General features: G+C 32.7%; 3 protein-coding genes across 4 annotated transcripts; 2 read left to right on the forward strand and 1 right to left on the reverse strand.

The window, feature by feature from the left end:
- The first annotated feature begins 3767 nt into the window (after positions 1-3767).
- LOC127714859 (aminopeptidase B-like) lies at positions 3768-33879 on the forward strand. Of its 2 annotated transcripts, none has more exons than XM_052220892.1 (14): positions 3768-4137; positions 6943-7067; positions 7898-8000; positions 8870-8979; positions 10903-11106; positions 11645-11857; positions 14741-14803; positions 17156-17275; positions 17700-17879; positions 19526-19602; positions 21539-21674; positions 27135-27278; positions 30930-31014; positions 33490-33879. In XM_052220892.1, the coding sequence occupies exons 1-14, from the start codon at positions 3975-3977 to the stop codon at positions 33636-33638; spliced, it is 1872 nt and encodes a 623-aa protein (XP_052076852.1). In that variant the 5' UTR covers positions 3768-3974; the 3' UTR covers positions 33639-33879. The 2 variants fall into 2 exon arrangements, with proteins under 2 accessions (XP_052076852.1, XP_052076851.1); XM_052220891.1 differs by lacking the exon at positions 8870-8979 and adding an exon at positions 10540-10649.
- A 6381-nt stretch (positions 33880-40260) lies between these two features.
- Positions 40261-54454, forward strand: LOC127714856 (toll-like receptor 4). Its single transcript, XM_052220889.1, has 2 exons — positions 40261-40385; positions 50529-54454. The coding sequence occupies exon 2, from the start codon at positions 50533-50535 to the stop codon at positions 53041-53043; it is 2511 nt and encodes an 836-aa protein (XP_052076849.1). The 5' UTR covers positions 40261-40385; positions 50529-50532; the 3' UTR covers positions 53044-54454.
- Positions 54455-58932: 4478 nt separating this feature from the next.
- Positions 58933-66117, reverse strand: LOC127714857 (toll-like receptor 4). Its single transcript, XM_052220890.1, has 2 exons — positions 65989-66117; positions 58933-62315 (listed from the first exon to the last, which is right to left on the reverse strand). Exons 1-2 carry the CDS (start codon positions 66003-66005, stop codon positions 59831-59833), a joined length of 2502 nt encoding a protein of 833 aa, XP_052076850.1. The 5' UTR covers positions 66006-66117; the 3' UTR covers positions 58933-59830.
- Between the last annotated feature and the right edge of the window lie 5972 nt (positions 66118-72089).

Here is a 72089-nt window from a genome sequence, read left to right on the forward strand (position 1 = left end):
GCTTGGGATATTGTTCGTTAGAATTGATAAATTTTATTTATGCAAAGGATATATTTCTTGGTACCATAAAGCCAGTCAAGTAATAACAATTTTTTTCGCAGCCTATTTTCTAAATAATCACTAGATCATTATGAATTCTTTTACCGTGAATTAATTTTGTTTACAAAGTTGTTTATACTTATAATTATTAATGTTCAAGAAAACACAAAATATTACTATGAAATAAGTTTTTCACATTGTAAATCAGAGACAAACTATCTCTAACCTGACTTTTTTCTGGTACCATCTTCGTGTCCGGGGCTTTTATGGCCTACATTTGAAATGTATCATCTTAATTCAACAAATGGATATATTGGCTTATAAATAAAAAGTTGTGGTATGATGAAAACTTTCCGTCAATTGAAAGAACAAAATACGAGGATGTTAACAACTATAGGACACTGTACGTCATTTAATTAACAATGAGTAAAACCCAGTTATACATGTTATAAAAAGTTATGTTATAAAATGCCCCGGTATGAAAATATGAGAAATCATATAAAAGAAAAAAACGCTGTATCTGTATTACCTTTATATTAATGATGTTTATTCTTAACATAAACCCATATTGAAAAGAAAAGATGGGAGTAATATGCAAAAACAAGACACAATACAATTTCATATGAAACTCGTAAATCTCCAAAACATATGCGGTGTGAATCTAAATTTTTCAATAAACTATAGAGCTTCATCTTCACATGTGTATCCGGGATCGTTTTCCGTCTTCCTCAAGCAAGTTTAAAAAGCAATTCATATTGATGAAGATAACAAATGTTTTCATATATATTTACCTGCAAAATCGCTAAATAAGTTCATGAAAAAGAATTATAGGTCTGCTATATACAACTTTTTATACAGCCATTGTACATAAACAAAAACATGTCTATCCAAAACAATTTTGTAATCACATAGCCCGGTAAGCAGAAAGGCAAAATAGATTTTCAAAAATATTTAATATGCACTCATGTGGGACGGTCATTTTTATATAGACACCAAAAGGAGGCGAATTGGAACTTAGACGATTTACTGTGAAAAAAAAGCATAGGATAGCAAATTTTCGGTACCAAAAACAAGATGTGTGACATAAACTTAAACAAACCAGAGTTAAGTTCTTTTCTAGAACTTGTCTGTTTTGTTTTTTCTTTTATGCACGTTCTGTTAATCTATACTGAGATTCAAAAGGGGGAGGGTTGAGACCTACAAAAGTAAGTTTAACTCGAACACATTTCCATATACATGTACTGGTACCTGTCCAAATTTGGGGACCTCGTAAGTAGTTGTCGTATGTCATATCTTATTTGTTTTCGTTATTTGGAGAATGTTTGTGTTTATAACAGACCTTAAGAAAAATAAGAAGATGTGGTATTATTGTCAATATTAGAAAATAATCCACCAGAGACTGAAAAACGAGGATGTAAGCAAACACCACATAGTTTTTTTTAAATTCACATTGAACGTGTAGACTCTGGGCGATTTAGATCTTGACATTTTTATAAAGGCATGTCTATTGTTGAGTATCTAAGTTGCCCTGTAAGAGCCTGTCTTTTGGAGAAGGCTATATTTTGCTCTCAAGATGTCTAAGTTATGTATGTGCATGGTTGGGTTGCTATCTCATTTACCAGAAGTTCATGACTTCTGCATTTACTTATACCCCACATCTACCTTCATTCATAGAAAAAGTTTGGTCTGATAGAAATGATTACACTGATATTGAAAGGCAAAGTAATATTATTTTTGAAATATCAGAAAACCTGTTGCAGATATCAAATGATATGTCTAAGAGAGTGCCCAACTGTTTTTGAATTTATTATTATAATTTAACTGTTGAATAAGTTTTTTTTTTTTATATCATCGGACATTTGAATGTTCTAGATGCACAATTAACATATTGGATAGAAAATAAAAGGATATGGACTCCGTAAATGTACATGGGACAAAATCGCACACAATACATAGAAAACATAGAAAATTATCAATGGGCAGGGCTTTTATTCCCGTTCTTCATCTTGACAGTTGATGTAGGGTCTTCAACAATGAACGAATCATTCCAATATTTTAACATTCAAAATTTTAGTTAAATCTCTCATGCACACAAGACATGTTAGACGGGGCTATATATGTTCATGTATAAACATCCCTGAGTACAGAAGTTGACGGAGTTATACGTTAAGTGTACATTAAACTTTTAGTACTGTCAAATGATATTCAAAATCAGCATGAATGTCGGTCTACATCTTTCATTAATTGAATAGCTGGCAGATGATAAAACAACGGGTGGTTGTTGTTTAAACTGGTTAAGATAAGAACACAATAAACGATACTCGTACATATCTTTTTCCTTCCAATAAATAAAATATGTATTATACATAATAAGTGTTTACGAGAAAGAAAAACAATTAAATGTTACTTTTCCCGAACCCTACAAAACTGTAATAGCAATACACAAATGCTATGCTTTGCATTTTTAATTAATTCATCATCCAACTTTTAGTACAGAATTTCAAATTCACATTGTTTCCTTTGTCATTAGGTGTGTACTGCAAATAAGCTCTTTGTAATTCATTAGCAATTTTCTAATCATACAAAATGTGTTTAAGTTCTATCTATATATTTAAATTATCCGGATAATGTTATATTTAACAATTTAACATTTTCGTCATCATGAATTTATTTTTAACAATAATTGAAAAATGATTAACATTATTATTTTTTTTTTCTTAAGTTTCGACGCTATCTTATATCAAACATCTTCATTCTTTCCCAATATGGTATGTATAGATATCGGTTTCAGTTCTTTACAATATACGTATACATGAACTGACGTTTGATATTTTTTTGCACCTTCAGAAAGAAGAATTACACAAAAAAAACATAGGACATGGCGAAATAATGTCACTGCAATAACGAATTTTATAGGATTTTTTTTACTACCACTCGTCATCATTGAACTTGGTTAAGTTATGTAGGAAAAACGTATCTTTTCATGGGAAATTTTCAAATCATTAGGGACACCACTTTAAAATAACATAAAATTTTTTTTTTTACATCAAAATAAAGATAAATCTAATAACTTTTTCACCTGTCATGGCAATAGTTTATGATTGTACAAATAAAATGTTGACAAATCATTTTAAAGCAACTGTCATGTTTTTTCCATATACAACAATGTTAAATTTTATCAGTCCAAAAATGCTCCGTTGTTGGTCACTGATAACGCTACCCCCGCTGAGCTGTCCCTGATTCTTGTGTATGACCATCGGAAAACATTGCGGATAATGCGGGGCTCATTCATACCGTAGCACCACACACCCTTTGCCAAAGAAAATATTTCAAACGAAGTTGGACAGCTTTGACACTCAAGCTTAAGTCCAAAGAAATGAAAAGACAAGTGTTTCTGACATTAGTTGGAAAAGTAGTGAAAAGGGAGATCATCAATACTTTATTTTGTTGGCCCATTATTTTGTAACAATGTCAATTTAATTATTTATGATCCTCATCAGGACCCTCCAAAAGCCACTGCAAATGTAGTAAAATGATAAGCTATTTGATCGTAAAACTATTAACAAATAACATTCATATACTTTCCATGTAACAAAATGGAAAAAGAGAACATTTTGTAAATGATACAATTCGTACTTTTCAATTCATGTTTGTATTTATAGTACGGATTTGAATCGTCAATTGACTTTTTAATTTTATAATTTTCAGTAGTTCAACTTCCGGTTTCATTTTCAATTTTGAAAGTCCACCGACAGTTTCTTATGAAAAACCTTTGTTCCCCTGAAATTTAATTAAACAAACGACACTTAATTTCATTCATATTACTTTCAAATCGTTTATTAAATGCTTAACTGATTCTTATCTCACTGTTTCCGCGACACAGAACGTGACTCGTGACAGCACATGACTGCAAACAGAAAGTAGACGTGACAAACATGACACTCTTCTCCGATTCTGCAACAGATGTTGCTACTGTTTCAAACTTTAGAGAGGTTGTTGTGACTCATTATCATCTTGATCTTGATGTGAATTTTGACCGAAAAGAAATTGCAGGAGCTGTGAAAGTCGACTTCAGGTGTTGCAAAGATTCAGGAGTTGGTAAGTATGCCCTAGTCCATATAATTATGAGTCTTCTTCTTCCGAATACGGGAGTAGACTCGTGTGCTATGTACACATGTACTTAAATAAATTTACTAAACAATAGAATAAATAGTCAATTGAATATCAATATGATTTCAGAGGGCAAACATTTGACATCGTTCATAATTGTGTCCAGTCGTAATCGCGCCAAATACATATTCGCACCCTACAGGTTTGCACCCACATGTTTCCCTCTAGGTACGTTCGCACCCTACACATTCGCACCTTTTTTTTTTATTCAAAAACCTGATAAAGTTTTAGATGTTTTGTAGATGTTTATATCAAAACATTTTTATTTTCATAAATAAAAATTCGGGAATTTTTAAATGAAATATTGTTTTTAATTGATTTGATGATTAATTATTAAATGTTAATTATGTATGATTACTGCTAATTGGTATTTATACACAGCCTAATTTGGTGTTATTGTTGAGTGTTTAAAAATCATGATTGTTGTCATGGTTGTTTTAACTTGCTTTAAATTTAAATACTGCATGTATTTAGCTTGGTATGAGTAAAACTTTGAAGATTTTAAATAAAAAATTGAAAGGGGGGCGAACGTGCATGGGGGCGAACGTGATTGGGCGCGAACGGACCTGGATTGGTCCGGTTGGGACATATACATTTTGTACAGTGGCTTTGGTGGTTTAATTAGTTGGTGTGGGTCCTTCAAATGTTAGAATGGATATACCACTTTTGAAGGAACCCAGGGTTTCAGACATATATATCATTGTCTATTGCTTCATGTAGTGAATTCCAGTCAGAGATGGTGTTTGGATAAAAAGGATATTGATAGAATAAAATTAAGAATGGAAATGGGGAATGTGTCAAAGAGACAACAACCCGACCATAGAGCAGACAACAGCCGAAGGCCACCAATGGGTCTTCAATGCAGCGAGAAACTCCCGCACCCGGAGGCGTCCTACAGCTGGCCCCTAAACAAATATGTATACTAGTTCAGTGATAATGGACGTCATACTAAACTCCAAATTATACACAAGAAACTAAAATTAAAAATGATACAAGACTAACAAAGGCCAGAGGCTCCTGATATGGGACAGGCGCAAAAATGCGGCGGGGTTAAACATGTTTTTTGAGATCTCAACCCTCCCCCTATACCTCTAGCCAATGTAGAAAAAACAAACGTACAACAGTACGCACAGTAAAACTCAGTTTAAGAGAAGGCCGAGTCCGATGTCAGAATAGGAAACAAAAGATAATAAACAAAATGACAATAATACATAAATAACAACAGACTACTAGCAGTTACTGACATGCCAGCTCCAGACCTCAATTAAACTGATTGAAAGATTATGTCTTCATCATATGAATATCAGGCACAATCCCTCCTGTTAGGGGTTTAGTATTATACCGTCATAAAATATATGAGAAGAACATAACCCGTGTCATGCCAACAACTGGTTTTAGAATAAATATGTTTAATTCCGATGCAAAGACCCTATAAGTGAATCAATATTAAAGCCAAAATATGCAATTTTTAATGACCTGACAACAGTATCGTAACTATATCCCTTCTTAATAAGTCTGTTTAAAGGTTTTGTTAGCTTTTGAGGTGAATACTGACATTTTTGTGCTTTGTAAAGAATATTACCATAAAAGATTGGATGTGAAATAAGTCTTTATTAGTAGCAATTTGCCGAAATTTATGTTTCCCTCTTGCATTGTCTTGTACGTCTGTCAGATTTTGTTAAATTGTCCCTTGGAACTTCCACTTACCCCCAATTAATTTTATATAGCATTGTTAATCTAGCTTTTTTTATTCTTTTATGTTAAGTTTCCCATTGCAAAGAATTTATCATGTTGGAAACCGCACCCGGTGTTCTGACTTTATAATTATTATAGACATATTTGGCTGCTTTACGCTGAATCTGCTCAACCTGAGTGATGTGGTGCTTTTTGTACGGATCTTAAACAGGGGAAGCGTATTCAACGACTGGACCAACAAGTGATGTGTACATATGGTTTTTAACCTTACGTGTGCAGTTTTTTAAATTTTTACGAATAAAGCCTAAGGTTTTATTTGCCTTACAGGTAATATTGTCTATATGTGTTCCCCAATCAAGATCATGGCTTATAGTTACACCTAAATATTAAATGTCTTTAACAGATTTTAATACATGATTATGCAATGTTTAAGACGTCTTGAGAGGATATTTAAAATTTTTGCTGTGACACCTCATAGGAAGGCGTCACACTTGAAAAATTAAAATAGTCTTTCAAGACATCATAATTATTTGGATGTATGAAATGGTCGGTTCATAACAAGCATTTTTTAACAAATATCATGAGGACCATTACAGTTATGCCTGGAATCTGCAGCTAAGCTCAGTTTAGTTGGATACTAGAGCAAAGAAGATGCCTTCCCATCTGTCACTTCATTTCTATTTATCAAAAGTAGTATAATTTAGCTCTTCAAATTACACCTGGAATTCCAATTGGTGCCCTTGAATGTTGAGAATATTAACACAAATCTGACATTATCATGATCATCAATTAGACCAATTCAGAGATACAACTGAATATATAAATGTTTTGTTGATGCTTTTGAATGATTCCCGGTAAGTGCATCATTTTAAAGGGTGCTGAGGTTGAGCATAATGATTACAAAGTCATGAAAGTACCTTATTTAGTTAAATTTTTGTATTTTCTTGTCCTTCCATTATTCATATGATAAAATCAACATTGAGGTAACTTTCTATCGAATATTAAATTAAAGTAATTTTATTCATTACTTTCTTACAGTGCAACTTGACATCCATGAAACACTGACTGTGAAAACTGTACAGCTTTCTGATGGGGACAAGAAAACTGATTTGCAGTTTGAGAAGAAACCTTTTACAGGATATGGCTCAGAGTTACAAGTTAAGGTAAACCAATCGACACTTTAACAATAATTAAACACTTTTAAAGCTAATAATAAAAGTCAATATTGTCCAATTTTAGACATAATTGTGTTAGTACAAAATGGAAAGATGGAAACCAAAAATATATACTACAAAAGAAATGATTTTAACTTTGCTATCACTATTTCTTTTCCTTTATTGGGCTGTGAATTTCCTCATGCTACATCCTATGACATGTACATTTCACAATTTGTACGGTTTGCTAAAATATGTTCAAATGAAGCTGACTTATGAAATGTCTTAATGTTTGTAACTTTGAATTTAACACAAAAGTTACTTTACAAGGTTACAAATACAAGTACCTCATACTTTCGAAAACCTCCAGAAACTATTTTTAACATTGAAATTGCTTCTTACACACCTGGAAGAGCCAAACTATTTTTCATGTGTTTTCTGTATTAAAAGCTTTTACTAGTACATTTTGTATATGCTAACTTGGTAGTTTTCTTCAGCAGAAGCAATTTCTTTTTATGACAAAAGTAGTTAATATAAAAATTATTCAGTAATAGATAGTACATGTAGTATATATTTGGATAAGATTTATTTACATTTCATATATATGAATAATTTTGAATCAGAAATACGTTGTACTTAGTAATCAGTTATTAATTATCTCATTTTTTGTCTGAATTGGATTTTTGTGTATTATAATTCACCAATTTGAATTAATTTGAAATATACAGTATCAAACTATGAGTCCTGATGGTCCTGTTCATAAAAAAAAATTTCAGGTCCTGCAATCAGATACAGTGCCTAATGTAGTTATTGAATGTTTCCTATTTTATTTGTTACAGTTGAATACAACCATGAAGACAGGTGACACCTTTAGTCTAGTGATATCTTATGTAACAGGAGATGGACCAGGTGTTGTATGGCTGGACCCAGAACAGACTGCTGGTAAATTATCACATATTGAAGGTCCCTAAGAGTATACAGTCACAGGATATATGTTTATGATGACCTTGTGTCTTAATTATTAAACGAAAATCCAATTCATCATTTGATCTGTTGAATAATGCAATTGAAAATAAATAGAGAATAACTGGTTAATAGCTAGTATTCTATTGATTTTTGTGTCACTAATAAAATCATTTTATTTGTTAAAGTAAAAGAAAATTTACTTTGTTTAGTATTGAAATCATTTTCAGAGTTCTCAATATCTTTTTTTCCCTGGTGGTCTTTGAAGAAAATCTGCTAGTCCTCACTATTATTTCTATTGCAAAATACAAAACTTTTGACGGTCATTTGTAAATTTTGGTGGTCAAATCCTTTGGACCACCACTTTTCAAGAACTCTGATTTTTGAATTAAAACGTTTTATCTATCCATATGTTGGTTTCCCCTGAATTCTTGTTAGCCTAGATATAATGATTTGTGTTGTGTAATTTGTGGGATTATATTGAATGATGCCAATACATCAGACACTATTAAAGTTTTAATTTGTCTAACAGGTCAATGCAGTAAACCTTAGCTTGGAGGCTTTTCAAGAAACAAAATCTTTATTGTATATAAAATAGAAAGAAATGAAGGGTAAACATCATTGGAACAGCAACCATTCAACACTAACCAAAAATAGTGATAACTGAAACAGTAGTTTGTGTAGATATCTTTAATGGGAAAAAGTTATATGTGTTCAAGGGAATAATTAAAAAATATATGGTTTGTGAATGACTTTATAATTAACCTTTGATTTTCTTTCACAGAAATGATATTCAGTAGACAATGCTTAATAGAAATTGAGAGTAATCCCTTTCAAAACCATTTCAGGAAAAATAAAACCCTTTATGTACACCCCAAGCTTTGCTGTCCTGAATCGTGCATTTTTCCCTTGTCAAGACACACCTGCAGTAAAGGCTACCCATGATGCAAATGTTAAGGTCAGTTTTTATTCCATCATGTCCATGGGATGCATGTAGTTTTGTTTCCTCAATGCATTACCTTTTATTAAAGCATAAAGATATGGTGTATCAAATGTAATTGATAACTTTTGACCTTACCTTTTGTTTACTATATGAGCTGTGTCAGATAGAAATCGACCTTTTGCAATTGAATATCAATACATCTGTTGACCTATTTCGGTTTGAAAAAATCTCTATGAAAAGTCTTTAACTGTTTGAAAATTGAGATGTTATAAGAACCCTATAAAACAGACCAAAGTTTATCTTTAATATCATATTTGAATGTTCCAATATCAGTTGAAGTTTTATACATGTACATGTATACGTGCACTTGCATAAGGTCAATTTCTATCAGATGCAGCTCATATTTTGTCTTGTCTATCCAAGTCAACTGGCATTGCTACTTGGAGATCAAAATTTTGTTAAGTTTACAGATCAGGAATGTTTGTGTCCTACCTTTCCCAGTATTTTCCAATCAGGTAATTTTTTTGCCAAAGGGGAAATTATCAGAGTATGATAATGCAGTTACTATATGTTGTCTTGTCTATCCCAGTCAGCTCTAAATTTTGTTTAGTTTACTTGTTTCCTACCTTTCCCAATATTTTTCAATCTGGATTTTTTAACAGAACTGTTAATGAGTACAATATTAACAAGTCCTTTAAATATATTTGTTGTAATAGATCAAACAGACAAAGCTTACAGATAATTTGCCTCTAATGTATAACTTTTTACCAGATACTAGATTTTTTTCTTTGTGTATGCTTTTTGACTTTAGATCAATAGGTTGTGTAAAGTATGAAGCATAACTAATTGGCTGATAACTTTCACATTAAGCACATTTATATACAATAAATCATGAAACCTTTAGGTAGGATTTCATCAAAAAATTGTGGACCAAATATGCCTCTTACCATGCATTGTCCCTTTATGACATCATTCACATAAATTACAGAGTGTACCTATATGTATATTTTCTTACTGACTTCTATTGCCCAGGCAAGTTATTTTAGAGTACAAATTCAGTAACTACTCACTGTATAAGCAGACATAAAATCAACTTTTTTAGAGAAAAAAAATCTCTACATTCTTTTCAAAGTTGATACATAGTAAGACTCAGTACAGTGGAGGGTTAAAATTGGCGTGAATTAAACCCCCCCCCCCCTTTACAAATCAAGACCTCTTCTCTGAGTTTTATGGACCCATAAGAAATTGATATATGGTTAAAAAAATAATAGCCAATTTTTAGAGCCTAAGAGGCTTGTTTTGTTTTCACTTTCATTTAATAACTAGCTGCATGGTTTCTTAGGTATTTTCATTATCAGTTCCAATGTTCAAGAGGAGCTTTTAAGTTGAAAACTTTCTTCCAGAAGATTTGTTACCAAAAACAGGTTATCAAATGAAAGTTTGACCCAGAATCACCAAACAAATACTAACATTCATGACATTATCATTATGGAGAATATTGACATCAATTGGTCACTATGGTAAATTTAATATTGAGATTGAATATGTGAAGCCCAAACTACTTTATAATTGCAGGAAAGAAAAAGCCTTACTTTTATACACAAGGCCAGGCAGTTCTGAATAGATCTTTCTTTCCTTGTCAAGACACTCCTGCTATTAAATCAACTTATAGTGCCAATGTTAAGGTTAGCTCTCCATTTATCATTTACTTTCTGGAAGCATATTGTTATCATTTTTAATTTTCATATAATATTGACATATGTCTGCTTCATGAATACAGTGTAATTGTTAATTTCAAAACTTACTGAAAATAGGTAGAAAAGTGTTTAGAAAGAAGTATTTTCAAAAAAGAATAAAATTGAGATGATGAAAAACAAATTATTATGAAGAATAAATGTGACAGATTTAGTACAATGCTAAAACTACTTTTTGTTTCAGGTACCAGATGGGTTTACAGCTGTAATGAGTACCAGTCAAAGAAAAGAGCCTGGTACTGTACCTAACATGTCTGGAGAAACAGATAATGTATACTTTAACTTGCCATTTGCCATTCCAGCTTACCTTGTAGCACTGGCAGTTGGAGATTTGCAGAGTGCTAAGATAGGACCTAGAAGTCGTGTATGGACAGAACCATGCATACTTGTAAATATTAGTTGTATTATCAATTTATCATGATCACATAATATTTTCTATTTTATTACACATGAAACGCAATTTGTTTAAATTCAAATATCCCAGTGCTTTTTTATTGTTTAGATTATTGTGAAATTTTCATAAATATGGTGACGAATATACTTTAAACATACTTAGTTTATCAGTGAATAATGAAGTGTCTCCCTTTGTCCAGTAACAGTTTACACTGGCAATAGTAGCAAATTCAAATAGTGAAAAACTTAACAATAAATCTAGTTAGCTTCTGTAAAATTGGTCAACTTGTTTCAAGGGTGGGAAATTTTAACTGATAAAAAAGGGTATGTTGAATAGAAGCACTTACCTTTCCATAGAGCACATTGGTACCCCTCAAAGAAACACTCAGAGTTTTTTATGAATAAATGGTAATATAATTTCATGTTTGGATTTTCATGGGTATTAAGGCTCCTTTGGTTACTTTACTTTACTTTACTAAGTTATTAACTGTTATATTAAAGATATTAATGTATATCTTACAAATTTGCTTTAGGAAAAAGCAAGAGCTGAATTTGATGGTGTTGTTGAAGATTTTATACAGACTGGAGAGAAGTTGTTTGGACTGTATGCATGGGAGACCTATGATATCTTGGTGATGCCACCTTCATTCCCATTTGGTGGCATGGAGAACCCATGTTTGACCTTTGTAACACCATGTTTACTGGTGGGTGACAAGTCACTGACAGATGTGGTGATTCATGAGATTGTAAGTCTACATTTTGTTTCCACTTATCTGATCAGTCATGAAATTATCCACCTATAAACCCTCATTCCAAAGGATGGTGGGGGTATACTGGTTTACATGTCTGTTCCTCTGTCTGTCTGTACATGTTCTGTAACACAATTTTGTCACATTTTCTCAACAAGTCAAAGCTTCTTGATATATGGCACTTAGCCTCATCTAGTTATGTCATGCCAAACGCTGTAACAGGTTTTCAGTTTCTTCAATGTTCTATCTTTTTCTCAAATCTTGTATCTTTAAAATGTCGTGCACAATGAGAAATTTTCCTTCCATTTTATATTGAGTGAGTATGATAGGTAAGCTCAAAGTACAACAATGTGTCTCCCTTTCCTGACTAGTACTTATTTTTATTTTGAACAAGCTTTTTAAAGTCTTGATATTTACTCTTCGAACTAGTCGAATGATTTTTCCCTACCTGCTAAATAACACTAGCAGAAATGCAGGTGCATGTATTTTATTTTGCCTAATGAACAGTTAAAAATTTGTCTTTGATGGTCTCCAAACCATTATCAGTACATGTAAATGTTTCATAGGTTAATTGGTGCATTAATCTTACAGGTAAATACAGGTAAATTTTAGGAAAATATCATGATAAAATTGATAGTCAGTTTAACTTTTTTTGACATTTTTAATATGATAGAATAACTTGTTATATAACAACTCACAACTTATTTACTTGTTCATTCCTACAGAATGTTTGAAATAAACAGCCCTCAGGAAATGACTATGATCACTTTCCCGTCCTGATAATTTTGGAATTGCTCCATCAAGTACTCATTTTTTCTCTTTCTTACTCTGCATGAAACTACACTTTTTTAGTTTGACATATGTATAAGTTAGAAATATAGATAGTGTCATGCACTGAAATCGACAGCATTCTATTCTTGTATTTGCACACCAGTTATGACTGCATTGTGCATTACAACTTCAAAATGGATGTGAACGATGCTGGAGTTAAATATAGTGTTTCTTTTTGCACACCATCAGATATCATGTTGACCAGAACGGTGAAAATTTGTTCACTCAATTTGTTTAAGATCTGCTAAACAAAAATCCATGGAAAATATTCATGGAATGCTTACATTAGTGTATTTTTCCAAAATGGAAGAGAACACTTCTGTTTAAGATTTACTGTTACACTCACAGGGTACAATTGATCAGGATAAGATAGACTTGTGACCTCAAATATATATGAAAATTGAACATTTTGTTTCTTTGTTTTTTGTTTTTTGAAAGTTAAACATTCTCTACATATTAATTATGAAGAATCTTTATATTCTACCTGTATTACCTGTAAAATAGATTAGTGCAAATGTTATAATAAAGTTCTGTAGGGTATAATGTTTTTGATCCGTCCGTCAGTCTGTCAGTCTGTCTGTCCGTCTGTCCCTCAGTCCGTCTGTCCTGTTTTTGTCATCGCAACTCCTCTGAAACAGATTTTTAGAAACTTTGTAGATAACAAGGACATACTATGGAGATGTGCATATCGACAGGACATTATAATTCAATTTTTTTTCTATGAGTTATGCCCCTTTAACTTAGAATTTTGGCCTTAATATACTACTGCCACAGTTTGTCATTGCAACTCCTCTGAAACCAAAAGACAGAATTTCATGAAACTTTGCAGATAGTAAGGACATACTATGTAGATGTGCATATGGACAGGAAATTATGTTTCAATTTTTTTTCTAGAAGTTATGCCCGTTGAACATAGAATTATGGCCTAAATATACAAAATAAAACATGTTTAACCCCGCTGCATTTTTGCGCCTGTCCCAAGTCAGGAGCCTCTGGCCTTTGTTAGTCTAGTATGTTTTTTAATTTTAGTTCATTTATATGTTTTGGAGTTTAGTGTGACGTCCATATTCACTGAACTAGCACACCATTTTATTTAGGGGCCAGCTGAGGACCACCTCTGGGTGCGGGATTTTCTCGCTGCATTGAAGACCCATTGGTGGCCTTCGGCTGTTGTCTGCTCTTTGGTCGGGTTGTTGTCTCTTTGACATATTCCCCATTTCCATTCTCAATTTTAACTGTAACAGTTTGCCATTGCAACTTCTCAGAATCCACACAACAGAATTTCATGAAATTTTGTAGATACTTAGGACATACGTTGCAGATGTGCATATCAACAGGAAATCATGATTCAATTTTTTTTCTTTGAGTTATGCCCCTTTAACTTAAAATTTTGGCCTTAATATACTACTGCCTCAGTTTGTCATCGCAACTCCTCTGAAACTGCGCAACAGAATTTCATAAAACTTTGCAGATAGTAAGGACATACTATGTAGATGTGCATATCTACAGGAAATTATGATTCAATTTTTTTTCTAGGAGTTATCCTAAGAGGTATCTTTGAACATAGAATTTTGATCTATATATACTCCTGCAACCGTTTGTTATCGCAACTCCTCTGAATACACACAACACAATTTCATGAAACTTTGTAGATTATAAGGACATAATATGTTTATGCGCATATCGCCCTGTAATATTTATCAGTTGACTTTTGTAGTTATGTGTTTATGAACTTAGGAATCTAGTGAGATTTTGTTTGCCCAGTGACAGACAATGTGGGGGCGTGGGGTATGTGAGCTCGCTCACAAAGGTTCTTTAATAAAATCTTGTGTACATTCTTAAAAAAATTAATCCCACAAATGTAATGCCCACATTACTCATATAAAAAAGTATTTTGTAGTGACTAGAGAAGACAAAAATCTAGGTTAGCTATAAGTGAAGGATATGAGAGATGAAATTGCAGTTTCATAGATTTCTATTTAAATTATTGCTTTTTATTATGAATGTTTAATTCTTTATGAATAATTTTTCTTTATATTTTTATTTTAGTCTCACAGTTGGTTTGGTAATCTTGTGACCAATGCTAATTGGAGTGAATTCTGGTTGAATGAGGTATGTTTGAGTAGGACAAAGGGAGCTTATTCAATGACATCATTTGATGAAATATAAAAATAATGTCTGAAAAGTTATATAAATTATTTTTTGCAATTTCATTCAGTCTTAAGAATGGATGGAACTCAAATATTAACAAAACTACTTGAGTATCAATGAGGAAAAAATGTTTGGAGACTGCACAGGTTTGAAAAAGAAGTTTTATATTTCTTTTTAAAATTTTGATAACATTATTTTTTATACAGTTATTTATTTAAAGTTTCTATTTGTAAACAGATGATTTAAAACTTAGGATTATTGGTTGCATTATAAAAACACTGTCATTGTCAAGCTAATCTGATACCAATTTACCTATTTACTCTCATCAATCTTAGGGTTAAAACATTAGATTTTATATCATATTATTACATTGTTTGCAAGGAAATACCATGATTTTCCAGTCAAACAAAAATAGATGATTTCACATATAAAATAAATCCTGTTAATTTACTCCTAGGACTTCATACAACAAAAGATCTTGTCAAAATGTTTCAGAAAAAAATACATTAAAGCAATTAAAATGCATGGAAAAAGATAGTTTTTTGCATTTTCTATCTTATTATTAGTAATTTAACATAAAGAGTTAACTAATTCTAGAGTTCAAGTCACCAAAATTATCCAAATACATCTTTTTGTTAGGTAGAAGAAATTTTATGAGGTATTCTTTAAAAATATTAGATTAAATTTACTTTTTCTTTGTTTTTAAACTTTATTTAATATGTTTGTCTTTGTTATTAGTAGTGTGCTTTATGGCTGTTTTGCCCATTGAGTAAACCTCCCTTCTAATTGCACATGTTCGAAGACTGGGTTGTCATCTGCTCCTAAAATGGTGTATGTGGTAAACCACCATTTCCCTGTTCAAAATTGGAAAAAAGTAGCATTGATGGTCAATTTAAAAAAAAAAATGCTGATCATTTAATTGAATAACCAATGTGTTTTGGACTTGATTTCAGAACATTTTGAATTTGTCTCCAGTTTTAGAAACTAGTTCTGATAAGTAATGCTGTTTTATTTTAGAAATCCCCTTTCATAGTACAACATTTAAGTCTTTTAGATTTTTTTCAAGTGTTTAATTTTTTTCAGCTACTAGTAATATGGAACCGTATGATAGATTTATAAACAATTTGATCACCATGATCTACATTTTACAATTAGGTAACATGGAGAAAGTTATTCATTCAAGTCCATTGATATTTTATCACTATAACCACCTTAAATATCAATGAAGGAAATGGTTGGTAGACAGCAATGGTATAATTAAGTTTAATAACATATTATGGGTCACCATTGTCTTCATTACACAATGTCCAGTGGCAAATATTTCACCCAAGGAGTACTGACACCTGTTTTGTATTCTTTTAGATACAACAATTTGTTTTTTTGCAGTTTTCATCTTAATGAGGTAAAAATCAGACCCAGAAGTTATACTTTGTAACCTAATTAATAAATATACCACATACTATGCAATCATTGTATGCTTTTGCTTTTGATAACAACCATAAGTTGATTACAGTTTACAGCTCTCCATCTTTAAGGACTTATAACTTGTTATTTGCATTTAAACTTGAAGGCTGGTTACTGTAAACTAACTTATTTTTGCAGATACTTTATTTCACGGTAAGCCCTTTCTCGCCCACTTTGCAGCAATTTAATTTCTCGATTTTCAAATTCACTTGATGTACTTGGGTAAGGAAAGATCCAAGTTTTAAATTTTTTGATACTATTTATATTTATTTTTCTACTCGCGAAAGTCGCGAAAATTAGTTGGTTTACAGTACTATTTTGACTTTCAATTTTTGAGGGGCAGGGCAAAGTTGCTTGTTAGAATTTTTGCAATGCAATTTAATTACTAACAGTTATTCAATACCTGTGCTGTTGTGGCCAACCAGATATAATGCAGCTTTTCAACACACCATTTTTAAGGCATAGCCATTCTGAATTATGTCTGTGTTGCTATCTAAAAAAGCTTTGAACACAAGATGATACGATGAAATAGATTAGTGTAGTGTATTTTTATAGAACACCAATGTCTTTGTGATATATAGAATAATGATAAAATATACCACTCATCACATAAATTATTGTAATATTGAAATTAAAAAAAATATATATAGTAAGTCCCTTTGTCCTGATCTTTTTACCTCATGAATCATATCAGTCCTTGAGTTAAAGCTGTCAGCCTTGTAATGTTAGACTCTGGCTGATATAAACATTTCATACAATAGTTTATTAAAAGATGAATTTTATGGTATTAAGCATTAAGAACATTGAAAAATATTTCTAGGGTTTTACCATGTTGAAAAATATTTCTAGGGTTTCACCATGTTTGCACAGAGAAGAATAATGGATAAATTGTTTGGTACTGCATACACATGTTTAGAAGCTGAGACTGGCCTAGCATTACTACGACAACACATGGATGATTCAGGGGAGGTAATTATGCAAAAATTTATATAATAATTCAGATGTATTTTGAAATCAAAATGCCACCAAAATATCAAAAGACATCTAGATTTCATAACTTTGTATGTGTTCAAAATTTGCATATTTTTTTCATAATATTTTCCAATTGAATGTTTTCATGCGTTGCACTATGAAGGTAATATTTGTGTATAGTTTTGTATCTAGATTTTATGTGTACCTGCCATGAAACAGGAGAGAAATGAGTTGCATGATACACACGTACAACATAATATTCTATTTTTGAGACAATTTCATGTATATTCAAGCAATTTTAATAAATACTGAATTTGAATGCATTGTTATTTTATTCTGATACAAAAACATATTGAATGTTTCAACAGAACTAGGTGTTTTAGTCATAGGTTGAGTAATATTCTATTTTCCTCATCTACAGGAACATCCACTGAACAGATTACGAGTAATCATAGAACCTGGTGTTGACCCTGATGACACATACAATGAAACACCATATGAAAAAGGATATTGCTTTGTGTCATATCTTCAGCATCTTGTGGGAGATGTGGACAAATTTGACAACTTTCTCAAATCTTATGTGAAGAAATTTCAATTTAAGGTTTGTGTACTGGTACAATATGGATGAAGTATAAAAATTGTATGCAAATGAAAATATAAGTACATGTATTAATACCAACATACTTATTGTTGAAGTGGCTGTATGGTGACCTCCAGTTGCTAAAATCTGTCATTTGGTCTTTGATCTCATTTTTCAATCATGCAGCATTTTCTTATTTTTATATGGCATAAGAGAGTTGTTTCTTGCACCCTTGACATTGTTGTATGAAATATGTAGGTGATATTTCAGTGTAATAGTTGTGTTGTCAGCAGATAGAATACTCACCATTCTAGTTTAGTCAAAGCAAAGTTCATGGTTGAGTCCAGAAGCCTTGTCAGTAGTTATCAATGCCTTTTAATTTTGATGTTTAATTGTGGGATACCGGGTATGTAGTCAACTTTCACATTTTCTTAATTTCTTAGGTCTGATATGCCTTTTTGAGCTTGCTATATGATGTGGCATATTAAATCAAAAAGAAGGTAATCTCTCAATGATTTTGTTTATTTTGAAATCAGATGTTGTTATATTGAATGAATTTCTGTGTCATTTGGTCTCTTGTGGAGAGTTGTCTCATTGGCACATCTTCTTTTTTATATATAAATGTATAAATGTACAATTGCCTTTGTATAGAGTGGCATCTCTGTATGGACACAGGTTATGGAATATGATCTAGAATAACAATGCAAGTGTAGTTTGTTTTAGACTTTTCTTTAAATTAATTAGAAATTATTCAGAAATAAAAAGTTTTTAATTTTCTTAAGTTTTATGTGGAATTTTGTGTAATGTCCTTGCTGAAAAGTTCTCAGATGTGTGCAATATTTGCAAACTAATGATTTTTTTTGTCTCGACTGCAACGAAATCGCAGAAAGCAAGACATAGTGATGGCTTTTTGACAACAACAATGGCTCTGGCGTCAATAATTGTTAAGTTTTCTGCTTAAGTTAGCTTGATAGGATCTACTTATGATAGATCAATGATATTTTATATGAATTGCATTACTATCAGTACATATCAGATTGATACTATTTTGAGGCCCTGCTCCCTAGGACATGGTCCAGTGACTTTAACTTAATTAGCAACTTTTAATGTTAAATTTTCTGCTTAAGTAAGTTTGATAGGATCTACTTGTGATAGATGAATGATATTTTGTATGCAGTTGCATTACTATCAGTACATATCAGTTTGATGACTATTACTTGGCCCTGCCCCCTAGGACATGGTCCAGTGACTTTGAATTAATTAGCAATTTTCAATGTTAAGTTTTTCTGCTTAAGTTAGTTTGATAGGATTTACTTGTGATAGATCAATGATATATCGTATGAAGTTGCATTACTATCTGTTCAAATGAGTTTGATGACTATTTCGAGGCCCTGGGACATGGTCCATAGACTTTAAATTAATTAGCAATTTTCAATGTTAAGTTTTCTGCTTAAGTAATATTGATAGGAACTACTTCACAATAAAAACGATATTTTCTTTAAAGTTACATGGCAGTTTGTCGATCATTTTCAGGCCCTGCCCACTAGATCATGGTCCAGTGACTGAATTTATAAGCAATGTTGCTGTCCATCAGATTGTCTTTTTCTGAATTTTATGCTGAAAGGCGATTTCATATCTCTGTGTCAACAGTTTATTTATAATTTCAGAGCTTGGTAGCAGAAGATACTTTAGAATTCTTTTTTGAATCGTTTCCAGAATTAAAAAGTAAACAAGTAGATAAAAAGTAAGTATAGTTTAGGTCATTAATCATTAAACCATGAGCCAAAGAAACACACAAGTTGGATTTGTTGTCCTTGGAATACATTTATTATTTATAGTTTCAAATTATTTTTGAGGTTCCCTTCAACAAAGCATGGGCTTTTTCATTTCATTACATAATGGTTCTTCTGAAGTAAAGGAACTCCTTCTATATCCTGAAAACCGTTATGTCACCAAACTTCTGCATACTGCAGTAGTTTAAGCCATTTTGCACTTATTCATTTTTTTCTACGTCTTTTATGCTTTTCTTTGAATTGAAAGAGTCTTATCATTATGTGTATGAGTTAACAAAATATAAATTGTGAGCTCAATTCATAATGTATATATACACAGTCAAATTTTGTTGACGGGAAATTAACGTGAAATCATTTGAAATTAACGTGAATATCACATGAGCAAAATTTGACTGTGTATAGATTCCACCACTACAGCCAGTGTTATATGATATTTCTCTGCTCAAGGCAGTTAACTTTTCAAATCTTTTCAAATCTAAATGTAAAAATTCAACTGTCAAGAATGGATGAATATCATATTACACAAGACTTGGTGTTAGCATCTGTGTCTCTAATAAATTTTAGATGATGTGTATGCAAACTTTATCTTTCATTTTCAATGATCTCTAAAAAAGATGTGCTCTTTCTATGTGACATCATCAGGCATTGTCGCCTTTTTAACTCACCTGGCCCAAAGGGCCAAGTGAGCTTTTCTCATCACTTGGCGTCCGTCGTCGTCGTCTGTCGTCGTCGTCCGTCGTCGATGTCCGTTGTCGTTAGCTTTTTACAAAAATCTTCTCCTCTGAAACCACTGGGCCAAATTTAACCAAACTTGGCAACAATCATCATTAGGGTGTCTAGTTTAAAAAATGTGTCCGATGACCCTGCCAACCAACCAAGATGGCCACCATGGCTAAAAATAGAACATAAGGGTAAAATGTAGATTTTGGCTTATATCTCTGAAACCAAAGCATTTAGAGTAAATCTGACATGGGGTAAAACTGATTATCAGGTCAAGATCTATCTGCCCTGAAATTTTCAGACAAATCTGACAACCTGTTGTTGGGTTGCTGCCCCTTTTAAGGAAATTTTGCAGTTTTTGGTTATTATCTTGAATATTATTATAGATAGAGATAAACTGTAAACAGCAATAATGTTCAGCAAAGTAAGATCTACAAATAAGTTGTCATTGACCAAAATTGTCAGTCGACCCCTTTAGGAGTTATTGCCCTTAATAGTCAATTTTTAACAATTTTTTGTAAATTTTTGTAATCTTTTACAAAAACTTCTTCTCTGAAACTACTTAGACAAATTTAATCATACTTGGCCATAATCATTATTAGGGTATCTATTTTGAAAAATTTGTCCGATGACCCCGCCTTCCAACCATCATGGCCGACGTTAAAAAATAGAACATAGGGGTAAAATGCAGTTTTTGGTTTATATCTCTGAAACTAAAGCATTTAGAGCAAATCTGACAGGTGGCAAAAATTTTCATCAGATTTAGATTTATCTGCCCTGAAATTTTCAGACGAATCCGACAACCCGTTGTTGGGTTGCTGCCCCTCAGTTAGTAATTTTACAAAAATTTTGCAGTTTTTGTTATTATCTTAGATATCATTATAATATCTAATATCTAATACTATTAATTATGATTTTAACCTTATTTTACATGATTTCCAAAGCATCAGTAAATACAGGTGAGCGACACAGGCTCCTGAGAGCCTCTAGTTTTATAAAGTCACAATAACAAAAGCAGGGGAAAGCAAGAAAATATGACGTCATAATCACATTTTGACCAATGAGATTTAACAAAGCACATGTTAAGAATAATCAACAGGTTGAAAACAGAATAAATCTGCTAAGAATTAGAGAAATATTTAGACTGTCAATTTTTTATATTCACAGAGAAGGATTTGAGTTTGATAAATGGTTAAACACTCCTGGATGGCCACCATATGTTCCAGATTTATCTGCTGGTAAGGAATTGACAAAGCCTGCAGAAGAACTTGCCAACTACTGGGCTGGAGAAACAAAGACAGGAGTAAGTAAGATGTACAACAAGACTACAAAATATGATTCTGTGATTGTTGGTTAGACAGCTTTATTTTTGAAACAATATATAGTTAATAAAATTTTCTTACAAGAGATAAGATTTTGCTAGCTATTATATAGGGGTTTATATACTGTAAATTCAGAAATTTGCACTTGCATTAATACTGCAATTGTTGAACAATAAACACATGGTGTGATTAATTATGGTGATTTCAGGAATTGGTGCTAAGGTAAAATGTAACTAAATTTAAAATGCAAGTTTTTATTTTTTTAATTATAAAAACATTGCAGAAAATTTCTGAATAAACAGTAGTAATTAAGGACATATCCACTAGATTAAACTCATCATGAGATTTTTTCACATAATGGGTAATTACTAATATAGTCCTGATTGATGAGACCATGGAAGTATTATATTGACAGGAACTCCAACAAACCAACTTCAAACGTGTATAGTGCGATGCCGCAAAATCGTTAAGTATCTGTAAAATTAACTCGACATGTCATATAGATGCATGGGTTCCGATCAAATTTTTGGAACCTCGTGATTGATCGTAATTACGGAACATACCGAAATAACCGGATGTGTACTTAATTGTCAAGGAAATGACATTTACTGACCATTTCACTAAATGAAAAATATGTCAGTTTTGACGGGTTTTGCTGCGTAAAAACAAATATAAAATAACAAACAAAATCCCCGCGACTGTTTTCACAAGTCAAATGAAGAGATTAAAAAATACTCACAAGCCATAAACATTTTAGTTTTAGTTACAATCAATTTAAATAGTAAGATTTTTATTCATGAGATGGCTGTTGACTAAACATGCATATCTGTTAAAAATATACATGCTAGGCTTGAAAATCATAAAATTCTTATAAACAGTAAACAGAAAAGTTTTTATCAGCAATCATTATCGCGTTTTACTGCTAACTTTGACAAATATTTTAATTAAGTGTTAAATGAAAGAATTTCCAACAAAAATTTGTTCCAAAAGTTGGTTCCCCGTAGCGGCGGGGCCGGGGAGAGGTTAAAGGGCTTTGAACGGAAAAAATATCATAGATTTTGATTAATTGTTTACTGAAAGTCCGATGGCAAATACTTCATGCAAATCAACAAGAAACAAAAATATAAATTGCTTAACATACAATGTAAGATGTTTCAGAACTGTTAAGCATTTAAACACAGAAATAAATTCAAATTTGATTCCCATGATAAAACTTTTAAGAATAAAAGATATTATACTGCTTAAGGCTCATCATGGTGATCGTTCTTTAAATGCATCCAGAAATATTTAAAGTTAAGCCATTCGCAAAAACAATCTGTCAGACGTCAGAGCAATCTCGGACTAGGTTGAAGGTTTAAGGTTGTTTATAACTTTGGAATTATAATAAAAGGTGTAAAAATTCCGTCTCGTAACCCCGTACATGCTATGTAGAGGTCATCACGTGCGTGTAACTATTAACCTCTATTAGTCTTTAAAGCATATTTGATAAATATGTTAATAACATTTTTCTACATTAAGAAGATAGAGAAAACCATAAATATTTTAGTAACATTCAATAAAAATTTACAACCTTTAACTTAAATTTGAGCTATTCTTTGCCATCTTACACACTACAGGCGCATCACATTATTTTCCACAAACACCCGACTTTAGGTACATGTAGTTTTTAATATTGGATATTTCCCGATTTCCAAGTTCCAATGATTAAAACATATTAAACAAAACTAAAAATAATCTTGCCCTCTTTCTGAATGCAGTTAATTTTCTTATGTCATTCTGCTAAATATGGACCGATTTTTTAGATCGTTTCAGCCTTTGCCTTCATTTATTGAATGGAAACAGGTGTCGTAATTCATGTGGCGATTCACAAATAACCACTGGAGTTTCACGTGATAAGACCAGCTTCAGTTAACAGAACAGGCGAAGGCGGCATCGCAGATACCCCACAAAGGAGTTATCACGTACTTGACAAACTGTGTCGGAACCTTTTATTTTCTTAAAGAAATCAGTGGGATGGGAATGTGCTAATTTTTGGAAAGTTTGCTATAGCTTGCTATAGCTACTTTCCTAAGGCGTCGGACTCAAACTTCCGGTGACAGACCACCGCAAATGTTCTGCTCCAACATAATGTAGTACTAGTGTTTGAATATTGATTCCAGGAAGACGCTTTTGAAATTTTGAGTTTCTACTCTTTTGAAAAGATTACAGCTAAAATAAAACAGGAATGAATGTTCAGCGACAATTCAGATGAATTTAACTTGATTTTGAAAATGAGTATCACAAACACTACTTCGCAGATCTGCCATGCGCTGAAGAGAAAATCAGAAGAAATCTATGTGAGACAGCGTTTCATTCATGAATATTTCATGAATGAACATTTTCCAGCGCTATTTTTACTACGTACGATACTTACAAATGTTTATTATTGAATAAGTAAATGCCCGAGTGTATTGAAAGAATCTGGTGTGATTGACTGAAATGCGAGAACAAGTTGATATTTTGACCAAGGCGTCGGATAATTGACAAGTGATAATGGTTTGATTGAACAATACACAGGTGATAGAATAAAAAATACTCGATAATTATCTGGCTAATGTGTCACGCCAAGGATCAGTAAAGGTAAATACCGGCTTTGATAGAAAAGTGCATTGTTTTTGTCAAAACATCAATCGGAAGGTTTTGATGCCAAAAATCATTTGAAAACTTTTAATTCCATTATTTAAATACTAGCTGTTTCACATTCCAATGTGGATATAAGGACCTTCACTCGTTCAGCATGCTCAAGTGGATCAAACTGACAGCAGAAAACATTGACTCAACGACAATTCGTATCAACTATCATAGCCTCCTAATCAGTGTTACGGTTAACAACTACATTTGTACACAAATTGTTACAAGGATAAGGCTTGTATTAAAAGTAACCGAGTCAGCATCTACTTCTTAGCTCAGTGTATCAAGACAAGTGTTGTAGAAATTATTAACATGATTAAATAACATTTGTCCATGTACTAGCAAAATGACTTTCTTAGTGCTTAACAATGCAGTGGCGGATCTAGAACTTTTTATCCTCACACTTTATTCCTGGGGCAGTTTGATTCTTTAAGATTGACCTATAATTAACAATGTGTCATCCAAACACAGAGGCAATGATTACTAGTATATCAAATGAATGGCTTAAAACCAAAAATCTCAAATGTTATTGCCTAAATGCTAAATTTCACAGCAGCAACTAAAATGTGTTACAGGGTTATAAGCACCTCTATGAATCTAGTGTATATATAAACTTTTTATTCCTGTGGTCATACTGCTATTATTATGCCCCCACCGTATTGAGTTTTATCCTTGTTCTTCTGTAAGTATGTACGTCCCTTACTTGTACGTACGTCCGTAAATCCCTAAATTGGTTTCTGTTTTCTTACTTGAGTTTGCCTGAACCAAATTGTATGAAACTTATACGCAATGCTTATTACCACAAAACACAAGTCAAATTTGAATTTTGGGGGCGTCACTTTTACCATTCTAGAGTTATATGCTCCTTTACAAATAGAAAAGTTGCTGGAATTTTTAGTTTCTGTTCTCTAACTTTAGTTTGTCTTAACCAAATGTTATGAAACTTACACACAATGCTCATTACAACAAAACACTGATCAAATTTGAATTTTGGGGGCGTCAGTTATACCGTTCTAGAGTTACGCCCCTTTACAAATGTAAAAATTGCTGAATTTTTTCGTTTCCGCTATCTTACTTTAGTTCGCTCAACCAAATGTTATGAAACTTATACACAATACTTTTAACCATAAAACCAAGATCAAGTTTGAATTTAGGTGGAGTCATTTTTAGATCACCTGGCCCAAAGGGCCAAGTGAGCTTTTCTCATCACTTGGCGTCCGTCGTCCGTCGTCTGTTAACTTTTACAAAAATCTTTTCCTCTGAAACTACAAAGCTAAATTTAACCAAATTTGGCCACAATCATCACTAGGGTATTTAGTTTTGAAAATGTGTTTGATGACCCGGTCCGCCAACCAAGATGGCCGACATGGCTAAAAATAGAACATAGGGGTAAAATGCAGTTTTTGGCTTATATCTCTGAAACCAAAGCATTTATAGCAATTCTTACAAGGGGGTTAAATTGTTTATCAGGTCAATTTCTATCTGCTCTGAAATTTTCAGACGAACCAGACAACCCGTTGTTGGGTTGCTAACCCTTAATTGGTTATTTTAATGAAATTTTGCAGTTTTTGGTTATCTTGAATATTATTATAGATAGAGATAAACTGTAAACGGCAATAATGTTCAGCAAAGTAAGATCTACAAATAAGTCAACATGAACAAAATTGTCAGTTGACCCCTTAAGGAGTTATTGCCCTTTAGAGTCAATTTCTTAACAATTTTTCGTAAATTTTTGTAATCTTTTACAAAAATCTTCTCCTCTGAAACTACTGAGACAAATTTATCTAAACTTGGCCACAATTATCATAAGGGTTTATAGTTTCAAAAACGTGTCCGATGACCCCGCCCACAAACCAAGATGGCCGACATGGCTAAAAATAGTACATAGGGGTAAAATCCAGTTTTTGGCTTATATCTCTGAAACCAAAGCATTTAGAGCAATCTGACATGGGGTTAATATGCTAATCAGGTTGAGATCTATCTGCACTGAAATTTTCAGATGAATCAGACAACCCGTTGTTGGGTAATTGGTAATTTTAAGGAAATTTTGCCGTTTTTGGTTATCTTGAATATTATTATAGATAGAGATAAACTGTAAACAGCAATAATGTACAGCAAAGTAAGATCTACAAATAGGTCTGCATGACCAAAATGGTCAATTGACCCCTTTATGAGTTATTGTCCTTTATAGTCAAATTTTAACAATTTTCATAAATTTTGTAAATTTTTGTAATTTTTTACAAAATATTTTCCTCTGAAACTGAAAGTTCATTATTTGAAATAATACACATCTATAACCTATTTGAAATAATACACATCTATAACCTATTTGAAATAATACACATCTATAACCTATTTGAAATAATACACATCTACAGTTGCAAACTTTCCAGAGGTGCTATCCTGCACTTTGATTCGTTTGAGTTCCTGTCGATTTAATACTTCCATGATGAGACTGAATTTGTTTTCATGGAAATACAGGGTAAAATAGGGATGATTTTTCCAACTTGCCAACATATTATTTTAACACTGTAACTCCATACGATGTAGTGAGCAATAATTTGCTAGTTCTTAATACAGATTATGGAAAATGGATAATATGTCCTTCAATAGCAGTAACTTATTTAATGAAGAGGAATTCATTGGGCCTAAAGCTCGTTAGCTTTGATGTATATTTATTTAATTTGAAAGATGTATTTTAGATTTTTAAACAATTTCTGAATGAAGGGAGGAAACCCATTTGCATTTTAAAATGTGAACATTTATTTCAGGGTGACACAGATATAACTAAATGGAAGACATATCAAGTTCTTCATTTCTTGGACAAAGTCCTGGAGAAAGCTAGTGTACCTGACAGTTCTATTAAAAAGATGGTTGAACAATACCCAGCCATTTCACAGACACATAATGCTGAGGTTCGATAAGTTTAATTATGAATTTATTTATAAATAAACAAATTTACTATTTTTAATTCTTCATGAATTACAGTTTCTGTGATAAGGTCTATTTTACTTACAAGAGAAATGTGGAGAGTTGTTTTCTATGCAAAATTCTCTTCTTAATACCAACAGGATCAAAGGATTTTTGTATATATATATAAATATATTTGTTTTTTATGGTAAAACATAATTTTCAGCAGTCATTTTACATATTAATTGTGCCTTTCAAAGGTTGTCATTTTCAGAAACAAATTATGTAAGCTTGATTTTTGACTCATCTGCAATGAAAGTATGTTTATAATTTTAAAATTTTTAGATGCCTTAATTGCAATGCAGGTTCCTTATGCATATCAGATTTCTGCAGGTGTAATACCACCAAATCATGGTACGTCACATTCGGTTGCATACGAAAATAGGTAGAAAAAAAATATTCCCTTGAATTTGACAGTTGTAGGTAATTGATCCTACATTTCATTGCATTAAAACATTTCTGGGTCATAAACATATATCTTGGGTATTTCAAAGCACCATTATTTATTTATTTGGGGTTTCTATAGAATATTTTGGAAACTTGAGGTTACATGGTTACTAAAGCTTGTACACAGGTTAAAAAAGAGGAAAAATTTGATTGGTTTACTTCCAGTGATGGTTATTTTCTTATATGCAATGAAATGTTATGTGAAATTTTTTGGTCGTATATTGGTATCACGTTGTCGTCAGAGTCGTCGGAAGACAGATGGTTTCCGGATAATAACTTTAGTATAAGTAAATAGAAATCAATAAAAGTTTAACACAAGGTTTATAACCACAAAAGGAAGGTTGGGATTGACTTTGGGGGTTATGGTTCCAAAGGTTTAGGAATTAGGGGCCAAAAAAGGGGCCCAAATAAGCATTTTTGCAGTTTCCAGACAATAACTTGTGTTTAAGTGTATGAATCTCTCTGAAATTATACCACAAGTTTCCATACAACAAAGGGATGGTTATGGCTCAAACCATTTAGCAATTAGGGGCAAAAAAGGGGGAAAAACAAGGGTTTTTATGGTTAAAGGACAATTTAGACAATTTAAAAGCAGTGTAAGGGAGGTAATCCAATCCATTTAAAGAATACTGTTGTATATATGTTTGATTACCTCCCTTACACTGCTTGTAAATTATGTATTAAGAAATGATGATTGTCTTGAGATGATTAGCAGTAAATTTATTTTTAGAAGTTACTATTAATTAATATTAATTTTAACCATGACTGTATGTCATTTTATATTTTAATATTTTATGATGTATTTAAATGAATAGTTTTAGAAATTTTAATTGAGATTATTTTTGGAATAAGGGAAAGGGGGAGTTGAAAAAAATTTTTTTTGGGGGGGGGGGGGGGGGGGGGGGTAAATAAGAATTTGTGTGGGGGAGGGGGCTACAATTTTTCTCATTTCAGATTTCAGAAATAAAAAAAAAAAATTCTTCAAATATTTTTTTTTTGGGGGGTGGGGTTCAACAGCATAGTGCATTGCACAAAAGCAAAAAATTGAATATAAATTCAAATTATATAACCAATTTTAAGTTCTTTGACTACACTTATTCTGTGTCAGAAACCTATTATGTGTCAAATATTTAATTACAATCCAAATTCAGACCTGTATCAAGCGAGCGAATAATGTGTCCATTTTGGCCGCAACTTTTCAGGGTTGGACATCTGCGGTCGTATCCAGCTGCGCTCAGCGAAGCAATTTATTCTATAGTACTGGACGGGATAAAACTTTACTCATGCCAAGTATTTCTTTATTTCAAACAAAGATAAATTCTGCACAACGTTTTGAAAAGTGCAAATTTAACAAAGACTAATAGGGAAAAATCAATGGTGGTATTACACCTAATATGGGAAGCTGTACATGCATGCACCTTTGACCTTGTGAGTACTGTCATGTGTTAAAATTTCTTGCTATTTAAGTGAAATATTACAAATATTGAAATATTCTGATTGGATTGAGTCTCCAAAACACATTTTATGAGAAAATTTCCTTGAAATAGGACTTTACCATGAATATTAGTTGACAGAACAAGCCATACTTAGAGTTTTGGGGAGCTTTTTCTCCTTATTTCTTATATTCTGCTTTACTAGAAATTTTTTCCTAAGAAATACTTTAATAAATATATAGTTTTAAGTAAATGAAATTATTTTTAAAGCAGTAACAACAAATTATTCACCAAAAGAGAAGCTTTTTATGTCCCTCTCTGGAACGCGGCGTAAATTTAAGTTTTATGTAAGGACTTATTGAAACCTCCTTGGAGACAGTAAACTTTTATACGGATAGTTCATTCAACTTGAATACTTCAATTAATTATTTATTATAACATGTCTATCATAAATGAGTGAAAGTTACCCCAAAATTTTTATTTATTGGTCTAAAAAGTAGAAATTTTGAGGAAATGAGAGGTATAAATGGACCAAAAGAGACATTATAAGGAAGACTTAGAGGTCAATTAGTAGTATTTATCATCCTAAAGTCATCTTTTGTATCATATTCAACTGATTGTAGGCAAATGAGATAAATATTTGATCATTGATTGGTCCACACTATGTTCTATCATGATGCAGCTTGGTTTGGATTTTTCGAAGAAATTTTGCTCGTCGCTGTAGATGTCGTCTTACATTATACTATATTTTTTTTTTCAAACTATTGAACTGATTAGTACAAAACTTGACAGGAATGCTTGAAATAACCAGTATTACAAAGGAAAAAAGTCACATTCAGTTTATTTAACAAAAAAGTCTTCTTTAGGTGTAATACCACCAAATCATAGTACGTCTCATCCGGTTGCATACGAAAATAGGTCGAAAAAAATATTCCCTTGAATTTGACAGTTGTAGGTTGATTGATTGTTGGTGTTTTAACGCCACTTTTGGGCTATTTCGTGGCGGCCAGTTTTTATTGGTGGAGGAAGCCGGAGTGCCCGGAGAAAACCACCGACCTTCGATAGGAAAACTGACAATCCTAGTCAATTAAGATTGGAGTCGAGTGCACCCACACGAGCGGGGTTCGAACTCACAACCTCAGTGTTGACTGGCTAGTGATTACAGTAGTAGAACTACTTAGACCACTTGGCCACCGAGGACAGTTGTAGGTAATTGATCCTACATTTCATTGCAGTAAAACATTTTTGGGTCATAAACATATATCTTGGGTATTTCAAAGCACCATTATTTTTTTATTTGGGATTTCTATAGAATATTTTGGAAACTTGAGGTTACATGGTTACTAAAGCTTGTACACAGGTTAAAAAAGGGGGAAAATTTAATTGGTTAACTTCCAGTGATGGTTATTTTCTTATATGCAATGAAATGTTATGTGAAATTTTTTCTATAGTACTGGACAGGATAAAACTTTACTCATGCCAAGTATTTCCTTATTTGAAACAAAGATAAATTCTGCAGAACTTTTTGAAAAGTGCAAATTCAACAAAGACTAATAGGGGAAAATCAATGGTGGTATTACACCTGCAATTGTTAATGATTTGATAATATTTTGAATTTTTTAACCAGTAACTTTTTTTTAATTAATTGAATGACCCAAGCTCTATGTATTCTGAATCTGAGTGATTTGCTGATAAATGTCTATTCTTTTATTACAGGTACGTCTAAGATGGTCACAGATCAACATAAAGAACAACTACATACAAGATATTCCAAACATTAGGGCCTTCTTGATCAGCCAAGGTAAGAATATTATTATGTGGATAATGGGGTCAGATTTTTAAGGTGGGCAATGGTACAACGTCTGAAATAATTTTGTTTATTCAAACATATTTGTTAACCGGATTTTCGAAGGAAATATTGGTTATTGATTTGGGGATGTACGGGCGGGCGGGCGGGCGGACGGACGGACGTGCGGCTGCCAAACAGTGTCTCCTCAATAACATGAAAACTCTTTGACAATTTTTTTTCAAATTTGGATATGTTGTTACATGTGACAAACTGAAGGTCAAGTTCAATTTTCACGATTTTAGCTTTTCTCCTTGTTGAGTTATCGCCCTTTTTAATATCCAAAAGTGGTATTTTTAATGTGATTGAGTTATTTCTCTTTGAACAGAAATGATATATTATATATTTGAAGTTTGATTACACTAACCTGACTAATTTTCACATCTTGATAGATAAGAGCATCTGGTAAATGTCTCACACAATTACAATTGGATTGACAGATTTATTTGAAAATTTTCTGTTTTCTAAGTGTTGATGACTATAAGCTATATAGGACTGTATAAATAAAGTTAGAAATTACTGTTCATTATTAGACATTTTGAAGATAATTACAGATAAGTTTTATAGATTTTTAAAAGTCATTGTATTAATGATAAATAAAATTTTGAATTTTTTTCTTTTCTCTGGTAAATTGTTTGAAGAATTTTGTGGTAGGTTGGTTTGTTATTCTGTAAAAACTAATTTTCTGTATGCTTTATATATTTTTTTATAAAGTGAACTACTTTAATAAGATAATAATCTATTTTTATTATAGGATATATTTCATTACATTTAAAATTGTTGACATTGATAAGTTGCAGATCTGTATTAGTTTGTGATAAATGAAAGAAAAATATTTGGAACTATTAATTATATTTGATTATAATTTTAAAATAGATATACATTGTGTTACATCATATCTTATTTTAGAGAATTATTAATCATGAATCATATCTAATGTAGAGTACTACATGTATGTTAAACCATATTTCTGTTCAAAGGGAAATAACTCAAACTTACTCCATGAACCAGTAATGATAAAATCAAAATTTCATTACTGCAAATACAGAAATTATTACGTGCTTTTATTATTGTGAATTTTAAAGAAGGGACACGAACGAGAGATTTATTATTGCGATTTCAGGAAAATCTGAATACACTTTTAAGTATCAGATATCAGAATGCGAGTTCTTATTATTGCGATTATCACCCATTCGCATTATTCGCATTAAAAAAAACCTCGCAATAATTTCTGAATTTACAGTATAACTATTTTTTTTTTATTTAGAAGGATGCAAAAGTCATGATTTTGAAGGACACCTGTAATAACTTTGCCTAAAACTAAGTTTGCATGATAAACATGAATGATGTGAACTCCATAGTTTGTTTAACTGACAATAGTCTCATTGCATTTTAGTAGTCTGTCTAACATCTACTTACATCTACTTTCAAGAATTTTTGTTTGTTAATAATCATCTATGATTCATGAACCTAATCTATTGCTTTGTGGATGAGATTTGAATGGTTGATAGTTTGAATGAAACTCAAATATGCCTACACTTGTAACACTTGTATTAAGTATGAGCTCATAATACTCATTATTGCTATTTTACGAAATTTTCCTTTGATCTATTGACTGATAATTTCCTTTCTCAGCACAGTAGAGTGATATGAAAAATTATCACTAGGAACTAAGGGCGCACATGCTGTTGTCAATGTAAACATCAACGTCGTCATAGGCAAAATTATATATTGAAAATAGCGATAAACAGATTATGATTGGTCATCTCAACTCAATTGCTTTTCTCACTTTCAAAGTACCGGCTCAAACGAGAAAATCAATCTTGTTGAGATGACCAATGATAATCTATAAATAAAGAATATCTGCAAGCATAAAAGTCTGCTTACTAGAATGAAGACTCTTCATATCAGGTTAATAAGAAGTGTATATATTTTATAGTTGCCTGTATATATTTGAAGTAGTAATGTTGACTACAGATGGTTTTGGTTTGATATGTCATTTAGTTGCTGTCTTAATGGTGCATTAATAGTATTTTCCCTAAACTCTTTTCTGTAATCAGTAGGTTTACTCTAAAATTATAATTTGAAGCAGGTTATTCCCTTGTTGGGCAGTAGAACTGCATCACAATGGTCTTTTGTCTTCCATCATACTTGTATGTAATCAAACTTGATTATAAAGCTGGAAACATTTATAATTTAAAGTAACACATTGTATTCAATTACTTCACATTATTGTTCTGCACTGCAATGAACAAGCATTTATGCTAGTATATTTTTCCAACAAGAGAAATAATTTGTATTCAATTGTTATGTCTAGTCTTTTTTCGATTTTTGATCTTTACCATGTCATTGTAAGTTTTTTTTTACTTATGAGTTTGAATGTCTCTTTGGTATCTTTAACCTCTCTTATACACTAATGTTTAATTGTAGGAAAACAGAAATACACATTACCTGTATATAAAGCTTTAATGAAGAGTTCTGATGAGATGAAGAAATTTGCCAAGGACGTCTATGAAGAGACAAAGAGTATGCTTCACGTTAATGTCAGAAACTATTTTGAGGAAATTCTGCAGAGATAAATATGTAATTGTACCTGTTTTGTTCCAAAACTGTATTAGGCAATATAATGCATTCAAAAAATAAACTTATTTTTGGACCAGTTATCTAAGACTATTCACAGTAATATTGTGACCAATGATAAACAAATGTGAATAAATATTGGTATAGATATTGGTTTGTCTACAAAACTTAGTAATCTGAATTTGACCAGACAAGGTCTGAGTAATTCTTAATCAGTTTTCTATTAAAGATATATGTCAACTTTTGTTTAAGAAAAACAGAACAAAATTAGCAATTGCAGACTTCGTGGGCTAAATGTTTCTGAAATGGTTCTATGGACCACCGACCTAATATGGATGATGCTAATTTGTAGTCAAGGAGTAGTAAAATATCCCCATCAGTCAGTGAGAGTTCTGTGGGAGGCATTTTCAAGAGGTACATAATACTGGTCAGCTAAGATGATCATTGTAGGAATAAAGGAAACATGAATTTGTATTACTCACCATGCATCCTTTATAATTACTGTTATTTTAATATTTTTAATGATTTCACAAAGTTCTACAGGAGACTTAAAAATAATGTGTACCTTAATGATGTATTGTACTATTGAATATTAGTAACAGGCAAAAGGCAGTTTATGTATGTGAGACAGCAACTCAAAAATGCAACCAAAATACATCTAGAGGTAAACTTTCTGCCTTCAACATTAGACAAATGTGTATACAATTTGTCAAGTTCTAAATCGTCCCAAGTATAGACTAGGAGTAAAACAATGGAATCATGCACCTGCCTTCACCATGAAATTTCCTTAAAGACAAAAGCATAGTTCACTTGTGATCTTACATTGAGGTATGTCAAAGACACCATTTTGTAGTCACAATATCAAAGATATTGACAATAAGAAATAGATATTTATAGCTACCTTATCTTAATCTTAGCCAATTTCAAAGAGTCCTGATGATGCTATTAAAAGTGGATTTAGATACCCATTTGATGTCATCAATATTATTGATATCTTGTTTAAATCAAGTCTTGGACATACCAATATCCATATTTAAAATTTCTGTTATCGATTCTCTCAGTTGACTCTGTTTTCATTTGTCTCTGGTGTCAATATTAACAACATCATTTTATTGTTGACAATTGCAGCTTCTTGTTCACCTGTTGAAGATTTTTTATATCAACAATATTTGAATACTGACATTCCAAATTGACCTTATGATTTGTTTCTCTAAACTAATGTTCTATATATTCATTAACTAAATGGTGATGTCTGTAATATAGGCACTTAAAATTTCCCCTTATTAATTAAAATTAAAATGAACTAACTCTATATTTACTGCTACAGTTATCCACATCTTAATTTGATATTATTTGATAAAGTCAGTTTCGTTATCTATTTAATATCGAATGGACATGCACGATATTGACATCTCATGATTGTCGGAAGTGATTTTCGATGTTAATTCCTTATAATGTTCACATTGATGATATTGAAATGTGGGTAAGTCTTGAACAGTGGATGTTGTTGGTTGCTGCTGCGGCAGAGGGGGCATTAAGTTTTACCCTTGTCCATCTGTACTTTTTTTTATACTACCAAAAATTAGTTTCCGTTTGTTAACTTGAGTTTGCCTCAACCAAAAGTTATGAAACTTATACGTAATGCTTATTACCACCAAACACAGATCAAGATATGAAGCAGACCTCTTAGTTTCGTTAGTATATTTAATTTCAAGTTAACTAGGATAGAAGAAATGAAAGCACTCATTAAGATGAGGGTTTCTGGCTGACAGGGCATCATCAATATATCTGAAAGTGAAATTAGACAACTTTAAAGGTGTTTTTTTTTCTTTTTGTCTTGAAGAAGGTTTTGTAATAAATTTTAAACATTCGATGTAAATCAACACTCCTACTGGAAACAGCTTTCATGTATTGATCTTATGGTGGTTAACTTTTGAAAATAGATTACAAACAGAACATGGAATGTAAATATAATACTCCAGAAAATTATTTGAACGTTCAGAATTTTGAACTTATTAAAGGCAAGCCACAGACCGAAGCATATATTTATCTCTGCCAAAGGGAATAAAAATAACAATAGTTATTATGGCTGTTTCTGTGATTTTTATACAACTGCAAAAAAATTTTGCGGTCGTGTATTGGTATGACGTTGTCATCGTTGTTGTCGTCGTCTGAAGACACATTGGTTTTCGCACTCTAACTTTAGTTGAAGTGAATGGATCTCTATGAAATTTTACCATAAGGTTCAATATCACAAAAGAAAGGTTGGGATTGATTTTTGGGGTTCTGGTACCAACAGTTAAGGAATTAGGGACCAAAAAGGGGCCAAAAATAAGCATTTTTGTAACTTCCAGACATAACTTGTGTGTTATTGTATGGATCTCTCTGACATTGTACCACAAGGTTCTATATCACAAAGGGAATGCTGGGATTGATTTTGGGGGTAATTGCCTCAAAATTTTAGGAATTAGGGGCCAAAAAAGGGGCAAAAACAAGCATTTTTCTAGTTTCATGACAATAACTTGAGTGTTAGTGTATGGATCTTTCTGAAATTGTACTACAAGGTTCAATATCACAAAGCGAAAGCTGGAATTGAGTTTGGGGGTAATTGTCAAAAACGTTTAGGAATAAGGGGCCAAAAATAAGCATTTTTCTAGTTTCAGGACAATAACTTGTGTTCAAGTGTATGGATCTCTCTGAAAATGTACTGCAAAATACCATACCACAAAGGGAAGGCTGGGATTGATTTTGGGGGTAATTGCCTCAAAATTTTAGGAAAAAGGGGCAAAAAACAAGCATTTTTCTAGTTTCAGGACAATAACTTGTGTGTAAGTGTATGGATCTTTATGAAATTGTACTACAAGGTTCCATATCACAAAGGGAAAGTTGGGTTTGAGATTGGGGGTAATTGCCCTAAACGTTTAGGAATTTGGGGCCAAAAAGGGGCCAAAAAACAAGCATTTTTCTAGTTTCCAGACAATTACTTGTGTTCAAGTGTATGGATCTCTCTGAAATTGTACTGCAAGGTACCATACCACAAAGGGAAGGCTGGGATTGAGTTTAGGGGTGATGAATCATAAGGGGGTTCAAAAAATTTGGGGGGGGGGGTCCTTTTTTTCCTTTTTTTTTCTTTAAAATTTTCCATTTTAAATTGGTTATTTCTGATTTATATATAAAAGGAAATAAAAATGATATGGTTTGAATAGGTAAATTTAAAATTTTTAAGTTCTTGGACCACATTCATTCTGTGTCAGAAATCTATGCTGTGTCAAATATTTAATCACAATCCAAATTCAGTGCTGTATCAAGCTTGAATGTTGTGTCCATACTTGCCCCAACTGTTCAGTGTTCGACCTCTGCGGTCGTATCAAGCTGCGCCCAGCGGAGCATTTTATGTACATGTATTTTATATTAATAAAAACCACTTTAGATGAAAATCAAAGGCGAGAATGATGGGATGTCATTATGTTGAAAATCCCATTATTGTGTTTTTTGGCCATGCATGAATGAATTCATTTATGAGTATTTAGAGATAGACTAAGATTTGCTAACTACTGTTGTGTAATGCATTCATTGTCTTCATGAAAAAAAAATATTGCCCTTTTCCAATCATCAATTGGGCTGCGTCGAACACATGAACACGTGCGCTGCATTTTGTTTTTTGTTGTTGCAATAGTTATTTGTTTTAAAGTGAATAAGATTATAACACATTGTTGACTGATCTATCCCAATTTTTTACATTTTTACCTTTTATGTCTGTTTGTTTTGCTCACACATTGTTGACAATATAACTTGAGGGAATTCTGTACGACTTTTATACAAGTAAGAGGTTTAGAGGTTTAGCTAGCTATAAAACCAGGTTTAATTCACAATTTTCGACATAAGGAAATGCCTGTACAAAGTCAGGAATATGACAGTTGTTTTCCATTTGTTTGATGTGCTTTTGATTTTGCCATTTGCTAAATGACTTTCCGTTTTAAACCTTCTTTGGAGTTCGGTATTTTTGTTAATTTACTTTTTGCATAAGGTCTGGGACTATTATACTGTTAGTATAATAGTCCCAGATAAGGTCAATTTCTACTCGACACAGCTCAATTGTTTTTACTTATGTATTACTCATGAAAATAACTACTGGAATACTTGTCAAATTGGCTTAAAAAAAGAACCACCCATAGTTCATTTATTTATTTGTGTTTGGTAACATACACATTTGACCCGATTGAAACAAATAGGTCAGTGTTAGATTACCGTGGGATTCTCTTTAAGGATTGTTGAAGGTGCCAACAACAACCATACACTCACTGTAGCAATTCTTATCCAGACGAACACTTCAGGCACCGGTGATCCCTTGTATTGAAGATGTATCTGTCTTTGCTATTCACATATTTCATATTCATCTGAAAAAAAATATCTGTTAAAAGTGCACTCCAAATAGTTATGTATAACACGTTCAAATGATAAAAATATGAAAAGTATATTTATAGATAAAAAAGATAGACTAAGTTTTATCGTGCAATGAAGAAAAAGGAGAAGGAAGTTAGATAAGTATTTTTCAATCTTATCGTTCTTTTATCTCCGTAATACTTTATTATATTAGAAAAACAATATAGAAACAATAATTCACATTCTATAGTTATAATGTTGTACAGATTTACAAGAGGTAAGCATTTAAACTTTTACCTTAATTTAATATACAAATCATATCAAGCATAAAATATGATTATAAACTCTGCGTTCACTTGCAAATGTTTAACATGTTTAAGACATTTAAAATAATTTCATTATCTGGACCGGCTGAAGTTTAGAAAACTAAAATAAAAAATAAATTATTAATAGTAAAGTATGCAGTAAAACTAACAAGAACAACTCAGAGTGAAAGAGAGGCGAAAGATATCAAAGGGACATTCAAGCTCACAAGTCGAAAATAAACTGTTAACGACATGGAAATAGAAAAAGACCAAAATGACAAACAGCAGTTTACAAAACACACATAGAAACCTTAAGACTAAAGAACGAGCAACACGAACCGCACCTAAAACAACCGGGGGTGATCTCAGGTGTTTCGGAAGGATAATCAGATCAGTTAGCATGGGTTACGAGTGATCATTTACAATTCTTTCTTTCAAATTATTTAGGAATTTAGGAGGGAGAAGCATGTGTTACAAGTGATCATTTAGTGAGCATTAACAATTCTTTATTATAAATTATTTAGGAGAGAGAAATATAGTCTTAAATTTCGAATTAATTCAAAAGGTCCTTAAATTTCGAATTAATTCAAAAGGTCATTGTCAAAGAGTTATGTTTATCAGAGAGTACAACACGAGTTTCCAGCGTGAATGAGGACAGATAGTACGATCATTAGCAAAAATTAGTTTACATACTTAGTTTCAATTTAGACAACAATGATCCTTTTTCGAAACACTAAGGATTTTATACCCAAGAAATAGATTACCTTAGTCATATTTAGGAAAACATTTCGGAATTTTGGTTCAACAATGTTCTTCAACTCCGTACTTTATTTGGCCCTTTCAACTTTTTGATTCGAGCGTCACTAATAAGTCTTTTGTAGACAAAACGCGCTTCTGGCCTACAAAATTTAAATCCTGGTATATGAATTTGTTTAAAACCAACCAAATGAGGCTTTAAAACTTGACACTGATCCTGAGTTCCTTCAAAAAAGCTAAATTGCTACCTTACTTCCCTAGACGCTACAGCATATTCACTTGGTAAACTGTAACTGAGAAAATGATTATAAAATTAATTATTTGAGTACTTGAGAACTGTTGTAAGAAAGGCAATATATACAATTCGCAATTTAACATATAAATTTTCAAACATTGCACAACATTGTAGTTAAAAATTCCACTCAATCAGTATCAGGGACTCGAAGGTTAACATAATAACGATCCTCATTTACCTTTGAAGGAAGAAGAGTTATTTTTCTATTGTTTTCGAGTTACCGTTTATAACTGCGATTATTTAGGTATGCTCTTGATAAAACAGTAGGAAGCAAATACCGTAAAAGATTTATCTTCCTCCTTTTTAAGAATAAATAGGTACTGATTGAGTCAAATTTGGCATGCACGTTTCCAACTTTGGGAATATTTTCATAGCATTAGAGATAGTTCTTTTAAATGGTTTTAACTTTTTATTTAAGCCAAGACTCGAATTCTCATATTAAAAATATTTCTGTGTTAAGCCGTTTTCAGGAAAGATGAACAGTGTGTCGGAACCTCTATGTATTGTATTTTTTAATCACGCCAAAATCGTAGAAAACAAGACTGGCCCCTTTTAAAGATAGTCAACAAGCACAAAATTTTGCTTCTTCTCATAAATAAAATTTACATAAATATCTGTACACAGCAAGATATAATTAATTTTCTTTTCCCGTAAGAATAAAAAAAAAATAAGGATTTTGGTTTTTATTAGGTTCGATTATAAGTAAATGTATTTCAAACTCATCAAACAGATTTGAGTATTAAAGAAAATTGATTTTTATTAATTTCAAAAATGTTCAGCTGTTCATATTCAACTTGAACTAATTCCTGTATTCAAAATTAAATTGAACTGTTTTGCATTCGAATTTGACATTTTAAACGTACATTTAAGCGATCTTTGTATATCGAAGGAGGAAGTTTAATTGGGGTCGATGCACATAGTTTGATAAAACGAGACTTTCGACTTGAACAACAGTTTCTTTACGTTAATTTTTTAAAATTATTTTGATTTATTAATACTTTGACGAGGTAAGTGCAGTTTAGAATAACGAATTGTAATTTTTTCTATAATAAGCAAACCATAGCGATTCTATACTTTAGTTGGAAGTAGGTACCAATTCAACTTTGTACAACAAATAATTAAAACATCTTTACAGCTGTCCAGCATGATTTCTTTAAAACAAATCTGAAATATTTTATTTCTAACGCATTACACAGAACACTGGCATATCAACGTAAAAAAGAAGAAACAATTTGAGACCAGCAACAAAGCGAAACTTAAACGATATGCCTTCAATAATTTTTTCGAGTGATATGTCTATTTAATTCTTTCCTTCTGCGAAAATTATAATATTGAAAATTTAACAAGTATATCTTTTTCCAAGACCATTCCTTGTGAGTGTGTTAATTTTGACATTGTTAACTATACCAGTGTGTCGTCGAATTGACTTCAAAGTAAATTGTTAGTAGGTACGAATGACATATAATTATTGATATAGTTTTGGTTCAATCAAATGTGGCATTATTTAGCACTGTCCTTCTTGTATATGTAATTTTCTTTGTTGTCTCTGAAATACTGATACTGTACTAATTTTATAGATGTTTTTTCATCCTCTTTTCATAAACCTTTAGGAATTCACTATATTCCAGATCAGTTTTTTCCATACAATTATCTAAGTTATATTCATAATTTCAAGAGGCCCAATTCACTTCCGTAATTGATACAAAGTACAGATTGGTTGCAACCATTAGGGATATTGCTAACCATAAACTATTCAAACTAGTAACAACTACTTCCACAGTGGTAGATCCAGAACTTTTCATAAGGTGGGGGGGGGGGGGGGGGGGGAGCTGACTGACCTAAGGGGGGCCCGCTCCAGTCATGCTTCAGTGATTCCCTATATAATCAACCAAATTTTACCCACGAAAGAGGGGGGGGGGGGGGGTCACCAGCCCCCCTCCCCCTGGATCCGCCTATGTACCGAATAAGATAAAACAAAACGTAGTTTTTTCATGTAGAATGTGCTTATAAGGGTTTGTATGCCATCCGAATTAGCCACATTTTCCAACAAAATCTTTGGTGAAAAAAATACCCGATTACTCCAAAGATAAAGCTACACCTGTCATTTCATATACCTACACCAAACATATTGCTTCCAAGTTTTCAACCTCAAAAAAGTATAAGAGACATATACGATAAACCCAGAAAAACGCTTCGACAAACGGAAATTTATTAAGTGTTGTTATAGTAAGAGATGATGATATGCATATTCAGGACGAGAACATGTTAATGTAATATGAAAATTATCCCTGCTTTGTTCTAGACCGACACGCTAAGCCGAATTGTTAACGTGCTAGTTTACAAGGTAACAGTCCGAAGGAAGACATGTCACCCTATCCAAACACATTATTCTGACTCCGAGCCGACCAGTCTTTGCTCTAACTCCTTAATGCCGCGTGCTTAGCGGAGAATCAGCAAATACCAATTTTACAGTCTTTGGTTTGACCCGGCCGGGCTTCAAACCCACGACCTCCCGCACTCGAGGTGAACACGCTATCACGAGACCACCGAGGCGGTGCCAAAGCGAAAGAAGAAATATAAGAATATCAGTTTTTACCCTCGGGGATGTAACCATCTGATTATTCTTGTGCATTGCCCCCTACAAAAAAGTATGAAAATGGTGGGTTAAACTTGGTTTTATAGCTAGCTTAACCTACCACTTGTACTTGTAACAGTTGTTCATAGTTCCGTTATACTGACAAAAAATGGGTGAGCAACCCAGACATAATAGGTTAATGTGACAATAATTGAGATCCAGCATCCAGTACTATGTAAACATACATCATATGCACAACACAACTGACTACAAAATTCAATCAAATACTGTATAAATCTAACAAAGACGCCAACAATAAAAGGTAAACATTAAGTAAATATAAATACAAGGATAAAGAAAATAGAAACAAGACGGTAAAACCCATTGTGTCCGAATCGAGCCTCAGAACCTACCTGCACCAGGAATGCACAAGGTTAATAAATGTACAATATACAAATATAGTCCTACTGCTCTACTACACTATTGGTATCGTACGCGTGTTAGTTTTTAACCTTTTTCGTGTTATGGTTGTTCATCAACATTTGGGGTTAATCTTGTACCAACTCTGTGTTAGCCTTATTGTAGCTATCAAAAACATTTTGTCCTCTCCTCTTTTTTTTTGTACTCTTCATAGTAATATGAAAGACGGAAAAGTATAATATGATAAAGCATTGGTCACGACGACGACAAATCATCAACAACGGGGCCTTTCCGTTTGAACCCGCTCTTGCCTTGCCTTGACAATAACGTTGAACAGAAAAATGATGTTTTTTGAAATGATAAACTTTTAAACTTCAGGCAATTTTCATAAATTAATATAAAACTTGTCTGGAGCTATTTGATGTTCAGTTACCTTTTAAAATATTGATTTTAAAGCGTATGCTATATATAACCATGATAAAGTTGGATAGGTTCACTTTAAATATATAAAGAAACGTCGCGTTTGTATTACGATGATAAATTGTTAAATATGGATGTAAATCTACCTGATTATCAATTGGATATATTAAAACTAATCAATGATACCAGGCCCATAATTTTGTGCGCCAGACACGTGTTCGTGTTCGATTAGACTTATTCATGGCGATAGAATCAAATCAATTAGAAGACCAAATCAAATACAAACTTAAAAAGCATTAAACACCGAAAATAACGAAAGGATTTACCTAATACAGTGAAATCAATCTATGCCTGGGGAACAAAAACCTATTGTTTTGAATACGAATTTTATAAACAGTCAAGTTAAAGAAAATCAACAAATGAATAGTGTGTCATACTTGGCTGCTGATATCCTCGGGGACGAAAGAAAATATGTAATATGACACTAAAATTTAATGTCACATTTACATATGTGTATGAATGAATAACGTGAGGAACTCATTAACATCCAATGTTTCGTGCAAAGTGGGGCACGCTCTACATCAAAAAGAAATAAAACTGAAACACACTTTTTCTTGGTGTTAAAACAAGAGCACTTAAAATATGGAAATTTATTCTGACCGTCTTCATTGATTTTGCCACGACTAAGCCCACAACAACGGGAACAGGCTATTTGACACCCTAATGCAAGACAACGATCCCATAGCAAACGCATTAACTGCAGTTGCATTATACAAGTTAACATGACTGTGAGTACAATACAAACAGCATCATTCCGTGCAGTGAGAACTTAAGGGTAACGACGCGACATCATGAAAGAAACATCCTTTAGCAGCACATATAAATTCGATTTAAATGAGCAACCTCAAATGCACAACAACATGCATGACAGCGAACGGGCACACTAGAGCCACAATAAACGTATTGCATAACGATAACATTGCTATCATTGCTTGGCCTAAGTCCAGATTTGAATTGTTTGAACATCAATGGGAGGAATCTAAAGAATGCAGAATGGAGAACAACCACGACCAAAAACTGCAGGTGAACTAAAGACGTATTTCTTGAGAATGTGGGCTGTTATTAAAATGACATTCATCAACCGTTTAATACATTCCATGCGTATGAAGTGCGTCTATGTCATCATCGCCGGGGGTAATACCTTTTATTGGCTTTTGAGCAAATAGATTAACCGACTCTCTAATGAGTTTGTAGTTTTAACATTCAAAAACATTTTTCATATATCATAGACTGTAATTGATATGCCTAAATTGATGTTAAATGTGTTTGTTGAAAGATTGTACACTTAAATAAATTTCTGTGATACCCTGATTTATTGTGCCGTTTGTTTTGCGGTTCAGTATATACACGTAAACGCCCTAAGAAGTCATAGCTGTCATACCTGAGCTTTCTCCAATAAAGGATATTTTAAACTTCATCGATCATTACTGTATTGGGTGGTATTTTTATCTCTCATTTTGGAGTAAGCATTTAGTATTTATTGGGGATGTTAGTCAACAGTAAACGGTAGAAAATTATAAGTACAAAATGTATTTATTTAGTTTCCTAAACATTTTTTTACCGATCATTCCTGATGAACAATTTGCCAAAGACTTGATTCTTGGTTATTTATTTGTTTTATGTTTAAATCTCCGCTCGATTGTGATTTCTACCAGGCCTTCTTGAATTGACGGCTCTGCTGAATAGGAAGTAGATTGAATTTAGAAAACCTTTATTGTTACGAGTGTTTGATTCTCAGCTATTTTTCGCAGGTCGGTATATAATGTTCTTGTTAAGCTTTTACAAAATACAACCGGGACGGAAAGATTATAAAAACCCATAAAAGATACCGAGTCGCTAGTTTAGTACACCAGACGCGTGTATATGAACAGAGATTACTGAAAACTATTTTAAATGTATTTTCTCAGCCAGAATATATTCATAAATTTAAAGACACTTTAAAGAGTGTTGTGACTAGAATCATTTTTAAGAAGATGCGAGTCACACGGTCACGATTTGGAGCAATTTCACAAATTCCAAAGTCCCGAAATGACAAATGTAAAACGATTAAAACGAGAAAACTAATGGCCTGATTGATGTACAAAGCAATAAACATCTTACTTTGAAAACAATTTTGATACCACAATAAATAATTAAATATCGAATATATTTTTGTAAAACTGGTATCGAAAAACGTAATAAACAATAATAGGAAATTGTTATGAAAGACAAACAAACTATTTTCCGACTGAATTTCGGATTGATTTAATATTGTCCTTGTTTTTTTTTAGATAGTTAAAATTACCAAAAATTCGAAATCTTAATATGTTTTGGACACTTTGAAGCATATATATGTAATTACATTTTTTTATAAATACGACGTAATTTAGTTCAGCGGGTCGAAAATCATGACTGCCTTTCAAATGAATGGAATACATTTGTTAGACTCAGATCGACGTCCGGTCTCTAATCGACGTCCGTTCCTCAAATCGACGTCCAAATCTGACTTCACGTTCTAAAATCATTGTCCAATATTTTAACTCTCTAATCGACGTCCAATCAATCACAAAAACGATGTCCGATCGATGAGGAGACTGTCATCGCGATGTCTAAATTTATTGAATCATTTATTTTTAAATTGATCTTAGTTTGTTTATATTATCTGTATCGTTTTGTCTTTTTGTGAAATAGCTTACAGAAACTATAACTGTTTTTCTTATATTGTTATCAAAATAAAAGGACAAACATTAGAAAATGACAATAAGGCAATCACCAAAATCCTATTACTATTACATGTACATGCATATTAATTTTTTGGTGAAAGACGTTCATATTCTCGACCTACGTTGTCGCTTTCCTTTCTTATTCATATAAATAAATTGACATATGGGTATACATTGTACGACAATGAGACAACAACCCAAAAACTAAGATAATCAAAAGACATCTAGAGGGCAGTATACAGACTCAAACAATAGAAAGAACAATAACGTACAGCCAATTTTTGAAAAGTATTATGATTTGGACTCATATTTTTTAACAACTTTTTAAGTTTAAGGTTCAACCCACCCTTTAATAAAATTGTGATTTCACTGCGATAAGTCCACAAAACGGACGTCGATTAAAGAAGCCAAAAATTGGACGTCGATTCGAGAACAACAAAAAAGACGTCTATTAGATATAAAATTGGCCGTCGATTTTGATGCTATTGTATAGACTATTATCGTGACGTCAGATTTGGACGTCGATTTGAGGAACAGACGTCGATTAGAGGCGGACGTCGATTTTAGTCTCACATATTTATTATTAAGATTAACACACTTTCATATAGAAAAGCAGTTTTTCACAAGAAAACATATCTTACGGTAAACGTATTTGATTTTAACGAAAGAAATCTTTGTATTACTGAAAAATTATTACACCAAGGTTTTCGATATCACAAACTTGTCAAAACATTTAATAAATTTTATCATCGGTGCACGGACATAATTCGTAAATATAAATTAACGTGCATACATCTTATACGTTCAGGTATTTCACATCCCATATTTAATGGTAATATTCTATACAAATCACAAAAATGTCGTCATTCACCTTCAAAAGCTAGTCAAACCTTTAAACAGACTTATTCAGAAGGGATATAGTTACTGTTGTAAATTATTTTCTTTTATTAAAGACATTTTCTTATAATTGGTACACGTCTTAACGTCGTTTAGCGCGGTTATTACGTAACAGTATATTCGACGTCGCTACTTAGCGACGATATTGTGATTTATGTAGTTTAGATAAAGATTTCGTTATCTGAAGACGTTTTTCATTATTTCAATAGAATATATGTCATATTGGTGCCGTGACAAAAAGAACAATGAGTTCAAAACTCAAAGCTATTCGAGCTGGACATCGCGGGCAGTAACAAAATTACTAAAGCGAGTGAGCGCAAATTTCGAGGAGTTATTACAGGAATACTCTCTGAATAACTTATGACAATCAGATAAATGATACAGAAGGGAACAATTATCTCGGAACTCAACGATAAAATTGTGGAGGAGATTTTATAAGAAGATATACAAGAAGAGATAGAAAAAGCCGACAGGTATGGATTTGTCATTCAAATTACCTTAACAAAATTAGCAAGAATTATCCGGGAAGAAAATAACACAACATGTACGTGTGAACCCCAATTAAACCTACATCCCACAGAATTCACACTTTCAAACAACCAAACAAACCCGACTCGATTAAGTTTCACGTGAGCGAATCATTCAGCATCTACATTTTCAAACTCCAGTATGTACCATTTTGGGATTCCTTTTGTGCAGCAGTTCATGAAAATTTGTCCTTAAATGATGTCCAGAAGTTTAACTATTTAAAGTCTCAATTGTATGGAGAAGCAAGCCAGTGCATCTCAGGACTACAAACTACAAACACAAATTACGCGCAAGCCCTACATGTATTGAAACAGATATTTGGTCAACCCTACAAAATTGTGAATGCCTATATGCAAAGACTTATAAGTCTACTCAGTCCATCCGCAAATATTAGAGAGCTAAAGAACTTATACGACAGCATGGAGAATTATATTCGAGGTCTTGAGGGAATGGGACAAACGCATGAATCGTACGGGAGCCTTCTAGTACCAATAATCTTAAATAAAAATTCCCGGAAACATCCAACAAAATGTGGTACGCTTTAATGAGAATGACAGATGGAATTTACGGTTGCCACGAAACGCAATTCAACATGAGATTACAATCCAAGAAGCCAGTCAGTCAATTGTTACGAATAAGAGTCAGAATTAACACCTACGTCGGAATTTACAGTAAGTACAAAACGAAACTACGATTTATGTTACAGAAATTTTAATAACAAACCCTGTATATATTGTTACGACATTCACGACCCATCTGTATGTATGAAAGGAAAAAGAATCGATGACAGAAAGCGCACAATTACGGAGAAACAGCTGTGTTTTAATTGTTTAGGAAGTAATAGAGTTGCAAACTGCAACTCTATGAAAACACGTAAAAATTGCGGTAAACGACGTCACACAGCAATCTAACGGTAGCGAACATGCACTCATTAGCGACACCAGTAAGAGCTCTGGTACTTTTGAAAACAGCAATAGTTACAGTCTCGTCCGACGAAAACCATTTTAGTCAAGCAAATATCTTACTCGACGAGGATTTTGAAGTTTCAATCTTAATCGGCACTGATTATTTTTGGGACAATGTTATTCGAAGACCGCGACCGACAGCAGTAAAATCAAAAGTCGGGTACCTGTTATCTGGGCATATACATCGAAATCCATCAGAAACTTACACTCCGTCATCTTCATCAATGATGAACATTTTAACCCCACACAGAAATGAAGAATGTGAAATACACAAGTTTTGGGAAATTGAGTCCAGTGGAACGGAAGAGAACTGTACATGTGGTATTACCAGGAAATCTGCACAAGACGAACTGATCAAATATCAAGAATCCAGTATTCATCTCGAAAGGAACAAATACATTGTAAATTTCCATGGAAAACTGACCACCAGGAGTTGCCTAGCAACGAAATGATAGCACGGAAAAGAACTTCTAGTGTTATTAATCGTCTCGCTAAAGAACCCGAATTGTTGAAACTGTATGGAGAAATTATCAAAGAGGAGAATGTCGCCGGAGAACCTTATAAACACGTAGGATAATATGATAGCATCATCAGAAGCAAATTAATTATTATAACGGAAACTTACTTTAATTGAACATTTTTTGTAAACTGTTGAGAACTGAATACCTTACCACACTGAAAGAGAATCACCGTGTAACAGGAAAAATCAATACACATGTGAACATCGGTTCTTTAGTTTTTATCATGGACAGTTCGCAGAGAACAATGTGGAACTTGAAATATAAATATGAACAGTAAACTCATTTTGAGGGCCGCAGAATAATGTAAATTACTTTCCTTTATTATAGACATTTTCTTATAATTGGTAAACGTCTTAACGTCGTTTAGCGCGGGTATTACGTAACATTATCCCCGGCTTAGTATATTTCTAGGATTTTGATTGGTTAACGCACGTCGTTACAAAACCCATAGCCCCTGGGTGTTGCTAACCCATATACCCGGACGTTGCTACCCATTATAACGGGGAACATCACGCGCGTTTTCCTTTTTTCCATGGTTGTTCCTTGTGAAATATCGAATTTTGTAGATTACCCATGATGTCTGTAATTAAATATTTAATGAATTAACGATTTTATCTTATTATGTCGATCATTTGTACTCATTTTAGTAAATGCATTACTTGGCTGCCACATTATCAATGAATGGGACTACTGACCTAGCTATGCAAATGACGTCACATCGTCTATGATGTAACACTCACAACATTGAGCGCCAAATTCGACCCATTCCCGTTTCTCTGTATCTGGATTAAAAACGTCTTATATTTGACTACCTGTAGGGTTCTACCAAAGGTAGTACCCTACACCCCGTTAAAAATATGTCAAATTCCAAAATTTCAATAAAAGATTTTTAAAAAATGAAAAAAACGTTGCTTTCACGTTACATTTTGTGGTTAAATTTCTCTAAAAATCGCAAGATTTGGACTAAGACCGGGGATAAATTCGTTATCTACGTTCATATCCGTAGATATGGATATTCTAACACCCTTCAGTACCCTGTACACTCTTCGGCTTCGCCTCAGGGTGTACTTGGATACTTCAGGGTGTTAAAATATCCATATCTACGGATATGAACGTAGATAACTTATAATATATTCGACGTCGCTATTTAGCGACGATATTGTGATCTTATGTAGTTTAGATAAAGATTTCGTTATGTGAAGACGTTCTTAATTATTTCAATAGAACATATGTCATAGTTCCGATACTGTTGTCAGATCATTAAAGATGGCAATTTTTGGAATTAATATTGATTCACTCATAGGGTCTTTGCATCGGAAATAACACATTTATTCTAAAACAAGTTATTGGCATAATACGGGTTATGTTCTTCTCGTATATTTTATGATGGTATGATACTTAACCCCTAACGGGAGGGATTGTGCTTGATTTTCAAATGATGAAGACATAATCTTTCAATCAGTTTAATTGAGGTCTGGAGCTGGCATGTCAATAACTGTTAGTAGTCTTTTGTTAATTTATGTTAATCAATGTAATTTTGCTTAGTTTCTTCTGTTACCTATTCTAAGCGCTGCATTTTTGCGCCTGTCCCAAGTCAGGAACCTCTGGCCTTTGTTAGTCTTGTATGATGTTTTAATCGTGGTTCATTTATATGTATCGGAGTTTTGTGTGACGTCCATTTTCACTGATCTAGTATACATTTTTGTTTAGGGGCCAGCTGAAGCCCACCTCCGTGTGCAGGATTTCCTCGCTGTATTGAAGACACATTGGTGGCCTTGGGCTGTTTTCTGATCTTTTGTCGGGTTGTTGTCTCTTTGATACATTCCCGTTTCCATTCTCAATTTTATTTAAACAAATTTAGAAATTTGGAAAATAGTAAATACAGTTTTTTTTTGTATATCCCGAAATCCATTAACATTGTTACAATCACAGAAGAACACAATTAAAGCAGAACTATTTGTAAATATGATTTAGAATTGAAGGACCTTTTCAAAGTGGCCCTAGCGTGAAATCTAAATTTCCTTCCTCTTCTTAAAATTTACATTATAAACTTTTATTTCAGGAATATGGTAATCACACAGCTGTTCCGTTTCCTTGTGTGTTTTGTTTTGACGATGGGAGTTAATGGTCATTTGAAAACCAAATGTAGCGTTAACCATAAATGTCGATGTAAAACTTCTGGAACGAAATATGTAGAGGTTGATTGTTCACACTCAAAACTAAAGAATATACCCAAACTACCAAGAAATGTTAGCAGTGTTGATCTAAGTAACAACGATATAGATAACATACCAGAACATCATTTTAAAGACAACGATATTCTAACTGAAATAAACCTCTCACTAAATAAATTACACACTCTCAAGAAAGAAATGTTTTATGGGCTGAAAAGAGTTAGAAAGCTAGATATGAACAATAACAACCTTACAAAAACAACGAAAGATGCTTTTTCATATTTACAAAGACTATCATATCTAGATGTTAAGAAAAACAATATTAGCTGGAGCAATAACAACGTTATATTTCCCCAATCTTTGCTTACATTGAAGATTGATTACAATTCGTCTGAAGAAAACCTCCCTGAAATGTCTCATTTAGAAATTCTTGACGTCTCTGGATCATCTGGGCACTGTCACATCCACACCGTTAAACCGGATACTTTTAGATCTGTACCGAAAATATATGGATTAGATATTTCTGCTTGTAAGGTGAATTACGTTCACAATGGTTCATTCAGCTTTATGCGAAATTTATCAACTCTAGACATTTCTTTTAATACATGTTTAAGGTTTGATGGTTTAGAAAATGTGACAATTGACCTTCCATTTACTTCGATAAAAATTCTGAAATTTAATAAAATTCACAAAACTTTTCAAATGAATACGAAAATTTTGAAACATCATTTGTCGCATTTAAGATATACAAACTTAGAAGAAATGCATGGCGATAGCAATAGAATCCAGCTCATAGAAGACGGAGCTATACAACAACTTCCATCTTCCATTCGAAAACTTTTTGTGTCCGACAACGAATTTTCGTATGGACAATATGTTTTCGATTTTATAACTATGCAAATTGAATTTGTAAATGCGTCGTTTTTGTTTAGTTCACGAAGAGAAAATGAACGAGAAGAAAAATGCGAGCGTCCTGATGAATCATGTTGTAATAAATTCTGTAAGCCAATTCATACATCCGATGAGACAATATCCCGATTTAGCGCTGCCTGGAGAGTATTGCCAATTCCTCGAAAACTGAAAAGAGTTCTTTACAAAGACTGCTTCCTTCGCTATGAAATACCACAGTATACAGTTTCCGAAAATATAGTAGAATATGTAGATTTGAGTTATAATATTTTCTATTCGTGGATAGGCCCACTTCTTACATTTGATCATGTTCAATTTCTAGATTTGTCTAATAATATATGCTCGAATGTTTCAAAGGCATTTTTTAAAAGCGTTCCGAATGTGATAACATTACTCATACAAAATAATCTACTTGGATTTGTACTTCCCGATGACACTGAAGGGGAAATAATGCAGCATATGCCAGCCCTTCAAATCGTTAATTTGGCAGAAAATAGGATTCCAAGTTTACCGTATATTTTTTTTAAGTTTCAGGCGAATTTGAAAGACATTATATTAGCAGGAAATATGATGGATAATATTACCTTCCAAATAAACCACATGAAACAGTTGTCAAATTTAGACCTTTCTAACAATAGAATTTCTAGTTTAGATAAAAATGCTCGTGGTCATTTGGAAGAAGTGTACAAAATGAAAGACAAATTTTCCATTGATATAAGTGGAAATCCGTTAAAATGTAGTTGTGATACAATAGAATTTATTAAGTGGATGTCAACAACAAAAATCAAGATTCACAATAAACACAAAACCTCATGTCTGACGTCTCAAGGGAATCGAGAATCATTATGGAAACCGAATAGAGTTTTTGAAAAGCTTCAGATGGAATGTTCGTCGTATTCGTCATTAATTGTTGGCACAGTAGCATCATTGATCGTTTTCTTGTTTGTTTTAATTTGGGGCATAGTTTACCGCAATAGGTGGCGCTTGCGATATATGTATTACATGGTCAAAAATAAATATCAAGTGCAAAATAAGGGAAACCCCGCCAATGACAGCCAATATGAGTACGATGCGTTTATATCCTACGACAACAACGATAGATTTTTCGTTCATGACAAACTTTTGCCTTGTCTAGAACACAAAGCTGGGTTGAAGCTGTGTATCCATAAAAGAGATTTTCTACCTGGGAATGACATTGCTGGAAACATAACATCTGCAATTCACAACAGCCGACAAGTGGTCATTATGATGTCACATAATTATCTGGATTCTTACTGGTGTATGTTTGAATACAACATGGCAAAAGTGGAAACCATTTATTCCAGAAATAAGGAAAACATATTATTTCTAGTATTTCTAGAGCAAATGTCGCCAAAAGATTTACCAATGATGGTTTTAGAGTTAGTTCAATCCCACTCCTACATCGAATATCCAAACGATGAATTTGGGGATACAGTGTTTTGGAATAAATTAAGGGAAGTTTTGTCGCAGTAACTATTTTCTCTCTCTTCTCATGTTCAGCTAGTCACTTAAATATGAGATACATAAATGGTTTAAGGTATTTCCACATATATAGATATTTCATACGCTTATCCATATTAACTTTGTAGCAGTAAAAGCTCACAAATTTAGGAAAAATGGAGATCAATTCCTCAAGCTATTCCAGACTACACAACTTCACTATGTGTGCAATCAGTCTGTAAAGTAATGCTGGTACAAGCAACACTGAAATAAAAAAAAATAGTTACATTAAAGGATAATCACCTATTTTGTAGAACATCTTTATTATCTAGACGTAGAATTCTCAAACTATGCATTAGTAAAATTTCATCTACCTTTGAAATTTTCTAAACATTCGTTTGTTTTGATGTGATGTTGTGTTGTGGAATATTTAGTCAATATCCGTCTTCAGTGACATTATATGTCTTCTTTAACCCTTTCACAATTTGATTTATAGATATTAAGTGAACAGATACCTTTATATTAAACATATTTTTGTAACTTATTTTGCCATACAATTAGTAACTATTATAGTTCAACAAATATTATTCAATATTTGGTAAATTGAGAAATACCGTCTCAAAAATGGTCAAAATGCTTCAAAAACCTTAAAGTAGCATTTCCTCTCGTTGAATGCTGGTCAAATCCATTGAAACTGTGATGGTATGTTCCCTCCCATGTACCAATGTGGCATCTGTCATTAAATTTTGGAAATGGTCTTTGTTACAATGGAAACCAGCAAAAATGTCAAAAATTCTAAAAATTTCAAAATGCTCCAAACTTGATGAAACTAAATATGATTGTTAACTGCCAAGTCTAGATGAGACTTCTGACTTTTGAATTTCCAAAATGGCCACTGTTGCTATGGAAACTGTAAAAATGTTAAAAATTTTAAAATGATAAAAAAATGCTCTAAATGTTCTGAAATTTTTTAAAAAGATATATAGCCATGCATATATGTGCATTCCCTGTTTAAAATTTTCGAAATGGCTGCCGCTTACTGGCAATGGGTGAAGGGTGACATCCGCTATTGCTTGTGATGTCAAATCTAGTTTTCATTTGATATTCTGTGGAATCATTATTATCTTCGGGTATCAAATGTTGTGGGTATAGAAGGACCACGATTTTAATGTACAACGAAGTTTGGAAAAACAACGAAATACAAAAATATAATTTTCTTCACGCCACGAAAATCGGTACCAACGAAAATAACCAATCCACAATAAATGATAAAAGTGTATAGCCAATGAAGTAAGCTTTTTGTTCCTTTTCTGAACTCGGACTTTTTGTGTTTGTTTCAGTAAAATTACTCGAATGATATAGCAATTCATTTAACATCATTAACTACTTTTTTGAATCGTAAATAGATTTCCGTAATTTAATAAACAATTGATGTGAATACTCATATATATCAATGTTAATTGTATGATAAGTAAGCATAGATAGCAGGTATGATATAACCATATTTAATACTGCTTACTGGTTCCGATATCGAATATTAGATGTTCACAAAAGTTGAAGAATAGTAACTGGATCTTCTATGGAATTTATAATGAGGTTTGTAGGTGAAAGTTATACCATAAAAAATATGAACAAAAACAACTTTTTAAAAATAGATTAAAAAAAAAAAAAACTAACGCAAAAAAAGAAAAATCAGAAAAATACTGAACTCCGAGGAAAAATTCAAAACGGAAAGTCCCTAATTAAATGGCAAAATCAAAAGGTCAAACATATCAAACTAATGGATAACAACTGTCATATTCCTGACTTGTTACAGGCATTTTTTATGTAGATAATGGTGGATTGAACCTGGTTTTATTGCTAGTTAAACCTCTCTCTTATATGACAGTCGAAAAATTCCATCATATTGACAACAATGTGTGAACAAATCAAACAGACATACTAGGTAAAAATGTCAAAAATAGGGGTACAGCAGTCAACATTGTGTTATAATCTGAATCACTATAAAGACAAACAAATATGTAACAAAGAAGCACAAAAAGGCATATAGACATAGCACACTAGCAAAAAATGAAAGACAAGAATACAAAAATTAACCATAGCACAATAACACAATGAATGGATGTTCAAGTACAGAGACACATCAGATGTATCAAAGAAACACAAAAAGGCATATAGACAAAGCACATTAGCAAAAATGAATAACAAGAACACAAAAATTTACCATAGCACAATAACACAATGACGGGATGTATTAGTACAGAGCCCAGTCGTATGTATCAAAGAAACAACAAAAGGTAAATAGACAAAGCACATAAGCAAAAATGAAAGACAAGAATACAAAAATTATCATAGAACAATAACACAATAACGGGATGTATAAGTACAGAGTCACGTAAACTAGATATCACCAAAACAGACTAAACAGTAAAAGTAATATTCATAAAGATAAATAAAAGAATACTATAACACGTAATTAAGATGTAAACAACGTCAGTACCCAGAATCTGTACTTCAAGATCATCGTGCATTATTTGTGATGCGGAATATTTATCAACAAGATCTTGGTACCTTTAGAAAAAGAATGAGACTTTCTTTGACATACCCCTTGTCTGCTGAGACACTGTTGACGTTTAACAAATTTAGAGTAGGAGCTGCAAGCTCTTGCAATCCGAATAAGTTTGGAAATGTATGTCCCATATGCAGGTGAAGTTGGTATATTGCTACTAAGATGGGGGATATTGATAAGTGCAAACTTAAAATCGTCTCGTTTATTATAGATTCTGGTAATGAGATGACCGTGTATGTCAAATCCGAGGTATAAGTCTAAAAATTAGGCAGAGGAAGCCGTGTCTGTTGTTTCCCTAAGTTCTAGTTCTGGGGGATATATCAATGGAACCCAATCAGAAAAATGTAGATTGTTAAAGGAAAGAACATCATCAATATATCTGAATGTGAAATTAAATGACCTGACTTCTTTGATCTTCTTGTTTTTGACAAGTGTCTGACGGAACTCCGATTCATATGAAAATAAGAAGAGGTCGACAAGGAGAGATTCACAGTTCGTTCCCATAGGAATACAGACAATTTGTTTCCCCTGCGTAGCATGTTTTACCTTTTTCTTCACTATTAACAAAATATGCCGTATGGTATCCCAAAGTAAAAAAATTATAGCGTATGCTACCATTTTTATGTTGGAGAGCATTGTGGATTATTTCTTTTAGACGATGTTTCAACTTCACATGGGGAATGGTGGTATATACGGTTGAAAATTAAATTTCACATGGGGGAATGGTGGTATACACGGTTGAAAATCAAAAGTTTTGATAGAACTAATTTCAGAAAAAAAACGAGCTTTAAAATTATCCAGAAGGTTTTTTAGAATCCACATATGGTTAATACCAATACGTATGTAAACAGTTTCATAGTATTTCCGAGGACCCAATTGTATTTTAGCCAAAGACAATACAATATATTCCTTATAAGTCACAACAATATCACTATGTTGATAAAATTCAATACCAAGTTAGGAATATGGCAGTTGTTATCGAATAGACCGTTTCTATAAATGTTGGCTTTTTTTGTTGTTGCAGTTCAGTGTTTCTGTTGTTCCGTTCTTTTCTTCTGATAGTTGTTATGATTCCCTCAGTTTTAAGTTGTAACCCCGATTTGTTTTCGCTTAATCGATCTATGACTTTTGAACAGCAATATACAACAGTTGCCTTTATTTAATCCTTTTTAATTTAATGATAATTTTCTGTTCTGAAAACATTTTACCATACCTGGCAGTCTAAATTTATATCGGAAATTACTGGATTCTTTGTAAACTGTCTTTAGAACCGAAAACAGGGGACTCTCTTCAATATCATGTTATGCTACATGTTGTTTCTACCGTAACTTATATTTTATTATTTGTTTATATTTAATAATGGCAATAGTAGTTTACCGCTGTTTAATAGTCATCAATCGATTTAACTGAAACAAATCCGGGTAAAAAAAAACGAGGGAAAAACATAAGAGAAAAAACATCGGAACAACAGAAACACTGAACTGCTACAAAAATAAGGTTGTTGTCTGCTCTTTGGTCGGGTTGTTCCCCATTTCCATTCTCAATTTTATTACAGTGGTGAAAGCTGGAGTTTTAAACGTAGGGGTAAGAAAAACTAAGGGACAGAAGAAATAAATCAGTAAAATGCAATATTCCATAAACATTTTACTAAGAGAGGCCCGAGGCACTATTAACTGGTGTAAAGGTAGCTATCGTCATTGTGCTTTATTGCTGTGTGACCAAGTATAACATGTAAAACGATAAAACAAATTATCATCAATAAAATTAGTCCATGAAACATTAAGGATAAAACCAGGATTAATCAACCATTTCCTTCATAAAAAATGTCTGTACCAAGTCAGGAATATGACAGTCGTTATCCATTCGCTTGATGGGTTTGAGCTTTTGATTTTGCCATTTCATTAGGGAATTTCCGTTTTGAGATCAGTATTTCTGTTATTTTACTTTTTCTGTTAAAAAAACACATACCCGCTAAACACAGCCACGTCAAAACACAACATTGTTTTGCTTGATACTTTAGTCTGGGAAAAAATGATTTATCTATTAATTGTAATTGGCTTTGAACTAACTTTCAGTAACTGCTATTACTCCTTTATCGGCTATGTGTCAATTTGTGAAGGCCGAACGTTAAATTATTATTAATTTTATCGTCGTCATTTGAACTCTTGTGGAAAGTTGTCTCGTCATTCCACATCTTCCCACTTTTATACATATGTGCCTGTGCTTACATACATGTTATTTACATCACGAATATTTACTGTATGATATCAATATATGTACGCTAAACTGAATTTGTATGAGCTATATCCCCAAGTACTGTTTTTCTTGTTATGACTAACCCTTCGCAACTGTAAAAGATAGCAACAAACTTATTTTTCCAAATTGCTCGTGATATCCTCAGAATGTTACGTTTTATTATGACCGAAGCATTCAGGAGACTCCATATGTGAGTTATTTCCCCATTATTTCAAATGAGTGAAATTCTAAATCATGACCTTTGCTATAAATGCATATTTATACGTGGTAAAGCTATGGGAACGTTTTCATTAGGTTGGTAGATATATGATATAGAGATGCTGAATAGGTCAGCCGCAAGTAAACCAAAGGTATCCATTTCCTGCAGTAATTTCATTCAAAAATATCAAGAACCATATATTTTTGGAATCAGTGTGAGGTGACCTATCAAATGGAACCTGAAGGGAAATTTTTAAACTGTAAGTTGCAATTTATCTCCCTTATTTCAAGCAGAAATATACAGAATCCATATTTGTTTGGCATCAGTGTATTCAAAGTTTTCACATGAGAACGGAAGTCGCATTTTGTTAACCGAAAATAGAAAATTTCTCCCTTAAATCGACAAAAGTACAGAGAAACAATATAGTATTTGAATCAGTATGAAAATCCCTATGTCTTGACACCAATAGGTGTAATACCATCAAATCATAGTACGTAACATCCACTTGCATACGAAAAAAAGTTGGGGAAAATATGTCCTTGAATTTGACAGTTGTAGGAAATTAATCCTACATTTCATTGAAGTAAAAAATAGCTGAGTCATCAACATAGATCTTGGGTGTTTCAAAGCACCATTCTTTGTTTATTTGGTGTTTCTATAGAATATTTTGGAAACTTGAGGTTACAAGGTAACTAAAAATTGTACACAGGAAAAAAAGGGGTGAACATTTTATTGGTAATTTTCTTATATGCAATGAAATGTTATGTGTAATTTTGTTTATAGTACTGGACAGGATAAACTTTATTCATGCCAAGTATTTCCTTATTTGAAACAAATATAAATTCTGGACAATGTTTTGAGAAGTGCAAATTTAACAAAGACTAATAGGGGAAATCCATGGTGGTATTACACCAATAGTATATTTGAGTAAGGTACCTTCTAATTCATTATTTGAAAATTTGATGTTGAAAGAACTTCTATTGTTCTCTGAACAATTAATTTTTATTTTTAATCTAAATAGATTACAATTAGATGCTTGTCATTGTTTGTCTAGATTTGATCACCTTTTCAATAAAACAAAAAACAGTTGAGATATCAAACTTCAAACTTCTATCTATAATATAAAACTTATCTTTCAACTTTGAGGTGTCTTATTGAATACCATACAGATCAATTTCAACGAAGCATAATAAATCGTACATGAGGAAGGAGGAAGTTTTAAACATCACATTGACATTTGTGCATTTACCTGTAAAATTCATTCTTCAAATTAGAATTTTTTTAATTCTATAGCGAATAATGTAACCATATTAAACCAGAAATCAGTAATCTATCTGCAACCTAACATCATACCATTACACAAGAATTTTTCGAGAATTTTGAAAGGTATAGAAAAATTAGCAAAATGCATTCTTAAAAAATTAGATGTCTTAATAATAAAGAGGTTGTATTGCAGAGTAAACAATGCGACCCCTATATTGGGGTGCATGTTTTTGCATCGAGCCTATTTTTTTTATGCTGCACCGCACAAAAACGCCAGCACTATAGAATGTCATGATCCTCTATTTGTGTGCGTGCGTAAATTTTGTTGTTTTAATTTCCATTAGGGTTCTGTAAAATATAGAATGAACTATAATGTAACTGTTCATTGCTACAGAGCTTATATGGATAAAGCATGAAAGAAGTATACATGTGCAAATACCTTAGAACATGTATATTATTTATTTTAGATATCAGCTGAACATGAGAAGAAAGAGGAACAATGGTTACTGCGATAAAACTTCTCTCAATTTATCTCAAAACACTGTATCACCAAATTCATCGTTTGGATATTCGATGTAAGAGCTGGATTGAACTAACTCTAAAACCATCATTGGTAAATAATTTGGCGACATTTGTTCTAGAAATACTAGAAATAATATGTTTTCTTTATTTCTGGAATAAATGCTTTCCACTTTTGCCATGTTGTATTCAAACATACACCAGTATGAATCTAGATAATTCTGTGACATAACAATAATCACTTTTCGGCTGTTGTGAATTGCAGATGTTATGTTTCCTGCAATGTCATTTCCAGGTAGAAAATCTCTTTTATGGATACACAGCTTCAATCCAGCTTCGCGTTCTAGACAAGGCAAAAGTTTGTCATGGACGAAAAATCTATCATTGTTGTCGTAGGATACAAAAGCATCGTACTCATATTGGCTGTCATTGTCGGGTTCCCCTTTATTTTGCACTTGATATTTATTTTTGACCATGTAATACATATATCGCAAGCGCCACCTGTTGCGGAAAGCTATGCCCCAAATTAAAACAAACAGAAAAACGGCTAATGATGCTACTATGCCACTAATCAATGACGAATATGACGAACATGTTTTCTGAAGCTCTTCATAAACTCTATTTGATTTCCATAATGATTTTCGGTCAACATTAAACATTAGACAGGAGGTTTCGTGTTTATTGAGAATCTTTATCTTTGTCATTGACATCCACTTTACAAATTCTATTGTATCACAACTACATTTTAACGGATTTCCACTTATATCAATGGAAAAGTTGTTTTTCACTTTGTACACTTCTTCTAAATGACTTCGAGCATTTGCACCTAAACTAGAAATTCTGTTATTAGAAATGTCTAAATGTGACAACTTTTTCATGTGGTTAATTTGGAAGGTAATATCATCCATCATATTTCTTCCTAATTTTATGTCTATCAAATTCGCCTGAGACTTAAAAAATGTATACGGTAAACTTGGAATCCTATTCTCTGACAAATTCACGATTTGAAGGGCTGGCATATGCTGCATTATTTCCCCTTCATTGTCATCGGGAAGTACAAATCCAAGTAGATTATTTTGTAGGAGTAATGTTGTTAAATTTGGAAAACTTTTAAAAAATACCTTTGATACATTCGAGCATATGTTATTGGACAAATCTAAAAAATGCAAATGATTAAATGTAAGAAGTGGACCTATCCACGAATAGAAAATATTATGACTCAAATCTATATATTTTACTATATTCTCGGAAACTGTATATTGTGGTATTTCATAGCGAAGGAAGCAGTTTTTGTAAAGAGCTGTTTTCAGGTTTCGAGGAATCGGCAAAAATCTCCATTTTGTGTTAAATCGGTATATTGTTTCATCAGGTACCTGAAATTGTTCACAAACTCGATTGCAACATGATTTATCAGTACGCTTGCATTTTTCTTCTTGTTCATTGTTACTTCGCGAACTGAACAAGAACGACATATTTATAAATTCAATCCGTATAAATATACATTCGGAAACATATTGTCCATACGAAAATTCATTGTCGGACACAAAGAGTCTTCGAATGGAAGGTGGAAGTTGTTGTACAGCTCCGCTTTCTATGAGCTGGATTCTATTACTGTCGCCATGTATTTCTTCCACCTTTGTATAACGTAAGTGCGACAAATGCTGCCTCAAAATTTTTGTATTCGTTTGAAATGTTTTGTGAATTTTATTAAATTTCAGAATTTTTATCGACGTAAATGGAAGATCAATTGTCACATTTTCCAAACCATCGAACCTTAGACATGTGTTAAAAGAAATGTCTAGCATTGATAAATTTCGCATAAAGCTGAATGAACCATTGTACACGTAATTCACTTTACAACCAGAAATATCTAATTCATGTATTTTTGGTACTGATCTCAACGTATCCGGTTTTACAGTGTGGATGTAGCATTGCCCAGATGATCCAGAGACGTCTAGAGTCTCTAAATGAGGCATTTCAGGCAGGTTTTCATGAGACGCATTGTAATCAATTTTCAATGTGAGCAAAGATAGAGGAAAGGTAACGTTGTGATTGCTCCAGCTAATATTATTCCTCTTAACATCTAAATATGATAGTGATCGAAGATATAGAAACACATCTTTCGTTGTATTTGAAATAATGTTATTGTTCATCTTAATCTTTAAAACACTTTTCATTCCATAAAACATTTCCTTATTTAGAGAGTGTAATCTGTTATGAGAAAGGTTTATTTCAGTTAAAATATCGTTGTCTTTAAAATGATGTTCCGGTATTTTATGTATATAGTTGTTACTTAGATCAACACTGCTCACATTTCTTGGAAGGTAAGGTATATCCTTAAGTTTTGCTTGTGAACAATCAACTTCGACATATGTTTTATTTGAAGTTTTACATCGACATCTTTGATTAAAGAAACATGTGGTTTTCAACTGTCCGCTTATTTCCATCATTTTAACAAACAACGCGAAAAAGAGAGTAAGTTGCGTATTTGCCATATTTCTGAAATAAAAAATGCATAAATTATCACTAGACAAAGGGACTAGTACATTCATTTGCTTGTAGCTTTTATATATTTACTTTATTAGGTTTTTTTTCGCAAACTATTAACACTCTTCTTTGAATTATTTCAATCATACATAGATTTGGTTTAGAATGATTGTTGTGCCTAAAGAATCATTGTTACAAACGAGATATCACTCCCATTCTTCACTTTGCTTTTGTATATATAGACCGTAAATTTTGAAATTTGCACAATCAACGTGTCTTCCTTCATGCTTGAAGTCTAAATATTAAACAATCGAAACCAAATTCAACATGATTAGCTGATATAACCGAAAAGGAGGAAAAGTATAGGCGTCCAATCAATAAATAAATCAACGTTATCAAAGACCGTCCCTTTTTGGGAGAGCTTTCTTGATAACACTAAAGTCATGTGCTCCATATTTTGTACCTGACGTTTTACATCGACTTTTAGGGCTAAAGCTACATTTTGTTTCAAATGACCGTTTACTTTTCTTGATAATTCCAAACAAACAAGTTAACAAATCAGCTGTGTGATTTCCATATTGATCAAATAAAAAGATATACGTGAACTTTCCAGAAAAAGCTATTCAATTTCTTCAGGATCTATGTTTTATACTAGTACTACTTTCGAAAGTGTTTAGGATAATAACTTATATTTACAGTAACATCTCTTTCATTGTTTTCTTTATTGATTGTAACAATATTAAGGGAGTTTTTGTATGAACAAAAAGACTGCATTTTACCGTCTGCTAAAATGCAATTTATATAAAACTACAAATGTAAATGATAAAATATAGTGAAATATCTATGACACCGTGCTTGTTTTGTAACTACAAGTAGTGCAAATTCGGTTACTTCATAAGTCATACACAAAGTTAAGAGAACTGAAATAATATGTAGTAATCATATTACTTTAACATAAAGTTTAAGTAAAGAATTTCGTACAAAAAAAAAATCACAGAAAAATTAAAAGTTAGTAAGAAGGGGTCAACTTTCACCAGGTGAGTGATACGGGATCTTGGGAGACTTGTTTCTGTGTTACATATGTATTTGTCTGGACGGATGTATAACATAAGTTCTTGCTCTGCAAAACATAGTGCAATCGGTCTCGGTGGTGACTAGCTGTCATGACAGGATCCACGACTAGGAACAGACAAATCAAGGCAACAAAGAGAAACTGAAGGAATTGTATGTACTTCAAAAGGAGCGAGAACGGTTGCGTCGGCATTGTAAGCGTCTCTTGTTGTGCATGCATCATCCACCATGCGAGTTCACATTAGTAAAAATATCACAATCGGTAAAATCACAGATCAGAGGACTTTACTTGTATCAAAAGATCTAAAACAATGAAAACTTGTCGCTATTGAATTGAAACACTGACAAATCGTATCGTTTCAATTCGTGATGGTGACCGTTAAACTAATGTAGAGTCGATTTTAGTCGTCCTTCCTCATGACTCTTTTGGAGCCATTATTTGTGAAAGAAGCATATCCCTGTTGATGAAGTATGTATGTATGTATGTATGTATAGTGTGAACATGTACGAGAGTATCGTTATAACTAAGATATGTTAACGACATACGATGGAGCTGAGGTCATGTTACTGCTAAGTTATGGAAACCTGACCATTGTCGACATGGATTCTAGTTTGAAATTGTCCATCTGTGTCAATATCGAGGAAAATATCAAGATATGAAACTAATCTTCTACTTTGGGTAGTATAATCAATTCCACGTTCACTGGGATATATGAGATGTAAGCACTTGTGGATAATGAGTGACAAAACATTATCATTAAATTGTTTTTTTCCATAAGAGTACAAAAACAAGTCTGCCAGCAGTTGAACATTAGTACCCATTTGAATACCGAATGTCTCCTGAAATATCATTCTACTTAACTCAACGAATATGTTGTCAAAATGGTCAAAATTCTAGCATTGTGTTAATTTTATCTTCGGTGTATTTGTTGTGGGAATCGCTGTGGTTCTTCACAAAATAAGATTTTCAATGACCTATTGTATCAACATTTTCTATTTTTGTGGGAAAAACATTCACCGTTTAGTTAAACGATGTAGTTGATATTTAAATTTAGGAGAATGATAGTGTAATGCGTAGAACAATCAAAGGTTTTGCTATTACTATTTATGTTTTTGTAGTTTCCTCCGTTATTCTGCGAGGATTCAGTTGAACCACTGTATACTCCCTAACGGGATTAAATGCGATGTGTCAAAAACGTATTTACAACAATATTTACAAGACTAAACCCAACCCAATACAAAGGGAGCTCTAGTCGATGTGTGTAGGAGGATGAAAATCACCCTTCTGATGTACTAGAATTTTCAGCGCCCTGAGTCAGAATCGATCCCGTGACCTTCAGCACTGCAGCTATTGGTCTTAACCACTAGACCATGATCGCTATTGGTCTTTATCACGCGACCATGATCCCCCTACAAAATTGTAAATTTCTTCAGTTAAATATTCGAATTGATGATTTTTGCTTTTAAAAATAATATCGTCAGTGACTTTTTCTGCCTAAACGACAGCGGATTTGTCGTTAAAGGTCGATTACGCATCGGGAACTTCTTGCCTTTTTGAAAGGACGAGAAACCCGTTAGTTCATTGTACATCGTAGATTTAGAATGCGCTTCTGAATACACGAACAAAAAGCTGTTCCTGATGTTCCTTTGATTTCCTCTTATAGTTGATGTGTTTCCCTAATTTTAGTTTGTAACCCGGATTTGTTTTCTCTCAATCTTATCTGCCTCGCGTGTTACCCATTTTCTAGCATAGCCCTCAGCTGCTTCAATAAGTCAACTGAATCTTCACTTTCAGTTGATAGCCTGAGGAATTCGATATTTCAGGCCTATGGCTAATAACGCTTAAGTTGCCATGCTCTCCTGTTATAACATTACCAGTGTGACTATATGTAAAATTGAGAATGGAAATGGGGAATGTGTCAAAGAGACAACAACCCGATCATAGAGCAGATAGACCATAGACCATAGACCATAGACCATATGTGTATGGTATGATTGCACATAATGTTTACTAAGCAGAATTTTGAATTTAAGGTATGGAGGAAAAATTTAGTTCGATAAGAGAATTACTAAAGGTTATTGAATACAGATTAACATGTATCAATATATCAAAACCAAATATTTAACCAAAACTAAAGTGATTAATCTTTCGATATATTACATTCATACTTTTTAAAACTTAAAGAGGCTTTGGAGCCAAATCGACGACACAATGTATAGTTAGCCATGATAAAATTAACACTTTCACAAGGAATTGTTTTGGAAAAGGATATATCAGATAGATGTTAAATAACATTATTTTCGCAGAATATAAGAATTATTTAAATTACTCTTTAACATTATTGAAGTCAAGTTATTTAATTTTCGCTATGTGGCTGTTTTCAAATGGGTTCTTTGGTTTTTAAGCTGACCTGTCAATTTTTTGTGTAATGCGTTAGAAATAAAAAAAAAATTAATATACATATTCCGAGATGATGCAGGACAGCGCTTGGGATATTTTGTCTAATTATTCTATGTACAAGGTTCACTAGGTACCTGCTTCAAACTTAAATTGAATCGCTATAGTTTTGCCAATATAGTAAAATTATAATTTGGAAATCTAAAATGTACTTACCTTGTGCAAGAGTTCATAAATCAAAATCCTTTTTAACAAATTAACATAGAAATAAACTGCTAAGTAAAAACGTTCATTATATCAAACTATGTGCATCGATCCCATTAAAACTTCCTCATAGAATGTTAAGATTTAAGTCTCGATTGTCAAATTTGAATACAAGACTTCATTACAAAACATAAATTAATTCACTTGTTAATACTAGTACGAGATACACATTATACATTTCCTATTGAATATGCAAAGTTGTAAATAAATTCATGAATTGTCTACTGAAACCATTTTGAACAAATTTATTACGATCATCCCTAATAAAATTCTTATTCTTTTATTCTTAAAGGACAAGGAATTTAGTCATATCTTGCTGAAAGAGGATAGTGGTAAAGGTAATAGAAGAAGTGAAATTTTGTACTTTTGGCTTTTTTGAAAGAGGATCAGTCTAATTTTTCTCGATTTTGACGTAATTAAAAAAAACAATACAGAGAGGTTCAAATACATTGATACCCTTCCCTGTAAACGGCTTTACACAGTAAAATTTGTATCACAAGAATTCGAGTCTTGGCTTTGAGAAAAGGTTAAACCCATTATCTAAAGAATTCATTTTACTGCTATAAATATATTCTTAAAGTAAAAAACGTGCATGCAAAAATTGACCCAAACAATTCCTAATTTTGGAAGAGGAGGAAGATAAAAAAAAAAAAATAGGTATTTGCTTCCTACTTTTTTTGTCAGATTATACCTAAATAATAGCAGTTATAACCAGTCACTCAAGAACAATAGAAATCTAAATCTTCTTACTTCCAAGGTAAACACGGATTGAAATTATGTAAACCTTTGAGCTCGTGATACTGATTAAAAGGAATTTTAAACACAATGTTGTGGAATGTTTGAAAAGTAATATGTTAGATTGTGAAATATATACATTCTTTTTCTCATAGTTCTCTAGTACTAAAAAAAATAAAAATTATTATCTCGGTCAAGGTTTACCGGGTAAATATTCTGTTACTTCGACGAAAATAAGAATAAACTCGTCATAAATACCAGGATTGAAATTGTGTACGCCATACGCGCGTTGTATCTACAATAGACTCATGAGTGACGAGCAAATTGGAAAAGTTTAAAAGGCCAAATAAAGTACAAAATTGAAGAAATAAATCCAGATATGGTCGTTAAGGAACGTAGGATCAGTGTCAAGTTTCAAAGTCTCATTCTGATGATGTCAAGATCTTTTTGTTTTTTACTTAACTCAATATGTAAACTTTTTTGGCTAGTGATAGTTTCATCTGTCCTCATTTACTTTACTTTACTTACATCTAAATGCCTGAAACATGTAAAACGTTTCTCAGAGAACACATAACTTAAATTTCTATATAGTTTGTTTGATCCGAGTCTGATATGATATTAAAATAACAGCTAAAATTCTAACCTCTGGGAAATGTTTATAACGTTATAAATTCAAAATATAAATTACGTTTTTTTTTTATGTGTACACTGTTTATAATAAAGTGTAACGGAGATATAAGAACGATAAGATTGAACAAATCCTTATCTAACTTGCTTCTACAATTTTTTTTTATTGCATGATAAAACTTTGTCCAACTTTTTCATATGTAAAACATTTTGTTCATATCTTTATACATTTGACGTGATATACTTAACTGTTTGGAGTGCATGTAAACAGATATTGTTTTAAGATAAATGCCCTATCCAAGTTAGGAAAAGTATGAATATCACAAATACATATATATAATATTATAATTATAATTATAAACAACAGCCCAACAATGTTAGATCTGTAAATTTGCGGAAGCAAATTTTTTGTTCTTCCCTGGCCGGGATTCGAACTTATGCTACTCAGATATCGTGGCACCAAATCGCCTTGCACTATGCCCGACGCGCTAGACCACTCGACCACCTAGGCTCTATAAAAATAAAGCGTTCGGTGGTCGGGTGTTACCTTTCCTCGTCAGTTTTTCTCTAGCATCGTAACACAGTACATAATATATAAGGCATGAAGATGGAATTGTTACAGATCAGCTGAATTATCTATTGTAAAGGATCCCACAAATTAATGTAAGATGCAGTCACAGAAATAATTATATTATAAGTACGTCTGAACCAGTGACGACTCTACAACAGATTTTATCCATCGGATCACCAGCAGTGATGGTGATACAAGGCTGAAAATACATTCTGTATATATAATTCGTCAAAACAACAGCCCAACAATGTTCGATCTGTAAATTTGCGGAAGCATATTTTTTGTTCTTCCCTGACCGGGATTCGAACAAATGCTACTGAGATATCGTGGCACCAAATCGCCTTGCACTATGCCCGACGCGCTAGACCACTCGACCACCTAGGCTCTATCAAAAATAAAGCGTTCGGTGGCCGGGTGTTACCTTTCTTCGTCAGTTTTTTCTCTAGCGTCGTAAGACACATATATATATATATAAACACATCTTAATTGAAAACAACGTTCAAACCTATGATTGCGTTCGATAAAAACCGCAATTTTTATACGTGTGCATGCAAAACAAATTTATTGGTAGAGGGGTCTAAATACAGCACAAACAACATTTTCCAAAAGACCAAAAAAGTGAAAAAGTATATTTTAACATAACGCATTTGACTAACAGGTCGAACAACAAATGTTCTTAAACCCTGCTGACTGCCATTGGCGATTGCCAAATAAACGGATTACGGATGTAATAACTGGATCTTTATTATAAATTTAATACTAAACAGAAAACAATAAACTTGCGGAAAAGATGGTATACCGCAAACAAAAGGTGCAAAGATTTTTGTACACCATATCCGGATTTCGATAATTAATGTTTCTTCAGTGATGTTAGGAATCGAAACAGGTGTTTGGAAAGCCATACAATTTACCTCAATTTAGGATACACTCTTGAATTTTGAGGAGTCAGAATAGGATGAACGGATCATATAAACCCGAAGGCAAATATAATACAAGCCCAAACGGAAAAATATAAACACGTCTAAATTGAAAACAACGTTCAGACCTATGATTGCGTTGGATAAAAACCGTAATTTTTATACGTGTGCCTGCAAAACAAATTTCTTGTTAGAGGGGTCTAAATACAGCACAAACAACATTTTCCAAAAGACCAAAAAAGTGAAAAAGTATATTTTAACAAAATGCATTTGACTAACAGGTCGAACAACAAATGTTCTTAAACCCTGCTGACTGACATTGGCGATTGCCAAATAAACGGATCATCGATGTAATAACTGGATCTTAATTATAAATTTAATACTAAACAGAAAACAATAAACTTGCGGAAAAGATGGTATGCCGCAAACGAAAGGTGCAAAGGTGTTTGTACACCATATCCGGATTTCGACAATTAATGTCTCTTCAGTGATGTTAGGAATCGTTTCATCATATGATTATGATGTAAAATGAATCATATCAATCTATTCTGATTTAACTACAATAATATTTAATTCTATACAATTAAAACCGAACACAACAACGCTTGTTAAATTCTAAAATTTTAAAATAATACAGGTTTAGTACTTACAGCAGAAACTGCATAAAAGAGGGGCGAAAGATACAAGAGGGACAGTCAAACTTATAGATCGAAAATAAACTGACAACGCCATGGCTAAAACAGAAAAAGATAAACAGATAAATAATAGTACACAAGACACAACATAGAAAACTAAAGACTAAACAACACGAACCCCACCAAAACTGGGGGTTATCTCAGGTGCTCCGGAAGGGTAAGCAGATGCTGCTCCACATGTGGCACCCGTCGTTTTGCTCATGGTATTACAAACCCGGTAAATAGACTTATTCGGTTAGTCACATTCGTGAAGAGGACATAAGGACCATGTCCGATATCATCTGTGAAACGGATATTCCATAAAGGTCAACCAACTCGTGATAGCGTCCGTAAAATTTACGAAGGGATGATTTCAACTTCACCATTTGGAATTCTTGGTTTAATAGCTTCCTTGTGAGCAGCAACCCTCTATCAAAGAAATCATGATAGGAAATACAAGCCCGGGAATATCGTATCAATTGGGAGATATATACTCCGTATGCAGGCGCTGCTGGAATGTTGCTACATAGAAATGAAAAGTTCACAATTGGGAAGCTGAAATCATCTCTTTTGTCGTAAAGTTTTGTTTTCAACCGACCCTCATTGTCAATTTCTTAATGTAAGTCAAGATATGAGGCAGACTTAACTGTATCTATTGTATCCTTTATCTTTAGTTCGATGGGATAGATGCGTTCAACATAGTCACCAAACTTTGAAATTTTTAGTGAGAGAACATCATCTATATAGCGGAAAGTATAGTTAAAGGATATTGCTAACTTCTTTCTTTCTTCCTAAGAAGTTCCTGTATGAAGTCAGCATCATAATAATAAAGGAACAAGTCGGCAAGAAGAGGGGCATAATTGGTTCCCATGGGAATGCCGATATTTTGTTAAAACACGTCCTCCAAACGTAACAAATATGTTGTTAATCAAGAAATCAAGCATCTTGATAATGTCAGTTTCCGAGAATTTTTTGTTTGAATCAGATGGATTCTTTACAAAGTAGGATTTGTCCCTCCCTAAGACAAGATATTTGTATCTACGTTGGCCATTCTTTTTTATGAAACAAAGCAATACCAAGTCTTTCAATTTGTCTTTTAGTTTGGAATGGGGAATACTTGTTGTAAAGTGTAGAAAAGTCAAATGTTTTAATACTATTGCAAGATGAAAGAGTCTTAGATTGTATGTTCTCTAAAAGATCTTTTGAATTTTTTAGTATCCACATCTGATTCACGCCACCTCTAGAATAGGCAGTTTCACAATAACTTTGAAGCCCGGCTTTGATTGCTGATAAAATAGATGTTAATAATTTAGAAAGAGGTTTCGTGGAGCGCTTGGAAGACCCAACAATATACCGTTGTTTGTAAGGACACTTATGTAGTTTAGATATCCAATACAGTGATGGAAGATCCAGTTCTTCATCTTTGGTTGAAATTCCAAAGGAACATAGAACAGACCTATGATTATCCAGGATTTCCTCTTTTTTTAGTGTCGTGAGGGTATATGTTGAGTTTCCAAGTGAATTGTCAATACCTGATTCATTTATCAAGCAGTTTATGTAATGAGATTTACACACAAAAACGATGTTGTTTGGGGCTTTATCTGCGGGGACAACAACATATTTGTCATGGAGGTAGAACTAGTGTTTTGCAACATTTTGGTATTTAAAGATTGACGTAGCATGGGTATTGATAGACCCATTCAGTTTCTTAATTCTGATTTGTATCAACAAACTCAAGCCTTAATCCATTCGGAAAGAGTATCTACGTCTTCTTTCTCGCGTTTAGCCCATGGCCTGGCATAATCCTCGACTGAAGCCATCAGTATGTTGAAGTTGTATTTCCAATTGATGGATTTAGGCTCGTGATATTTCGGACCTTTGGATAACACATTTCGCAGGGAAGTGTTATTGAGAATGCTTCTAACAAAAATAGTGATGTGCAATATGAACTACATTTCGAAAATTTCACAGGTGACAAAAATTGAGATATTACAACAAAGGCTGCGTAGATAAACAGCCAACCGATTTGAGCTGGAACAAAACTCAAATATCAAATTTGAGGACGGCAAAGTTATTACAAGAGAGGCTGCACATTTACACGTCCAAAATAAATAGCAGTTTGATAACGATTTTTAAAAAAAATTTTGACAACAGTTATGTGATTGAAAGTAGCTGCGTTCTTGTACATTCCAAATGAATAGCACCCTGCGATGTCAACGTTTATATTTCTAGAGTTGACAAATGTAAAGGAATAGCAACAGTAACAGCGTATTAAGATGCAAAATATAAAACGCACTGCACGAATTAGAACTACACATTTTCATTGATCCCATTTGGTACCAAAGTTTTTAATTTTCTTATCCAAAGTCTTTCCCTAGCGAGTCTGTCATCCTGAGACCAAACAGTGTTGTGGTCTATGATTGTAATGGTCAGTCGATTGAAATCTGCCTTAGTGTGTCCAGGGGATCTCAAATGTCGACTGAGAGGAAGGTCTGGCTAGTATTCATAGTCGCTACAATGGGCGTTCAT

Source organism: Mytilus californianus, unplaced genomic scaffold (assembly GCF_021869535.1).
Source record: "Mytilus californianus isolate M0D057914Y unplaced genomic scaffold, xbMytCali1.0.p SCAF_9, whole genome shotgun sequence".
Lineage (NCBI taxonomy): Eukaryota > Metazoa > Mollusca > Bivalvia > Mytilida > Mytilidae > Mytilus > Mytilus californianus.

Bases quoted from the DNA above. Each gene is read 5' to 3' on its own strand.
- LOC127714859 (XM_052220892.1), top strand. From the start codon at position 3,975: ATGACACTCTTCTCCGATTCTGCAACAGATGTTGCTACTGTTTCAAAC. The intron at 8,980-10,902 runs GTCAGTTTTTAT...TTTTTGTTTCAG, and splicing joins CCCATGATGCAAATGTTAAG to GTACCAGATGGGTTTACAGC. The intron at 19,603-21,538 runs GTAAGTATAGTT...TTATATTCACAG, and splicing joins AGTAAACAAGTAGATAAAAA to AGAAGGATTTGAGTTTGATA.
- LOC127714856 (XM_052220889.1), top strand. From the start codon at position 50,533: ATGGTAATCACACAGCTGTTCCGTTTCCTTGTGTGTTTTGTTTTGACG.